This window comes from Schistocerca americana, chromosome 5 (assembly GCF_021461395.2).
Source record: "Schistocerca americana isolate TAMUIC-IGC-003095 chromosome 5, iqSchAmer2.1, whole genome shotgun sequence".
Taxonomy (NCBI): domain Eukaryota; kingdom Metazoa; phylum Arthropoda; class Insecta; order Orthoptera; family Acrididae; genus Schistocerca; species Schistocerca americana.
This window is the reverse complement of record NC_060123.1, coordinates 530,467,305-530,539,393: the sequence shown is the minus strand read 5'-3', so window position 1 is coordinate 530,539,393 and position 72,089 is coordinate 530,467,305. Positions and strand designations below refer to the sequence as shown.

The 72,089-nt window shown below is 36.6% G+C and overlaps 2 protein-coding genes across 2 annotated transcripts; one reads left to right on the top strand and one right to left on the bottom strand.

Moving 5' to 3' along the window:
• Positions 1-22,406: 22,406 nt before the first annotated feature.
• LOC124616018 lies at positions 22,407-23,401 on the bottom strand. Its single transcript, XM_047144233.1, has 2 exons — positions 22,767-23,401; positions 22,407-22,689 (listed from the first exon to the last, which is right to left on the bottom strand). Exons 1-2 carry the CDS (start codon positions 22,858-22,860, stop codon positions 22,454-22,456), a joined length of 330 nt encoding a protein of 109 aa, XP_047000189.1. The 5' UTR covers positions 22,861-23,401; the 3' UTR covers positions 22,407-22,453.
• Positions 23,402-30,692: 7,291 nt separating this feature from the next.
• LOC124616489 lies at positions 30,693-36,291 on the top strand. The gene is made up of 3 exons (XM_047144800.1): positions 30,693-31,000; positions 35,789-36,144; positions 36,251-36,291. Exons 1-3 carry the CDS (start codon positions 30,693-30,695, stop codon positions 36,289-36,291), a joined length of 705 nt encoding a protein of 234 aa, XP_047000756.1.
• Positions 36,292-72,089: the final 35,798 nt, after the last annotated feature.

Genomic DNA, 72,089 nt, shown 5'->3' with positions numbered 1-72,089 from the left:
TTCACAAATCCTTTATGGTAGGATGAAGGTGTTACCAGTGTATGAAACTGAACTGAAAAGGTGACTGAAAAGACATCTGAACTGCTGTTCAGTTTGCTAGGCTTGTCAGGATATAAATATATATTTTATACGCTCTAGTTTGTGTCTATTTTTCCAAACCCCTTGTAATATTTAGTGCCAAAGTCTTGGCCATAGCAGACAGTCCATAACAATCCATGCTAATTTAGTGAAATAATGGACAGGCAGCTTATGTGCCAGACTGCACACAAAAGAAAGAAAACTCATACAGAAATTAGTTGCAAAATGTGTATCACAAGCTGATGCGAAAAAGTATTTCAAGCCACGTATCTTAAAGCATTTGTTACTCCATTTCCATCATATGTGAAGGAGCCTCACAACCATTTTGTGGATGAATCTCTTACTTCATAGCCTTTTCAGGCACATGTAGTTACCCACATCACTGCTTCAGTTTGTCAATACTTAACTCAGATTCACAAATAAAATTGGAGTTCTATGCAAGAGTGTGGGTTTGTGTCCTAACTTATTTATTTTTTTTTATTTATTTGTTCATTTGTGTTCCATATATCCAGTATACAAGTGAACTGTGCAGATGTGGAATGAGTCATAATTATAAACAGACAATTCTAATCTGTCAGAAGGGGGCGAGACAACTGATAATGCTCTGTGGAAAGAAACATATATTCTGAAGAAAAAACTATGTCATCTCTGCTGCAATATTTGTCCTCAGTCTTTCATTTGAAAAATTACTTATATAGTTTGAGACAAAACTTAAAAACGAGATAGTAGTAAATCAGTATTGTTAATGCACAGCTGAATTGGCAGTTTTGGCGGTGTTTTACAAGGATTTGAACTATTATTATGATTTGAATTCTTGTTAAAAATTCTTATTGACTTCCTTAACAACTTTTCAGATACATTATGTATGATGTTGGGTAGTTAAACCTCCAGTCAAAAGCTTTGCTTAGATTGCGCAGTGTGAGTGCCTCAGACTCTCTCTCCTCGAATGCCTGCTTTACTTTTCTTAATAAGTCTAATGCTGCAATGGTACAGGACTTCCCCTTCTGGAAACCATGTTGTGCATCTTTGAAGAGATTGTTTTCTTCAAAGTAAGTTAGGATCTGATCTTTCATGATGGATTCAATCACTTGCGCTAGTGTAGGAATGATTGATATTGGCCTAAAACTTGGCACATTATGTGGATTTCATTTTTTGTAAACTGGTAATGTCCTTGCAAGTTTCATGAAATCTGGGAAAACTAAAACAGATAGGCAGTTGTTTATAGCTGTTGCTAATGGCTAATGGCTAATGGCTTCCAGTAATTTTGATTAGGACAGTACAGGACATCCTGTAGATATCTTGACTCTCCGAAGTTTTGTAAGATTTTACTATTTTCACTATGTCATTTGCATGTACTTTTTTCCATGTTTCAAATTATTGTGTGTTTTATTTGGTGAGTAAGTATCAGCATCTATAACTGAATCTGGGATTTCAGCAACAGTATTTCCTATAACTTTGATAAAGTAGTCATTGAAGTCATCAGGACTGCAGACATTACAAGTGGAAGTAGGCTTCTCCCTATGTTTATTTACTGGAGTACTGAATTCTTTGACTGCTCATTTTATACATGCAGTGCATTTTCTCACAACATAAAATGTATCTATAAGGACTGACAGTGTCACTTAATTTGCTGAAAATTACTGAATTTTCACAAGTGTCACACCTAATGAAAAGGCAAAACTTCTGTTTGCTTTTCATTTAATCATAAGATTGTCAGTGTTTTAGATATAAAAGCAGTTTTGCAAACTTCAAATTTGTTATTGATTCTGATCTGATGAACAATTTTATGTTCATATTATATTCTTGAACTATGATTCAAACAATTTATATGATGATTTGATGCCATCACATATGTTTAAAGGTTTGATTCCATGGAAAATATGTTTTATCTTTAAAAGCTCTGATGGAATCATCACATGGTCTTAAAATAAACACCTAAAAATCAAAGTATTCAACAAAACAACAAAAACAATCAATTTTTGATAATGTAATAGGATACATAAAAAATCTACTCACCAAGCAACAGCAGAATGAGCACATAAAAATAGGTTATGATTATGTAAGATTTCTGATCTGGAAGAAGGAGCCACTGGCTCCAAAAGCTTGCATAATTCTAACTTTCTTTTGGGTACATGTTCTGACACCACTTGCTGAGTAGATTTTTATCCTTCCAAAGTATTCAACCTGATGTATGTGATTTTGGAATGATAAACTGTTATTAAATAGTGGGTCCTACAATAAAAGTTTCTTTTAAATTATGATTTCATAATATGTCACTGTCATAGCTATTGGATGAAAAACAATTTTAGCCAAGTAAAATTTTCTGTACACACATTTGTTTTTAAGAATACATCATAATCATACAGATGTGTGTCAATATTTGTTCTGCATTTGAAGAGGAGAGATATTTTTATAGCATTTCTACCTGAGTGTTTTACAATGTAATGTTCACCACATATGTACTTAAAAACTGAATAAAACAACTAAAAGAGTAAGCTAACAATAGCAATCAGTAATTTTGGGATTGTTGCTAATTCAAAGTTAGAGTTAACTCGTTAATAAAAACAGAAAGTTTTCATATAAAAATGGCTTTCATTTACACTGCTTACCTGTTTATTTACCCTTTACACAATCAATTCTGTAAAAGAGAGAGCTTGCTGTTCATTCAGAACTAGAGAGTTAATAACATTTAGAAATACAGAAGTCCTTACTTTTTTTTTGTCAACTTACGTCATCACTTGCTCTCGAAACCTCAAATTTTGTCAGGGAAAAATGCAAAAACTTGGGGGAACTTGTGGAACCCTGAATGTATTCCATACTCTCTCTCATCTAAGGTTCCTGATGAGATATAAATTCTTAAAAGATAATAAATTTCTTTAATAAGAAACTTTGCAAATTATGTATTTGATCAGTTTAAGTTCTGCTTCTATTATGTAGTAATTTAAATGGTAATGTACAAATGTGTTTACTGTAACAATAGATTAAGTGCTATTCTGATTTAAATTGCTTCACAATCTATCAGTTTTGAATTACTGCAGCTTTTCAAACATGAATGTAAGCACAGCATTTGCAGAACCATTACTAACCATGAGAAAGTAAGTTGACTGTTGTGATATTAAGCAAATATAAGCATCATAGGTTATATACAGAAAATTTTCTTTACAGTTATGAGTGTTATTCATTAAAATAGGAAGCAAAAATAACAACTGAAGCTGTTTATACCTGGCAACCTGTGACTTGGTTCTCAACAACAGACAAGGTTAGTGGATTGATTGATACCTGGTATAAAGTGTTACACACTTCATGAGAAGTGAAGTAACACAATTAGTTAGGCATTGCATGTTTTATGCTCACTAAGGTAAGTTATTTTTCCTTTTACTAATATTTTGTCATTAATATTTCCATTATCAGTCTTTGGTGTGCTCCTGATTAAAATTGGTATATATGATGTCCATTTTCATTCCAATATCATTAACTAAAATTTTATTTTAATATCTTTTTACAGACATATTTTTAGTTTATGTGATTTCATCTCTCAAAAATACTATTTCTTTGTCATATTTTCTGATAATGCACATGCGAAGGCTCCATACGGTTCACGGTCTTAATTTGAATGCATTAGGAAAGGATGTACTTATGGAAAAAATTTTTACTCGTATTTCGCGGTGCAATGAAGCACGGAGGACAAGTAGATATCAGTCGCAAGTAACAAAGTATTCTTTTCACGCAGCGAACAATATAGCGATCAATCAGTGTCAAATCACGAGATGGTTTAAAACCAATAGGCCAGAAAGTAACATTCAAGCTAGGAAACACTCAAAGTACAAAATGGCTCAAGCCCAAAAGAAATGAAGCACAAATTTTGCAAGCTCCAAAAATACTGGAAGACAAACAAGCTGCTGTACATGTGTCTTCCAGAACAAGGAAAGTTCCAGAGAGGAACAGTGATTTTTTATGGCCAGGGAAATCACTTCAGCACCATCCAGATCCAGTGCCATCAAGAATGTAACTATGGATATAAGTACACAATATCAAAGTGACAAAGAAATGTGCAAGCCAAGTGAGCAAGCTGATGGGCTGCTACAGAAGAATCCAGACCTACCCTTTTGTGAGGATGGCTCATTTTTAAATATTAGGTCTTTACAAAATAAAATTGATGATCTTAGTAGTAACTATATAATGCATTGTAATATAAATGGTTTAAGTGCTGAATACTCATGTGACAGAAGCTCTAAGTTACATGAGATACAAGTTTTTTTATCTGAATTTCTAAATGTTAAAGTAATTTGTTTAAATGAACACTGGCTTAGTAGTGATACCATAAAAATCTTAAATAAAATTGAAAACTTCAAGGTAGCTACCAGTTTTTGTAGGATAAATAAGTCACAAGGAGGTTCTTGCATACTCATTCATTCTCATTTAGATTACCATCTAAGATGTGACTTCAATTGTTTTAATGGAGAGTGTATTTTTGAGGATTGCTGTGTTGAGTTAAAGGGCTTAAATGTTGTTATAATATCAATTTATAGATTCCTAGGGAAGGTGACAACTGAGCATTTCCTACATAAATTTCAGAGTTTGTTAGAATACCTCAGTAAAGAAAAGAGGAAAAAAATTGTGGTTGCTGATGATTTCAACATCAATGTGTTGAATGAAACATGTGAGGTATCAAAATTTACAGACTTAATAAAAAAATATGGCTTCAAATTAAATTTTTCTGAAACTACAAGAGAAAATGCTCAGTCAGCTACATGTATTGACAATATTTTAACGAATTACGTATTTGAAGATGGATATAAATTTTATCTAGATCTAGGAATCTCTGATCATTCAGCATTATTCATTGAGCTACCCAGAGCAGGTAGAGAAGTCCCATATAAAAAAGCTTATCTAAGAAGGCTCTTCAACCAAGAAACTTTGACTCTATTCCATGATAAGCTCAAGGAGACAGAATGGCACTTTGATAAAAATATTTGATGCACAGCCAATTTTGAAGCATTTCTTAGGGATTTTCTAAGTGTTTTCAATGAAATGTTTCCACAAAAAACTTATTTTAATAAAATGACAAAATTAAAATGGATCACCAAAGGTATAAAAATCTCCAGTGCTAAGAAAAAGCAGCTACATAAGGAACTAAAACATAATAAAAAATTGAATTTATTGAATATGTTCAACGATACAAAAGTACATTTAAGAAAGTTGTCAAAGCAGCAAAGCAAATGACAAATAATAAATTAATCTTAAAACATGAGAATAAATAAAAGGCAGTGAGGTCAGTTGTAAAATACGAATTAGGTATCAAAGCCTAAAGACATGGAATTAGTACAATTAAGCTTGAAGATGAGATCATTGTAAATCCAGCTCAAATTTCAGAATACTTTAATGAGTTCTTCATTAATGTAGGGAAACCAAAAGTTAATGTTGCAGATTATGAGAACAATGTATGTCCCTTTGCACTAAATCATAATTCTGAATGCTTCACAAAATTCAAAACAGTTTCAACAATAGATGTAGAAAAAATTATATTAAAACTAAAAAACAAAAATTCTGCAGGTTGGGATGGAATGCCAGCAAAAGTCCTTGAATTTGTGTGTAAAATAATAGGATACCCACTATCTAAAATAATAAACCAATCCTTTGAACAAGGAAGCTTCCCAGAGGTGCTGAAGTATGCAGAAGTAAAACCGTTGCTCAAAAAAGGGTCAAGGGAGGATATGGGGAATTATCATCCCATCTCCATTCTTCCAGTCCTATCAAACATCTTTGAAAATGCTACTGCTATGCAGATCCGAAATTTTATGGAGAAATATGATATTATTACAGAAAACCAATTTGGTTTCCTGTGTGGCAAAAGTACTACTGATGGAATTAACAAGTTTATCAACAAGATTAGCACATCATTAGACAACCATAATAAAGTTGCAGGAATATTTTGTGATCTCACAAAAGCCTTTGACTCTGTAAATCATGCACTGCTCATCTATAAGCTTGACAAGTATGGGATGAAGGGTAATGTTCTAAATTGGATTACTTCATACTTATCAAATAGGAAACAAAGAGTGATTGTCTCATGAAATGAAGCAAATTACTATTCAAAATGGAAAACCATTAGCCCAAGGTGTCCCTCAAGGCTCGATTCTAGGACCTATTTTGTTTTTGTTCTATGTTAATGATTTTCCGGACAATAAAATGCTCCATCGATTTTATTTGCAGATGACACATCTGTATTAATTGAAAACCAGGAGCCAGAAAACATCCCTCCCTACATAATAAACACAATGAACAAACTAGAAACATGGTTCCAACTGTATGGATTAAGATTGAACATCCCCAAAACCCACATGGTCCAGTTCAGAACAAAACAGTCAAAGCCCCAAGAAATTAAAATAACTCATAAAAATCAGGATATAGAAGAAGTGGATTCTGTGAAGTTTTTAGGGTTAAGCCTAGATAAAAATTTAAATTGGAATAAACATGTTGACTACCTGTTAACCAAATTATGTAACTTTGCATTTACTATGCAAATATTAGCTGGTGCAACAGACATTAAATCAAGGAAAATTTCATACCACAGCTACTTTCAATCAGTTGTAAGGTATGGTATTATTTTTTGGGGAAATTCAAGCAATATATTGCGCATACTAAAGTTACAGAAAAGAATAATAAGGAACATGGCTACTGCCCATCCAAGGACATCATGTCGCCCACTATTTGAAAAACAACAGTTATTAACATCTATGATATTATCATCTTTCTACATAGCAATTTAGAGTTATTCGAGAAAAACTGTTTCAATCACGTGTATAATACGTTAAACAAAGACAATTTTATGCTTAACACTCATCGCTTAAACCTATATGCTCAGCCTCCTCAGTATATGACAATGAAAATTAATAACAAGCTAAAAGGAAAGAATGTTCTGAGTATGAACCTAGAGACACTGAAAACAAAGCTCTATGATATACTTGTCAAACGCTGCTACTACACTGTTGAGGAGTTCATGAAGGATGAACTGAACATTTGAGCAGGATAAATTTACATATAGTCTTGCGTGTAAATGTAGCTGTCCTTCACAAAAGAGAGGAAAGAAAAATAAAAGTTTATATTAATGTCAAAATTCTTTGTACCAATTAGGCCTAAGTTGTGTTATCCATTTTTTTTGACGTGTCTCCTGTACACTAATCATATGATTAGAAATTGTATGTTATGTGACGAATAAAAACACTATTCACTATTCTCCTACATCACCCATTATTTCATCTTGTTGGACCTTTATGCAATTCCTTTACTTCTTGTTCAGAAGGTAGTCAGTGTTCATCACAGTGAAGGAGAAAAAACTACCCCACAATGGAAAGTGGATGACTTATGGGAAGCTAACCCTGAAATATGTATGTATAAATCTACATCTAATCTCTGGAATCCATTTAAAAGTGTATGGTACTTCAGAAACTATTGTCATTTCACCGCATTCTTTATCCCCCTAATGTTGAGTGGAAAGAGTGACCTCTGGTAAGCTTCCATATAAGCTCATATTTCTCTCATTTTCACAACATGGTCATTTCTCTAGTTGTGCATGGAAGGAAAGAATGTGATGCCTCAGTCATCTAGGTATGTCTGCTCCTAGAAGTTTAAGAGTTAAAATCTCCATAACATCTCTGATGGCTACCATTGGAATATGATGAGTATTGCTGCTCTTCTTGGGGCCTCCTCTATTTTGTCTAACTGACAAGTTTCTCAGACTGTTAAGCAACAGAACATTCAGTCAAATGAATGTTTCACGAAATACTTATTTCTTGAATAAATTGTGTTTAATTTTTATTCTGCTAATGAACATCAGTCATACAATCTGATTTCTTAAGACTTTTTTCAGTGATAGTTTCACTTTAGATTGCCCTGGATGAATACGTCTTAATACTTCTTGGTCCTCACATTCCTGAGCGACAAAATGCCAATAGTACAATGTAACAGTAAGGGATACTTAGGCCTGTTTGATGTTGGTCCATGAGCCATGGATCTTGCCACTGGTGGGGAGGCTTGCGTGCCTCAGCGATACAGATGACTGTTCCATAGGTGCAACCACAATGGAGGGGTATCTGTTGAGAGGCCAGACAAACGTGTGGTTCCTGAAGAGGGGCAACAGCCTTTTCAGTAGTTGCAGGAGTAACAGTCTGGATGATTGATTGATCTGGCTTTGTAACACTAATCAAAACGGCCTTGCTGTGCTAGTACTGCGAATGGCTGAAAGCAATGGGAAACTACAGCCGTAATTATTCCTGAGGGCATGCAGCTTTACTGTATGGTGAAACAATGATGGTGTCCTCTTGGGTAAAATATTCTGGAGGTAAAATAGTCCCCCATTCGGATCTCTGGGCGGGGAATACTCAAGAGAACGTCGATATCAGGAAAAAGAAAACTGGCGTTCTATGGATCAGAGCGCGGAATGTCAGATCCCTTAATCGGACAGGTAGGTTAGAAAATTTAAAAAGGGAAATGGATAAGTTAAAATTAGATATAGTGGGAATTAGTGAAGTTTGGTGGCAGGAAAAACAAGACTTTTGGTCAGGTGAATACAGGCTTATAAATACAAAATCAAATAGGGGTAATGCAGCAGTAGGTTTAATATGAATAAAAAATAGGAGTGCAGGTAAACTACTACAAACAGCATAGTGAATGCATCATTTTGGTAGACACGAAGCCCATGCCTACTGCAGTAGTACAAGTTTATATGCCAACTAGCTCTGAAGATGATGAAGAAATTGATGAAATGTATGAAGAGATAAAAGAAATTACTCAGTTAGTGAAGGAAGACGAAAATTTAATAGTCATGGGTGACTCGAATTCGAGAATAGGAAAAGGGAGAGAAGGAAACATAGTAGGTGAATATGTGCTGGGGGTAAGAAATGAAAGATGAATCTGTCTTGTAGAATTTTGCACAGAGCATAACTTAATCATAGCTAACACTTGGTTCAAGAATCATAAAAGAAGGTTGTACACATAGAGGAATCCTGGATATGCTAGAAGGTATCAGATAAATTATATAATGGTAAGACAGAGATTTAGGAACCAGGTTTTAAATTGTAAGACATTTCCAGGGGCAGATGTGGACTCTGACCACAATCTATTGGTTATGAACTGTAGATTAAAACTGAAGAAACTGCAAAAAGTTGGGAATTTAAGGAGATGGGACCTGGATAAACTGACTAAACCAGATGTTGTACAGAAATTCAGGGAGAGTATAAGGGAACAATTGACAGGAATGGGGGAAAGAAATACAGTAGAAGAAGAAAGGGTAGCTCTGAGGGATGAAGTAGTGAAGACAGCAGAGGATCAAGTAGGTAAAACGACAAGGGCTAGTAGAATCCTTGGGTAACAGAAGAAATATTGAATTTAATTGATGAAAGGAGAAAATAAAAAAATGCAGTAAATGAAGCAGGCAAAAAGGAATACAAGTGTCTAAAAATTAAATCGACAGGAAGTGCAAAATGGCGACGCAGGGATGGCTAGAGGACAAATGGAAGGATGTAGAGGCTTATTTCACTAGGGGTAACATAGATACTGCCTACATGAAAATTAAAGAGACCTTTGGAGAAAAGAGAACCACTTGCATGAATATCAAGAGCTCAAATGGAAAACCAGTTCTAAGCAAAGAAGGGATAGCAGAAAGGAGGAAGGAGTATATAGAGGGTCTATACAAGTGTGATTTACTTCAGGACAATATTATGGAAATGGAAGAGGATGTAGATGAAGATGAAATGGGAGATACGATACTGCGTGAAGAGTTTGACAGAGCACTGAATGACCTGAGTCGAAACGAGGCCCCGGGAGTAGACAACATTCCATTAGAACTGCTGACAGCCTTGGTAGAGCCAGCCCTGACAGAACTCTGCCATCTGGTAAGCAAGATGTATGAGACAGGCAAAATACCCCAGACTTCAAGAAGAATATAATAATTCCAATCCCAAAGAGAGCAGGTGCTGACAGATGTGAAAATTACCGAAATATCAGTTTAATAAATCACAGCTGCAAAATACTAACACGAATACTTTACAGACAAATGGAAAAACTGGTAGAAGCTGACCATGGGGAAGATCAGTTTGGATTCCATAGAAACGTTGGAACACATGAGGCATTACTTACCTTATGACTTATTTTAGAAGAAAGATTAAGAAAAGGCAAACCTATGTTTCTATCATTTGTAGACTTAGAGAAAGCTTTTGACAATGTTGAATGGAATATTCTCTTTCAAATACTAAAGGTGGCAGGGGTAAAATACAGGGAGCGAAAGGCTATTTATAATTTGTACAGAAACCAGATGGCAGTTATATGAGTTGAGGGGCATGAAAGGGAAGCAGTGTCAGGAAGGGAGTGAGACAGGGTTGCAGCCTATCCCCGATGTTATTCAATCTGTATATTGAGCAATCAATAAAGGAAGCACAAGAAATATATGGAGTAGGTATTAAATCCATGGAGAAGAAATTAAAACATTGAGGTTCGCTGATGACATTGTAATTTTGTCAGAGACAGCAAAGGACTTGCAAGAGCATTTGAACGGAATGGACAGTGCCTTGAAAGGAGGATATAGGATGAACATCAACAAAAGCAAAACAAGGATAATGGAATGTAGTCGAATTAAGTCGGGTGATGCTGACGGAATTAGATTAGGAAATGATACACTTAAAGTAGTAAAGGAGTTTAGCTATTTGGGGAGAAAAGTAACTGATGATGGTCGAAGTAGAGAGGATATAAAATGTAGACTGGCAATGGCAAGGAAAGTGTTTTTCAAGAAGGGAAATTTGTTAATATCAAGTATAGATTCAAGTGTCAGGAAGTCGTTTCTGAAAGTATTTGTATGGAGTGTAACCATGTATGGAAGTGAAACATGGATGGTAAATAGTTTGGACAAGAAGAGAATAAAAGCTTTCAAAAGGTGGTGCTACAGAAGAATGCTGAAGATTAGGTGGGTAGATCACATAACTAATGAGGAGGTATAGAATAAAATTGTGAAGAAGAGGAGTTTGTGGCACAACTTGACAAGAAGCAGGGACTGGTTGGTAGGGTATGTTCTGAGGCATCAAGGGATCAAAAATTTAGCATTGGAGGGCAGTGTGGAGGGTAAAAGTCGTAGAGGGAGACCAAGAGATGAATACACTAAGATGATTCAGAAGGATGTAGGATGCAGTAAATACTGGGTGATGAAGAAGCTTGCACAGCATAAAGTAGCATGGAGAGCTGCATCCAACCAGTCTGAGGACTGAAGCCCACAACAACAAACAACATAAAGAATGGATGCATGAAGGATGAAAAGTGGAACAAATGGGTACCTTCACATTACAGGAGGTGAAAGATAAGCTGTTGTTTCTAATTTTTCTCTTATATGACAAGAAGCAGATGCCATTACAGATATGAATTCAGCAAGTGAGTGAACAAGATCAACTGACATCATCATTGCCACTGTTTGAGCATTAACCAATCAGCATGGAGCCCTAGGAGTAAATCAACCAGTCTGGGGTGGAAAAACGAACAAGCTGTTGTGGTTTTATGAACTGTTGCAGCAAACATTCAGCCAACATAGGTAAGGCATCCTGGAGAATAATCAACAAACATCGTAAAGCCACCAGAAAGGGACAGTATGAGCCTGTTAGCATTAGACATGATGGCCATCTAGTGAAACATACAAATGAAGTATGTAATTTATTCAATAAGCATCTTATCTCTCCATTTGACCAACCAGCCCCTATTATAGATCTACCGGCTGGCACACCAAATGATGTCACAGGTGGTATAGAGCTCGAATATATGAAGGTGAATTAACAGGAATTATTTAACACAATACAAAAGCTAAAGAACAAGCATCTCGATGGGATGGTATCTCAAATGTGTTAAGGAAACGTGCCAATGAAATAACTAAACCCCTTACCCATCTTATCAACTGTAGTATTAATGGAAACATATACCAAAATGCCTTAAAAATAAGTGTAATTCAGCCAATCCATAAGAAGGGAAGTAATGAAGAAGTTTCAAATTATAGATCAATATCATTAATCTCTGCCTTCATTGAAACATTTGAAATAGTTATTCTATCAGAACTCACCACATTTTTCTCAAGACACAAAATACTTGCCGAATCACATCAGGGATTTAGGAAAGACCTAAGCACAGCCACTGCTGTTACCAGTTTCTTCCATGAAGTGTATAGCAATATGGAATGGGGTATACACACTGCTGGAATATTCCCTGACTTGAGCAAAGCTTTTGACTCAGTAAACAATAAGCTTCCCTTAAAAAAATTGTGGGCGTACAATATCAGTGATGCATCAATTAAACTTATTTCCTCCTATCTGGTGAATTGGGAACAACAGCGTATCAAACTTGAACATCAAACTGATAATAAGATCTTAACCTTTAAATCTAATAGTGAAACAGTGACATAGGGAGTCCCTCAAGGCTCAATTCTTGGACCTTTCCTCTTTTTAGCACATATCAATGATGATGTACACTCCATTAACTTGCACATTGTAAATTATACTGATGACATGTAAGTTTTATTTCATGGTGAAGATTGTGAGGAACTGAAATCTTCAGCAAGTAATGGGATACCAGAACTAAGTTCAAATTTTCATGCACAAGTATTAAAGGTAAATGTAAATAAATCCAAGATGCTAGTATTTACAACTGGCAGCTCACACCACTCATGCATAAATGAGATATGTGGCATAGTAGCAGAGGAAGTGAGCAAGTGTAAATTTCTAGGGGTCCATCTGGACTAAACTCTTGGTGGATTAGCCACATTAATGCTGTATGTAAAAAAGTCAGCCATGGGCTATATCTTCTTAGCCAACTGTCACAAATGGTGCCCACCCAGATGCTTAAAACTGTGTATTATGGGACAGTCTATCCCCATCTTACCTACTGTATTTGTATCTTTATAAATTAATTACTTTTTGGCTCACAGAAAACTAAAGTAACCAAATTTAGTGATATACGTGACCACAACACCAGGTCCAAAGAGAATTACTACTGACAAAGAATAACATTAAAAATGATGGACTAGAGCCCATATACTAATGGACTGATATGGTATAATAATCTGCCAGAGTCCATGAAAATCAGCAATGAAAAGCAATTCAAATCAAAACTAAAAGAATTCTTAATTGAAAAGTGTCTCTATTCACTCAATGAATTTTAAATGGTTAAGGTGAAGAGCTGTAAAATGATGTATAATAAAATAATTGGTTGTATTAATATGTGTAAGAAATCCGCCAAAGCCAGTCCCAAGCCCGGTTGAAAATGGAGGAGGGGGAGGAGCAACACCCCGTTAAAAAACCTTGGTTCACCTGGCCCGGGTGATTGTACCTCGTGAGGGTCCCTTGCCAGGGAAACGGTGAAGACCTCAATGGCAGTGAAGGTGGCAATGAAGATCATCAGAACGGCGGAACTGGCGGAAGAGGCAGGCTTTTGTATAAAAGAACCAGACTGTAGCATCTGTTCCCACAGTGGGCAGCAGCAAAAGGCGTCTGTCCCACATGTTAGTGGTGGCCTCACTTACAATTCTAAGCTAAATGCTTGAATTTTTATCATCAAAAGGTTCAGCTACCTTTCCCCAAACCAAACTTTAACCTAAGACATGATGGTAAATTTCAAAATGAAAACTACTCCAGGAAGTAACCAATCTTCCATCGCTATTCATGGCGGTACAACTAGGCCTTTGGATTCTGGAGAGCCTAGAACATCATGTAAGGAAGAGTCGGAGCTTCCTAGTACTTCTTCAAAGATAAGACCCAAGAAAAAAACATCTACTGGGGACTCTGAATATCAACACACTTATGAAAGTTGGAAAACTAAAACACCTAATGGACACTCTCAATCAACGCAACATACTTATATTAGCTCTTCAAGAAACAAGGTATTTGGATGAAAATGCATTTGAATCAGGTGGATACAGGATGTACAAAGGAAAACCAGCCATTAAAAATTCCAGTAATATGACTATATTGGGGACAGCATTTATGGTCAAACAGCAACTTACGGAATCAATAACTAATTTTAGCTCCCCATCAGAGCGAATTTCATTTGTGAGATTCAAGTCAGACAATAAACGCTACACTATTATAAATGCACATGCACCTATTAACCAACATAACAGAACAAATGTTGACAAAGTGGAAGATTTTTGGGAAATGCTTGAACACGAAACATCCATATTACCAAAAGAACATATAAAAATTTTAGTGGGAGACTTTAATGCACAAGTTGGCAAAGAAATAAAATTTAAATCAGTAGTTGGAGATTATCCAGCACATGCAAGAACCAACAGAAATGGGGAAAGACTCATAGATTTTTGTAGACAGTTTAATCTAAAATTAATGTCGACATGTTTCAGGAAACTTGCAAGAAAGAAAAAAACGTGGGTATCACCTAATCCAAATCAAGGTGAATATCAGTTGGACCATGTGGTAATAATGACTCACAACTACAAGGAAATCTTGGATGTCAGAGTGAGGAAGGGCCTAAACATAGACTCGGATAATTATCTGACAGAAATAAAGACCATGTGAGTGTATGCTTTCCCGGCGTATACAGCTGGCGAAGAGTTCTTGGGCTTCCAGCCGGGTGGCGGTGTCTTCAAACAGCGACGTTTCGAGTATGTCACTCGTCGAAACGTCGCTGTTTGAAGACACCGCCACCCGGCTGGAAGCCCGAGAACTCTTCGCCAATAAAGACCATGTTCCAACCAAACAAACCTAAACCAAAACCAAGAAGATTTCCAAGAGTAAACACTAAATTTCTCCTGCAAAAGCAGGACAAATTCTGTCATATACTAAACACAAGAAAAATGGATGATTGGGAAGGAATTAAAGAAACAATGATAGAGTCAGTTAAAGAAATGGGACAGCCACGAAGAATACCAAAACACAGATGTTGGAACGAGCTGTTTGATGAAGCAATTGACAATCGACTAAAGGCATGGAAAAAATGGAACAGTAATAAGAAACATGAATACTAGGAAGAGTTTAAAGAAGAAAGGAAAAAGACAGCAAAAATCATCAGATCAGTGAAAAGAAAATATGACAAAGACAGATTAGAAGAAATGGATTCTGATTTCAAAAGGAACAACACTAGAGACTTCTATAAGACTTTCAGAGAAGTTTTAACAGGATTCCAGTCACCAAGTTTACATTTTGAAGATAAAAATTGAAAAATGGTTTTAAGCAATAAAGAGAACTGCCAAATCTTAGCTGAATACTTTGAAAATCTATTAAATTGTGAGGAGCCTAATGACAGGTTACAATTTCAAAAACCACAACATGAAAATCCACCATCGGAACCACCTACAGTAGAAGAAATAGAAAAGATTATCAAAGTATTGAAGAATAACAAAGCACCAGGTGAGGACGGGATAGTGGCAGAAATGTGGAAACTAGGGGGCATATCCGCATGTCAGAAAATTCACAAAGTAATTAAAGACATTTGGACAAAAGGAATCATATTCAGTGACTGGAAACAAGCATTGATCCACCCTCTCCATAAAAAGGAGATAAAACAGACACCAACAACTACAGGGGCATATCCTTGTTACCAGTGACATACAAAATACTTTCTAAAGCACTTTCAAATAGAATAGAGGAACAAGCAGGACCTAATATAGGATATTATCAAGCAGGACTTAGAAAAGGTAGATCATGTGCAGAACAGATTCTTAATTTAAAAACAATTTTGAGAGTGAGAGCTATACAAAATAAAAATACAGTAGTTACTTTCATAGACTTCAAGAAGGCCTAGGACTCAGTTGACAGACAAACACTATTCCAGATACTTTATGAATCAGGGATAGATGAAAACACCAGAAGACTTGTTGAACAAATGCTCACAGATACAACATCAAGAATTAAGTTTCAAGGTGAAATTTCGGAACCATTCAAAATCAAAACAGGAGTTCGCCAAGGTGACAGACTGTCCCCAATTCTCTTTAACTTAGTTTTAGATAAAGTAGTAAAAACATGGGAAAACACATTAAATAACAGAGGCACAAAGGGTATAAGCATGGGCCAAGGAGAGAACAAATTTGAAGTAAAACGTTTAGCCTTTGCGGATGATATGGCATTGATAACTGAAAACCGAACAGATGCAACAGTTATGTTTGATACGTTACATGAGATTGCTGAAAAGACTGGGCTAAAAATATCCTACAAAAAAACCGAGTATATAGAACACAAACATAATACAGAAAAGTTTATGAAAATAAAGTATGGAAAAATTAAAAGAGTTGATAGATTCAAATACCTGGGGGAGTGGATCCAAGCCAATGGACTGGATAACACAACAAATAAAGAAAGAATAAAAAAGTTGGAATTTGCATATAAATTAACACAAAACTACTACAATAAGAAATCAATATCCATACAAGCAAAGATTAAACATTATAATTCAGTTATTAGGACACAAGCAACATATGGATCAGAGTGCCTAACATTGAATAAGAAAGGCGAATTAAGAGAACTAGAAAAAAGAGAGAGAAAAATATTAAGAAAAATTCTAGGTCCTGAGAAAAACAAGGAAAATAGGTGGATTAAAAGGAGAAATGAAGACCTATACAAAAATACAGAAAAGATCACAGATACAATGAGGAAGAGACGGTTAAAATTTTATGGACATTTAAAAAGAATGGAAGAAACACAGATTACAAAGAAAATTTTTAATTACTTTAGTAAGCTGAAAAACACTGTAGGATGGATAGAAGCAGTAAAGAAAGACGCCAACAAAATAGGTGTTACAGAAGAAATAATACGCGACAGGAATAACTTTAGGCTACTTATAGATAACGCAAACTATGAAGAAGATGTGCCAAAACCTCGACCCAAGAAAGTGTGGACAGATGAGCAGAGACGAGCAGTTGGCAAGAAAATGAAGAAGTACTGGGAAAAATGGAAGAAAAAGAAACACCATAAGTCTTAAGTTGTATGCGGTCCATAGCTGGCCAAATTCATAATTAAAAAAAAAATATGTGTAAGATGTAATGTATTTTGACAAGCATCAATTTACTGTTTAATTACTACCTGTAAGGCTAAGACCTAAATGTATTTTATATTTGTAATTCTAGTTGATGTTTGCAAAAGCCATCATATTGATGACTCCATGCAAAAAAATCTAAATAAATAAACATAATAGAGGGAAACATTCCACGTGGGAAAAATATATCTAAAAACAAAGATGATGTGACTTACCAAACGAAAGCACTGGCAGGTCGATAGACACACAAACAAACACAAACATACACACAAAATTCAAGCTTTCGCAACAAACTGTTGCCTCATCAGGAAAGAGGGAAGGAGAGGGAAAGACGAAAGGCTGTGGGTTTTAAGGTAGAGGGTAAGGAGTCATTCCAATCCCGGGAGCGGAAAGACTTACCTTAGGGGGAAAAAAGGATGGGTATATATATACCCGTCCTTTTTTCCCCCTAAGGTAAGTCTTTCCGCTCCCGCAATTGGAATGACTCCTTACCCTCTCCTCTAAACCCACATCCTTTCGTCTTTCCCTCTCCTTCCCTCTTTCCTGATGAGGCAACAGTTTGTTGCGAAAGCTTGAATTTTGTGTATGTTTGTGTTTGTTTGTGTGTCTATCGACCTGCCAGCACTTTCATTTGGTAAGTCACATCATCTTTGTTTTTAGATATATTTGACCACAGTGGTTTAGACTTCCAGCTTTGTGGTAATAAAGAGAGGTACTATAGAGGAAAGACTGTGGGAATCAGGTTAATTCTGCTACAAAGTGTCCTACAGAATTATGTATTTCATATACACCAAGCATTTCCAGTATCCATTTGGAAATATCATTCAATTTTTTCAAGTTATTATGAAGCTAATGACTTTTCCTAAATGTTATAAAATCCTGCTTGATTAAGTGCCCTGTGATTTAAACACTCTGGATAGATCTTTTGGTAGGTTGTATAGTACAGAAATTTTGTATGGCTGTGTAGTTCTGGAACAATCTAAAGTACTTACTCCAATTTAAATGAAGTCTTTATGAGTTCTTTTTTTTTTTTTTTCAGAGTAATGTCATACTTTTCATTGGTCTTCACTTGGGGAAAGATCCCTGAATGTTAACCTTCAGTTGGTAACATCGATCTCTTAGGCAGATGTAAAAGCTGTCAATGTATTGTTGACACATGACTCATGCACAAACATCAGTCACATTTTCTCACAGGTGGATATTAGTGTAGAGGTAAGATTTTTACTCCATCTGAGAGACGGATATTGCTCTAAGTGAGTAACCTTTTTTGTGTTATACTCCTTACTTTTCTAATATCTCATTACTTCTAAATGGCTGCTAGTGGAGTGATACCATTTGTGTAGCGAAGAAGCAAAAGAATGGTTCAGATGGCTTTAGAGCAGTTTGAAGAAAGTGATGATGATTATCATTCAGATGATGCATGTGATCCTGATGAAGATCATGTATCAAATTCAGACCATGACAGTTATTCTGAAATAGATGTGAATGAACAAGGTGATGTTGATTCTCTTCAGAACAGGAAAAATGATGACACCGAAACTGACACAATTTATCATGGCAAGATGAACTGTTTCAGTTGGAGTTCCAGAGTGCCCAACTGTGGTATTACCAAACAAAAATGTAATAAAAATTAAATTGTCATTGTGATTAGGCCCTGCCAGACAGTTAGGTAATGATTCAGACCCAGAAGAAATATGGTGTTTATATTTTAACACTGAGATATTGAACAAGATAGTAGTACACACCAACTCAAAACTACAAGTGATAAGGAATAAATTAGAAAATCCTTTGTCTTCCAGTTATAAAGGTACAGACAAAACTGAAATTGAGACAATGATTGGTTTGAGGTTCTATGTTGCATTTTATAGTCTGGATGTGAAAATTTGGCATCACTTTTTGCAAATGACTGTGCAACAAGCTAGAAAAGAGAAAAAGCCGTCATTATTGTCCCTATACATTGAACAGTATGACAGAATACAAGTGTGGGAAATGTGATAAACCAAATTGCTTACAGTGCTCTGTGAAAATATGTAAAATGTGTATAGAAAGTTTGTAATTTTTTTCCATTTCTTTGCATGTGTATCAGGATATTTGAGAAAATGCATGTCAAGTTTAGGAGCTACTTCATTTGAAACACTAATATTAAATTTTGTGAATTTTGCAAAGGAATGATATACTTTATAAACTATTTAATGTAAAACCTAATACTTAATTTTATAATTTTTTCATATTGTATTGCAAAACGTGATTGAAAGACAATAAAATATTACTATTAATTTTTCATGATACTTTTAAATTGTTATTTATTTTTGATATTCACTACAGTGGAAAGTCTGTGGAAAATTTGGTCATCTTAGTCTCCCAGTAAACACCAATTTTTTACATGTTACCGACTAAGGGTTAATAAATTATTAAGCCATAGCAGAAACTCTATGACTGATTTAATTTTTTGCATGGACCACATTTTTCTTGGGGTGAAGGCAACCAGTACTAAGTTGAGTGCAGATGTCCTGTCTGCCACTTGCTCCATCAAATGAAATCTGTGTCCCTTACCAGCAATAGGAGAGTCACAGTGTTACAATGACATCATTGCAGTAGTCTGAGATGTGCTTCAGAATCTGTGTTACATCTGAACTGAGAAGAATTGTCATCACATTAGAGGAGGGAATTAGGATGAATTTACTCTCTCAGTTTTGAACTGCAAATCTTATAAACTATTTCTTGTGTAACATAAAAATATATTGAAAATTCATTTCAATGCAGCTGTTAAGCAAGATTTGTTGCCATAAATATCAACTGCAGCCTAGTTATGAAGAAGTATGAGAGGCATCCAATAAATAGTGCAACACTTTTTTCACAGTTAGTTTCAATTGAAATGTGGCATTTGCTGTGGGACATCATGGAATACTCACACTTCAGCCCCCATAGCTTCATGAAGTTCTGGCAGATGGTGGTGCTACAAAAAACATTCAGAATGCCACCAATAATGAAGGTGAACTACAAGCAGAGAGTTGTCATGAGTTTCTTCTGGTAGGAAACCAGAGCACCACAGCACAGAATGTGTATGGAGACCTGGCAGTGAGCAAAAGCATCGTGAGTCAACAGGCATGTCATCTGTCATCACTGCAATGAGGTTGCACTGACCTGTCAGATCTCCCTTGTGCTGGATGGCTGTGATTCTTGCAGTGTTGATATGTGTGAACATTCTCATTCAAAGTGATCAATGGATCACAATCAAATACCTCACTGTTCAACTGGTCATCTCTATTGATAGTGCAGACACACACATTGACAAGTTGGGGTGTGCCTGCTGGATTCCTCACTGCCTAACAGAAGACTACAAAGAGAGTAACAAAGGACCATCTGTGTAAAATTGCTTGTTATGAGGCTGATCATTGATTTCTACACAGAGTAGTATGTGGATGATGGGAAGATCATTGATGCAGCAAGACACTGGCTCTGACTTTGACAAGTAGAGTAGTACCAAGCAGGCATACAGGACCTCCAAGTAAGGTGGGGTAATGCTGTCACATTGAATGGAGATTACATAGAAAAATAGGGTTTTGTAGCCAAAAGATTGTGGAATAACAAGATGTATTGGAATCCTGAATAAAACTAACCTGCTTTCAGAAAAATATATGTTGCATTACTGACTGAACACCCTTCATAGGATAGTCTCACCTTGCTTTCTTACAGGGTGATGCTAATGTGAGTTTCATTTCTCCTGGTGACAACGTCTTCCTGAGTAGTCTCCACCCTAAGATTCAACTGGTGAACTATTTTGCCTCTTGAATATTTAATCCAAAAGGATGCCATCATCAATAAACCTTGTAGTAGACCTATATGCCCTCAGGAAAAATAAGGCTGTAATTTCCTTTTGTTATGAGTCATCTGTCATCTGCCACAGCAAGTCCATTTTGACTAATGTTATAGGACCAGATTCATCAATCATCAAGATTTTTTAACCCCCAACTATTGAATAACCTGCTGCCCCACTTTAGGATTTACAGTTTAGTTTGGCCTTTCCATAAACACTCATCTACAGTATTTGTACCTAAGGCACACTGATCTGCATTGTTCAGGCATACAAGCCACTTTACCTTGGCAAAATCCCTCATTCATGGGTAGAGTTTGGATTGTCCAAAAAATCAATATACTTTACCACACAACAAAGACCTGCTATTAACTTCCATCAAAAATCTGTCTTGACATACATCCTCTAGGACAAAGTAAATGCAGACAGTATCTAGTTTAATTACAATGTCAGCACATGTAAATCAGGAAACTGAGAATATCTGCACATTTAAAAGAAATCTAAACACTGATATAATGGACTTCTTTTTCTACAAATTATTGGGCTATCCAGATTCAGTATGCATTTCCAGGTCTATGACAAACAGTTAAAGACCCTGTACTCAACTTCCAATCTTTTAGAATGTTGACATGTTTTATGCTTGGATACCTATCAGTACAGTCATGCAAATTTGTATTTAATAAGGAACAGAACGTATGCAACAGTTCCGTAGTGTGACTGACCAGGCAACTGGTTCCCCCCCCCCCCCCCCCCCCCCCAAATGTAAAATGTAGGGTGTATCCTGACATTTTACTATGTTAATTTTCTGCCTTTTTAAACACAAATAGTATATGGCAGATAGTATATAGCAGTTTACTGATGTATTGTTATTAACCTAGAATTCTGAATTTATTTATTATTGTATAACCTTACTTGTCACTTATATCTGAGGGTTCTCCTACCTGGTAGGATCTATGTAACAGAAGTAACAATAAATGCATGCTTCAAACACTAATTTCATCTACAGCTCAAAGAAATTTACCTGGAATTAACAGCCCAGAGCAATGACAAATTTTATATCCAAAGTTTAAAAAATTTAATACTTTGTGCTTAAAAGATGTGTCTGAAACTGATCCAGGATTTGGGTTATGAGCACATGTTATAATATATGTATCAAAAAGCTGCTTGACAACTGAAACAAATAAAAGAAATTTTTATTTCAGACCCTTCAGTACAAGAGATACATTAAATAAACAAGTTACACCTGTAATTTCTAAGCCAGTACTTCTATTAGGAGCTGTTTGTAATGTAAGGATAAGCAATTGTAAATACCTCTCGACAGTTCTCGTTCATCTATATGCATAATATATTTCACCATCTTACGAGAGAAAGCTTCTCCAATGACAGATGCACACTTCAGGAATAATCTTTCTGAGTTATTCAGTGCATCTATTGTAGTCATTGTTATTGCTGCAAACAGCAATGAAAGAACAGTAGGAGCCATTAGCAATATTTTATTTTGCATAGGAAACATACACCAGCGAATTATATTGTTCAGGAAAAATCTTAGTTATGTCATTGTTTATCATTTAAATGGACTTCATTCAGTAATATTACTAAATTAAATTTTGTGAGGTATTCCAAAACAGTTTGATATTCTAGTGAAACTGAACTACAGTTGAGGCAAAGAGATTCTCTGGCATGAATGTTGGACCAAATTCTTCCCATACTTGGTGTGAATGATGTTTCATCATAAAGATGTGACAGTGTAATAATAAAATTGGTTGATAATTCCATCACACACCCTGAGGCTGAAAACCAGGAAAAATATTAAAACATATACAAAAATTTAAGTTGAATTAACTAAAAAATAAGACAATATACTCACCACCTGCAATTATTAATCCAGTACCTGGATTACGAAAATAGAGATAGCACTTGACACTTTGCAAAATGTTTGGCTTTGTGGAACTCCAAAACATAGTGATAGTGGATCATAGAAGACACAGTTAAGGAGTACATGACACACTTGTGTTATAGAAACTTAATACATACAAAGACAAATGACCTAACACATTCAAGCCACAGAGCAAACTGCACTGCTACAGACAATCATCAGAGATAAGATGATGAGTCATTTTCTCATTTCTCTGGCCATCATCGGTGAAATGTGCATGCTGTTGCACTCATACAGGAGGGAACAGATGTTGTGAAGACAGCTTCTTTTGTGTAACAAGTAGCCCACTAAACATCAGTGTAATTATGGTATGCTGTTGGAACACTTTGTTCAGTGCAGTAACATTGGTCACCAAATGGTGCAAATGTTGCAATATGACATCTTTGAGAGTGTTATTGCATTTGGTAGGTGGTCACCTTGGGTAGCACCTATGATTCAGCAAACACAGGGTGGGCTGTGCAACATAGTGTCTAATGGTTTCGGTGACAAGATAAGCAATGCAAAACTGACTTCACACTTCTCTTACTACAGTTGACTTACTTGAAACATTTAGCTGATCCTCTTCTCTGGATATGCAGCTGCATCAATCCCCATAACTTCTATCCTGAAGAAATAATGCTCATTAGAGTAACCAAAAATTTACTACCTCTCTCACTTGAAATAACTCTGTACTCTCATACTTTCAGTTCAGCTCAGGTGTATTTTTCTTTCGATAACTTTCATATAAGCATACAAACTCTTGCAAGTCAACTACACTTATACCCATTAGATACAATTAAATATAATCACAATTGCCTGGTTTTAACAACCAAATAATTTATAGACACCCCATACGTCTTGCTTCATTCAGAGCTAAGACATGAAGTCAGTTAAAAGTCTGTAGTCAAATGTTTGTTTTTCTTTTTTTTTCAACAATCACATTCACTAACATGGCAAAGAATAGCATTTAATTACTCTGTGTCCTCACACACAGCGTCTTTGGCTCTTGTGGCAAACACTTGTCAGCGTTGTTCGACTCCCCTGCTTATCATCTTCTCATTACAAACTTCCAACCTGCACACAGAAATCAGAGGCACAGTAGATACTTTTCCAGTCTCTTACTTACTTTTAAAATATTGAGTGTTCCAGACAGTGAAAGGCTGAGTGTCTCTAGAATTTTCACTGAAATTCTCAAGTCACTATATATCCCTCCCCTTAGCTTGAACACATGATATTTTATACATATTCATTATGTACTTTAATATCTCACACAATGCTAATTTACGTTTTAATCAGAATACATTATATATCTTTCGGTACTCTTGTACTTAATATCTAGCTCTTCTTTTTTTGTTTTGATAATAACTACCTGACCATAATGTTGGAGTTAGTACTTTTATATCTAGGAATCGTGCTGACAACACTCTCGATTTCCAATCACAAACTCCAGGTGTCACAGACACTTAATTATTTCTTTCTTCATTCTAATTCTCTGTACTAGTTTCATTACCTACATTAGCTTGTAGTCTTGAGGAACTCTGGGCAAATGATGAAGTTGTTCTTTCCAACACTCATAAACATAAAACATAATAATGCTAGTGGAACATAGAATTCAAATTTACCAGAATAATTCCTACAAAGTGTGTGACTTCTGCCATGGTACTGTCCTGTTCCTTTTATGAACAGTATCTGTACCTTACATACAGGTTGACCCTATGAGTGCACTTCCTCCTTCTGTTTCAGTAGGTACACACCTCTTAATTCCTATTTTCCTATGGTACATGTCAACCCCCTTCTTCGTGCCCCTGTCTGCACCATATAGGTCAGCCTTTCTCAGGTCTGCCTATCTGCCCTCTATATCCAATAAACGTTTGGTGCACCCCCCATTTATCCTTCCTGAGTAGGACTCATGGTTCATTTCCCAAGTACACATTTTTATATACACTATAATTAAATATCCTCTGGAAAATAAAATCTATTTCACACTTAACACTCACTTCCTAATACTTCACTTAATCCCCTAGAGTACTCCTCTACTCTTCCACTTCTAAGCTTCCAGTAGATGACACATTTATATACACTATCCAATACAGCATACATTTACGTGTGCTATCTTGTCCCACTATCCTACAGTTCATCACTACAAATGTTTGACTGACATTCCTGAGTAATTATCACAATTATTTCCTCCCTGGCATATGGTCATTAGTTCCTCCTTGGCTTATGCTCTTCTTAATTACTCACATTTCACTCTTATGTATCCCTCATGTAGAATGATCATAGTTTTTTATATCCTTAGGTACATATAGAATCATCATTGTTCTTATACATATATTTTCCTGTATCTATGATAGTTTCTTTCACATACCTAGGCAATGTAGAGCCTTCATAGTGAATGACAATGTGTGCATATTAGCCTAGAGTGTCCCTATATAACCATGTGTGTGATATTGAATCACCACAGTAAATGACAATGTGTGCAACCTTTCTTGATGTACACATTCCTTTCCCCTACAATCCTTGACTGTTCTCCCCTTTTCATGTGTAAGATTATTGTTTGTGTAGTCATATTTTTTGTGTGTATGCGTAAGTGTGTTTGTGTAGCCAGATTCTTTCGCCTACTTTTATAAAATAAGTTGAAGGTTATTGGAAACCACGGAAATTGAGAAGAACTTCTGTGTAATAGAAGTATATGAATATGCAAAGAGGGAAAGATAGACAGGTATTCAAATGAGAAGTAAAGAAGGAAAAAGTAGAAATGGTTGCTAAGACTGAAGAAGAGAAAGAAGGTAGCCCCAAAGACAGGAAACCCTTCCCGTCCCTCTTCCCCAGGATCCCTACCCTGCCGGTACTTGAGTGAGAAGCTGAAGGAGGCATGGTGTTAATCGTCTCCTGCAGAACAGACATTCTCACCATCAACCTTGAGATCCCTGAAGAAAAATCTTAGCACCACCTGTGGAATGGCAAATGGTGAAGAATCAGTCACACTTGTTTGCGAGGGTCTTTTGGAAGATGTGGTATGTGTTCTGTGTTGGCCATGTTTATACTTTCACTACCCACCCCTCCAAAAACTAATATAAACCCTCACCTGTACATCATATCTCATAAAAAAAAAAAAAAAAAATAAATAAATAAATAAATAAATAAATAAAAATTTGCATAGACCAACTGGATAAGAGATTACTTTCAAAGAATAGCTTAGTCAAAAATAGGACCTAACTATGCATAGATGGTGGTAGAGACTGGCTGGCTAGGCAAAAATAAGACCTAATTATGCATGGATGGCAGGAGAGACTTGTTGGCTAGGCAAAAATAAGACCTAACTATATGTGGATGATGGGAGAGACTGGCTGGCCAGGCAAAAATAAGACCTAACTATAAGTGGAGAGTGTTGGCTGCTGTCAACATTACAATCAATACCACCGCTGACTAGAGTGGAGCATGATGGCAACTTAAATACTTATCGGGCACAATCCTCTAACAACCGAGGACGACTTCTCCTAATGGTGGATGATAGGATATGTAAGAAGTAGAGTGATAGCGTAAGGAGTAGGGGGATAGTGTAAGAAATTGGGGGAATTCAGTGCAGGAAAGTTTTTATTGCAGAAGAAACACTGAAAACAATTAGGGATCACTCCGCCCATTAACACAGTACATTAACATCCCTGAGAGATACACAACTTTATATCCTTAACATTGTATTTTCGTTTTTCTGATACTGTTATAGGATTTACTAAAAATAAGGCTTTGGGATGTATTACCCCTTGTACTCAGTAAAGTCCTTCATACTTTTTGGAAAAATTTATATGACTCCTTCTTCAGGCTAGAGCTTTGAGGATGCTGTTTTATGAGAACTAGGTCATCGAACTTGTACTGAGGTTCAGTAGCCTTCTCATTATGTCTACTCACTCATTGTTGTGCCTTGTCAATTGGATTCTTTGAGATTATTTCCTGTTTAAGTTGGTAGTCATCAGTAGGTTGTTCAGGCCAAATAAGACATTTAATTAGAGGTTTCCCTATAAAAGTTTGCCTATTACTTCTAAAGGTGTTAATCCAGTTGATAAATGTGGTAGTTCATTTAAAATAAGTTCAAATTCTTTGAACTTTGTTGCTCATAATGTACGTTTTTCATGGCAGAAGGTGAAACATAATTTCCCAATCTCTTTCATTACTCATTCACATGGATTTGACGATGGGTTATAGGTGGATACTAATATTTGATGAATATCCTCCCATGCTAGAAATTCTTTAAATTTCGTTACTCACAAATTGTGGCCCATTATCAGAGAGAAATTGTTTTGGTTTGCCTACCTCGAGAAAGTATTGTTACAGACGGTGTATCATGGTTGGTGTATTAGCTTTCTTAATAGGATAAAACATAACACACTTCGACCAACACTCTATGAGGACAAAAATTTACAACACTCCTCCCTTTCCTTTAGATACATAGTCCAAAAAAATCTGCTGCTGTAAGCTCCTGTAATGTCTTAGGAATGATTGGAAACATTTTGTATTTAATATGAGTGTTACTCTTTTTCACCTTCTGACAGATTTCACAAGTCATAATTAAGGATGCTACCTTATGGCCTAGCTTCTTAAAATAATAGAACTATTTCATATCAGCTATATATTTCCTTATCCCAAAATGTCCATACACAGTGTGAACATACGACACCGGCACACAATCTCATCCTCCATTAACTTCGGGATGCATAAACACCAACATTGCAATGTTATAATGTCTCTGCTTGATTAGGAGGTAAAGACTTTCTAATACACATAGTAAATATTTCTGTAAAGTAATGATCATGATGGATGTTTTAAGTTCTTCTTTGAGCCATTTCTTGTACCCTGTCATGTGGATATCCTACTCTCAAAAAACTAATCGCAAAAATTATGCTGGGCCCTTCCATATGTTTTAACTATTTTGTGCCTATAGGTAACCTAGACAAAGCACCAGGTACAATATTTTCAGAACCTTTTATATACTGTATTTTAATGTCTTATTCCTGTAGGACTGAAGAAACTGCAAAAAGGTGTCAATTTAACGAATGGGACCTGCATAAACTGAAAAAACCAGAGGTTGTACAGAGTTTCAAGGGAACCATAAGCAAACAATTGGCAGGAATGGGGGAAAGAAATACAGTAGAAGAAGAATGGGTAGCTTTGAGGGATGAAGTAGTGAAGGCAGCAGAGGATAAAGTAGGTAAAAAGATGAGGGCTGCTAGAAATCCTTGGGTAACAGAAGAAATATTGAACTTAATTGATGAAAGGAGAAAATATAAAAATGCAGTAAATGAAGCAGGCAAAAGAGAATACAAATGTCTCAAAAATGAGATTGACAGGAAGTGCAAAATGGCTAAGCAGGCATGGTTAGAGGACAAATGTAAGGATGTAGAGGCTTATCTCACTTGTATGAATATCAAGAGCTCAGATGGAAACCCAATTCTAAGCAAAGAAGGGAAAGCAGAAAGGTGGGAGGAGTATATAGAGGGTCTATACAAGGGCGATTTACTTGAGGGCAATGTTATAGAAATGGAAGAGGATATAGATGAAGATGAAATGGGAGATGTGATACTGCGCGAAGAGTTTGATAGCGCACGGAATGACCTAAGTTGAAACAAGGCCCCAGGAGTAGACAACATTCCATTAGAACTCCTGACAGCCTTGGGAGAGCCAGTCCTGACAAAACTCTACCATCTGGTGAGAAAATGTATGAGACGGGCAAAATTCCCTCAGACTTCAAGAAGAATATAATGATACCAATCCCAAAGAAAGCAGGCATTAACAGATGTGAAAATTACCGAACTATCACTTTAATAAGTCACAGCTGCAAAATACTAACGAGAATTCTTTACAGACAAATGGAAAAACTGATAGAAGCTGACCTCAGGGAAGATCAGTTTGCATTCCATAGAAATATGGGAACACGCGAGGCAATACTGACTCTACGACTAATTTTACAAGCTAGATTATGAAAAGGCAAACCTACATTTCCAGCATTTGTAGACTTAGAGAAAGCTTTTGACAATGTTGACTGGAATACTCTCTTTCAAATTCTAAAGGTGGCAGGGATAAAATACAGAGAGTGAAAGGCTGTTTACAATTCGTACAGAAACCAGATGGCAGTTATAAGGGTCAAGGGACATGAAAGGGAAGCTGTGGTTGGGAACGGAGTGAGACAGGGTTGTAGCCTCTCCCCAATGTTGTTCAATCTGCATATTGAGCAAGCAGTAAAGGAAACAAAAGAAAAATTTGGAGTAGGTATTAAAATACATGGAGAAAAAATAAAAACTTTAAGGTTCGCCGATGACATTGTAATTCTGTCGGAGACAGCAAAGGACTTGGAAGAGCAGTTGAACGGAATGGACAGTGTCTTGAAAGGAGGATATAAGATGAACATCAACAAAAGCAAAACGAGGATAATGGAATGTAGTCAAATTAAATCGGGTGATGCTGAGGGAATTAGATTAGGAAATGAGACACTTAATGTAGTAAAGGAGTTTTGCTATTTGGGGAGCAAAATAACTGATGATGGTCAAAGTAGAGAGTATATAAAATGTAGACTGGCAATGCCAAGGAAAGCATTTCTGAAGAAGAGAAATTTGTTAGCATCGAGTATAGATTTAAGTGACAGGAAGTCATTTCTGAAAGTATTTGTATGGAGTGTGGCCTTGTATGGAAGTGAAACATGGATGATAAATAGTTTGGACAAGAAGAGAATAGAAGCTTTTGAAATGTGGTGCTACAGAAGAATGCTGAAGATTAGATGGGTAGATCACATAACTAATGAGGAGGTATTGAACAGAATTGGGGAGAAAAGGAGTTTGTGGCACAACTTGACAAGAAGAAGGGACCGGTTGGTAGGACATGTTCTGAGGCATAAAGGGATCACAAATTTAGTATTGGAGGGCAGCATGGAGGGTAAAAATCATAGAGGGAGACCAAGAGATGAATACACTAAGCAGATTCAGAAGGATGTAGGCTGCAGTAGGTACTGGGAGATGAAGAAGCTTGCACAGGATAGAGTAGCATGGAGAGCTGCAACAAACCAGTCTCAAGACTAAAGATGACAACAGCAACAACAAAAACAACAACAACATTCCTGTAGGAACAATGTCCACCACATTAATCTACTATGTAATAACCAACTATTCATTAAAAAGGATAGAGTTTGTTGATCTGTATATATGTGTATTTCTGACACCCATATTAGTATTTGGAATTTTTGGATACACCATACTATTGCTAATAGTTCCTTTTCTGTGGCTGTATAGTTTAATTCATGTTTGTTGAGACTCCAGCTAGCAAAAGCTACAGATCTGTGATTTGTACTTTCCAGACCCCACTCTCCTTGGAAAAGGTCTACTGCTATACCATAGTTGGATGCATGTGTTGAAATTTTGAATGGCTCACCCATAACCGGATGTTGTGATATGGGTGATTCAACCAGTGCTCTTTTTACATTTTCAAATGCATCACTGGACTCCTTAATAAATGTAAAAGTCTTGGGTCATTCAGCTCTTGCAAAGATGGCATCCAGGGGGAAAGTTCATAAAGTACAGTCGTGAAAAATTGTGAACAGGAAATTGAGAAAAGCAAGTGTGTGCAAAGTGTAAAGATGAAATTACGAAACTGAAAGAGCATATTTCTGGTTTGCAACTCGTTATTAGTGAATTAAAAATGGGTATCTCAAAAAGAAAAAAGTGAGTTGCAATCGAATCAAAACTCAGCAGATCTTCTGCAATGTAGTTCTAACAATGCAGAAAAATGGACAAAAGTGTCATTTAAAAACTGCATGAATAAGGTAAAAATCATAGAAGACACTGTAGTATATGGAAATTTAGTGAATGACAATCATTATCATTAATTTCTAATATGTGCTGTGACAAAACTGTGAACAAAGTGAAACCACATGACAGGATCGAAGACAGAAGAAACAAGATGAGAGAAGGAAGTATTTTGCCACAGAAAAACAACCTACATAACGTGAATGTGAACAATATTTATTTACAAACCAGTAGTAATTCTTGTGTGTTATCATCATCTCACACTGACAAAAAAGAAGACATAGAAAATGTGAATCAAAACACAGCAGGTACTTGTGATTATAGACCAAATAACACTGATCTTCCATCAACAAATAGGCCCTCAAGTGAATCTGACATTTACACTGATAGCGAGGGGTGAGGAATAGCATCTGAACTGCAAAGTATATGCAGACATAAGGTCAACAGCGTAGTGTAAACAGGTGCAAATTTCAAGGCAGCAGCTGCAATCAATCACGAAAAAATCTCAGGTCTGAACACTAGCGAATTTTCTGTCTTTCTTGCGGGGACAATTGACGTAGCTAAAAACGAACCAAAAGAATTTGTGCTCTCACCTAAATGGAGGTTGCACACTTAAATCTATACTTGATGTTAACAAATTTCTCTTCTTCAGAAATACTTTCCTTGCCATTGCCAGACTACATTTTATATACTCTCTACTTTGACCATCATCAGTTATTTTGCTCTCCAAATAGCAAAACTCATTTACTATATTTAAGTGTCTTATTTCCTAGTCTGATTCCCTCAGCATCATGTGATTTAATTCGACTACATTCCATTATCATTGTTTTGCTTTTGTTGATGTTCATCTTATATCCTCCTTTCAAGACTCTGTCCATTCAGTTCAGCCGCTCTTCCAGGTCCTTTGCTGTCTCTGACAGAATTACAATGTCATCTGCGAGCCTCAAAGTTTTTATTTCTTCTCCATGGATTTTAATTCCTACTCTGAATTTTTCTTTTGTTTCCTTTACTGCTTGTTCAATATACAGATTGAATAACATCGGGGATAGGCTACAACCCTGTCTCACTCCCTTCCCAACCACTGCTTCCCTTTCATGCCCCTCGACTCTTATAACTGCTATCTGGTTTCTGTACAAATTGTAAGTAGCCTTTTGCTCCCTGTATTTTACCACCGCCTCCTTCAGAATTTGAAAGAGTGTATTTCAGTCAACATTGTCAAAACCTTTCCCTTAGTTTAAAAATTCTAGAAACATAGGTTTGCTTTTCTTAATGTATGTTCTAAGATATGTCATAGGGTCAGTATTGCCTCACATGTTTCAGTATTGCTACAGTATGCAAACTGATCTTCCCTGAGGTCAGCTTTTACCAGTTTTTCCATTCGTCTGTAAAGAATTTGTGTTAGTATTTTCCAGCCATGACTTATTAAACTGATAGTTCGGTAATTTTCACATCTGTCAACACCTGCTTTCTTTAGGATTGGAATTATTATATTCTTTTTGAAGTCTGTGGGCATTTCACCTGTCTCTCTCATAATGTGCATGAAAAACAGAAAAAATTGGGTTGCTGAAATTTATATCAAGCATGGCCAACAATTTTCAAAATTAGATATAATCCCATATTGTTCAGAAGTAAATGCTGAGTTTAGCTGTATAAGACTGACTGAAGAAAACATAATAATTGTGGGCCTGTATAGGTCTACAAATGGAGATATAAATGTTTTCTTTGAACAATTTAGACCAGCAGTTATGAAACTTTTTAAGTTTAAAACTAAAATTACTATTTGTGGGAATTTTAATTCTGAAATGGGAAATTCAAGGCAACAAGACACCAGAACATTTTTAATATAGTAAGATGTCCAAACTTGCACTAAGTAACTAACTAAACTAACACTTGGTTTAAGAATCATGATAGAAGGTTGTATACATGGAAGAACCCTGGAGATACTAAAAGGTATCAGATAGATTATATAATGGTAAGACAGAGATTTAGGAACCAGGTTTTAAATTGTAAGACATTTCCAGGGGCACATGTGGACTCTGACCACAATCTATTGGTTATGACCTGTAGATTAAAAGTGAAGAAACTGCAAAAAGGATGGAATTCAAGGAGATGGGACCTGGATAAACTGAAAGAACCAGAGGTTGTACAGAGTTTCAGGGAGAGCATAAGGGAACAATTGACAGGAACGGGGGAAAGAAATACAATAGAAGAAGAATGGGTAGCTTTGAGGGATGAAATAGTGAAGGCAGCAGAGGATCAAGTAGGTAAAAAGATGAGGGCTAGTAGAAATCCTTGGGTAACACAAGAAATATTGAATTTAATTGATGAAAGGAGAAAATATAAAAATGCAGTAAATGAAGCAGGCAAAAAGGAATACAAGTGTCCAAAAATTAAATCGACAGGAAGTGCAAAATGGCGACGCAGGGATGGCTAGAGGGCAAATGTAAGGATGTAGAGGCTTATCTCACTAGGGGTAAGATAGATACTGCCTACAGGAAAATTAAAGAGACCTTTGGAGATAAGAGAACCACTTGTATGAACATCAAGAGTTCAGATGGAAAACCAGTTCTAAGCAAAGAAGGGAAAGCAGAAAGGTGGAAGGAGTATATAGAGTGTCTATACAAGGGCGATGTACTTGAGGACAAAATTATGGAAATGAAATAGGATGTAGATGAAGATGAAACGGGAGATACAATACTGCGTGAAGAGTTTGAAAAGAGCACTGAAAGACCTGAGTCGAAACAAGGCCCCGGGAGTAGACAACATTCCATTAGAACTACTGACAGCCTTGGGAGAACCAGTCCTGACAAAACTCTACCATCTGGTGAGCAAGATGTATGAAACAGGCAAAATACCCTCAGACTTCAAGAAGAATATAATAATACCAATTCCAAAGAAAGCAGGTGTTGACAGATGTGAAAATTACCGAACAATCAGTTTAATAAGCCACAGCTGCAAAATACTAACACGAATTCTTTACAGACGAATGGAAAAACTAGTAGAAGCTGACCTCGGGGTAGATCAGTTTGGATTCCATAGAAATACTGGAACACGTGAGGCAATACTGACCTTACGACTTATCTTAGAAGAAAGATTAAGGAAAGGCAAACCTACATTTCTAGCATTTGTAGACTTAGAGAAAGCTTTTGACAATGTTGATTGGAATACTCTCTTTCAAATTTTAAAGGTGGCAGGGGTAAAATACAGGGAGTGAAAGGCTATTTACAATTTGCACAGAAACCGGATGGCAGTTATAAGAGTCAAGGGACATGAAAGGGAAGCAGTGGTTGGGAAGGGAGTGAGACAGGGTTGTAGCCTCTTCCCGGTGTTATTCAATCTGTATATTGAGCAAGCAGTAAAGGAAACAAAAGAAAAATTTGGAGTAGGTATTAAAATCCATGGAGAAGAAATAAAAACTTTGAGGTTCGCCGATGACATTGTAATTCTGTCAGACACAGCAAAGGACTTGGAAGAGCAGTTGAATGGAATGGACAGTGTCTTGAAGGGAGGATATAAGATGAACATCAACAAAAGCAAAACGAGGATAATGGAATGCAGTCGAATTAAGTCGGGTGATGTTGAGGGTATTAGATTAGGAAATGAGACACTTAAAATAGTAAAGGAGTTTTGCTATTTGGGGAGCAAAATAACTGATGATGGTTGAAGTAGAGAGGATATAAAATGTAGACTGGCAATGGCAAGGAAATCGTTTCTGAAGAAGAGAAATTTGTTAACTTCGAGTATAGATTTAAGTGTCAGGAAGTCATTTCTGAAAGTATTTGTATGGAGTGTAGCCATGTATGGAAGTGAAACATGGACGGTAAATAGTTTGGACAAGAAGAGAATAGAAGCTTTCGAAATGTGGTGCTACAGAAGAATGCTGAAGATTATATGGGTAGATCACATAACTAATGAGGAAGTACTGAATAGGATTGGGGAGAAGAGAAACTTGTGGCACAACTTGACCAGTAGAAGGGATCGGTTGGTAGGACATGTTCTGAGGCATCAAGGGATCACCAATTTAGTATTGGAGGGCAGTGTGGAGGGTAAAAATCGTAGGGGGAGACCAAGAGATGAATACACTAAGCAGATTCAGAAGGATGTAGGTTGCAGTAGGTACTGGGAGATGAAGAAGCTTGCACAGGATAGAGTAGCATGGATAGCTGCATCAAACCAGTCTCAGGACTGAAGACCACAACAACAACAACAACAAACTTGCACTGCCTGAACAGTGTCCTACTCATAATGATGCATGCCTAGACAATATTATTGTTAATTTGCATAGAGAGGAATATGTGGTTCAGATTATGATCCATTGCATTTAATGCTTTATCATAATAAACCATCTTATTCCAATGAATTTAATGTGGTATGGGTAAGAGGTTAGTGAGAGGTGCACATTATGTCATTTATTAACAAGTTGAAGGACACAAACTGGGACTGTGTTTATGAGTGTCATCCAAGAAAAACAATAGTTGAAAATGATTTTGAAGCTTTCTTTACAAGGTATAGAGACATATGGTACTCCTGTACCCCATTAATAAAAGTTAGGTCCTCAGCTAAATGTATAAATACAAAAATAAACTGGTTTACAAAATAACCATCAGAAATTAGGAAAATATGGTCATAATGTATTGAACATAAACAAGGGCAATCAAGGGCCTGAATAGAGGGATATGGTCTACAATGCTTACCTTAGAAATAAAAAGTATTGCAAAGCTAAGCTCAGAGAAGCCAAAAAAGCAACTTGGCAAAGGTCCCGAGTTCGAGTCTCGGTCGGGCACACAGTTTTAATCTGCCAGGAAGTTTCATATCAGCGCACACTCCGCTGCAGAGTGAAAATCTCATTCTGGGAACTTGTGAAAGGTATATAGAAGGTGCTCCAAGTAAGTGTAAGGCAGCATGGGAAGTTATTAAACAAGATAATGCTTCCAGCCAAGTATGGCAAACTCTGCTTCATCCAGGAGAACTGAATGGCTACTTTCTTACATTAGGTAGAGAACTCGGAAACAAAATTAAGGCCACAGATACCTCTGCAGGGAATCTGCATGGTCCCCAGCTGTCTGAAGAACCTTTGTTTCACTGGAACAATATCACGCGCAATCAAGTTTGCAAAACTGTTGCTAAATTATCAAATTCCAAATGTATGGACTGTTGTTGGATGTCCAATTATGCTGTTAAAAGAACAGTCCACCTCATAAGTAAGCCAATAAGCTTTATTTTTAAGAGATGTTTAGGGAACGGAGTTTTTCCAGATTTTCTAAAAATCTCAAAAATTATCCCTGTATTCAAAATGGGTGATGAACAACTCCCCCAGAACTACCGAGCAGTATCTATTGTGCCAATATTTTCAAAAATATTTGAATCATTCACATACTTTCAGTTAAGCAATTATTTTGTAAAGCATGATCTGCTTTGCAACAATCAATATAGATTTAGACCGGGTAAAAATATCCCTGTAGCTGTTCTGGGAATTGTTGATCACACTTTAACAGCTTTTGAAAATAATAAGATGGTGTCACTTGTATTATGTGATCTACGTAAAGCTTTTGATTGCATTCCTTTGAACATATTATTAACAAAACTGAATTATTATGGTGTACAAAAATCTACATTAGCAATAATTTCTTCCAATTTGACCAACAGAAGACAGTTTGTCTCACTTAGAAATAAGCATTCCCCCTTAGTAGAAATTGGTACAGGTGTGCCACAGGGCTCATTCCTTGGCCCCTTCTTTTTCATTGTGGCTATCAATGACCTGCCCCATTCTGTATCACAGTCTGTAATCTGCTATGCATCTGTATCTGATGCAGCTCTGCTGCTTCACACCATGACATCCCAGGCCTAGATAAGATTACGCAAGAAACTCTTGACTCTGCATTAAATTGGTTTCCAGCCAATAAACTTGTGTGTAATCCAGACAAAACCCAAAAGGTTATGTTAGGATTATCTAAGAATATAGAAAATAAAAATGTCAAGCTCTTAGGAATACATATTGATGCCAAACTAACTTGGGAAGAGCATACAAGCCAAATCTGCAAAAAAATCTCAAGGGTTACCTACCTCATGTGGAAACTAAGAGATTTGGTCAATAATAATTATCTCTGTATAGCATATTTTGGATTCTTTCTATCACATATATCATATGGCCTACTCAAATGGGTACTTTCTCCTTGCATCAGTAACATCATAAAAAAAAAAAAAAAAGACAGGGACACAATCCACGAACACAATACTAGAAATAAGGCAAACATTGACATTCCAAGGCACAGGCTAGCAATAAAACGAAACTCCCACATAGTAAATACCCTCAAAATTTTTAACAAACTTCCTCTTGCCGCTCGATTCTTGCCTTTTAAAAAGTTCAAAATAAAATTATATGACTGGTTAACACAAAACCCATGTTATCATATAAAAGAGGTCTATGATATTGATAATTAGTAAGTTAGATTATAGCTGCATGTAAGATATTTAATTTTTACATGTAACGTGATCAATATTTGTATCTTTCTATCACTGTAAAGGCTGATTTTACTGTATGTGGTCAACGGCAATAAAGAATCTGTATCTGAATCTTGACTTCATATATATTGTCTATAGTACCTGGCCATACCAATAAATCCCTTCAGTTGCCTTATGTTTTTTACGGGGTGGACACTCCTTAATGGCCTTTATATGTTCCAGATCTGGTCTAATTCCTTGCACTCCTACGATATGCCCTAAAAACTTAAGCTCTCGCCTTGAAAAGTGTTATTTAGACAGTTTTACTGTAATACCTTTTTTTAAACTGTTTCTAGTTTTAATCAAGGTCAGGCAATGCCCTTCCCAGGTAGATGAGATTACTAGTATATCATCTACATATATTATTAAATCCTTTAACAATTCCCTTCCTAATGCCTCGTCCAGTGCACGTATAAACACAGATACTGAGATATTTAATTCGAATGGTAACACATTAAAATGATACAATTTCTCATCAAATAGAAATGCTGTATATTTCTCTGATTCAGGATGTAACTGAATTTGCCAATATCCGGCAGTTTGGTTCATTGCGCTAAAATACTTTGCTTTCTCAAATTCACTGTAAGACACAATTCATCGATGTTAATGGGTCTGTCTCATTCCATCTCTATATGTTTATTCAATTCAAAGTACGTGCATCTAGTACTAACTGCACACCTCCTGTAGCCTTTTTTACTACTATCAAGGGGCTATTCATGACACTAGAGCTACGTTCTATTGTGTTATTGTCAATTATTTTGTCAATTTCTCCCTTAACTGCTTCTTTTAAACTTACTGGTATTGGATAAGGCTTACAGAAAAATGGAGTACTATCTTTGATTTTAAATTTACGTACACAGCCACTAATACTACCCGGTTGATCAGAAAATACCATTTCATATTCCAATAGAATTTTAGATAAATCTAATTTTTGGTCATCGGTTAATATTGGAGATTTGTTTACTTTGTTTTGTATATCAGTGCAGTGTGATATGTGACTTATGTTATCAATTATTAGTGACAATCTTGCTGCAGCAGTTAATCTCAGACATTGACTCTCAGTTGTTTGTTTACCAATATAGTTCCCATCACAAACTTTACACAATATTTGTAGTCACCTTTTCCAAAATAAAGAAAATTCTCCTCAAAGTTCAATATGACATTAAATTCTGATAGCCAGTCTAGTCCAAATAGCACATCACTATTGACATTTTCTACTACTAATAGTGTCATGAAATGCGATGTTTCCAATTTTGCAGTTCACCTGGGTCTTGTGTTTTACAACTTTGCTCTTTGTTCCAGTAATACTGACTATAATACTCCCATTATTGGTAATATCTGTAAGTGATATTTCGTTTGAAATGTGTTAAAGAAAGTACTAGAAATAAGTGTCATTTCACTCCTGATATCTATAAATATGTTAACTTCAAAATCCTCCACTTTTCCTAATATTATTGGTTGTGGATTGATGGTAGTTAAGCTCGGTTCTTCCAGTAACAACCATTCTTTGGTTAGTATTTTATGCATGAAATTAACATGCCTATTATAAAACAGGCCTCATAATATATTTCTGCACACTGTGCCCCAGCCCTTGATCCAGATTGCACTGAGTTTTCCTCATTATTGGTGATCACTGGTCGTTTACCAAATCGGGGTATTACGCTACCATTTTGTACTCTATTACTACTTGGTATAAATTCTTGCAAAGTAACTGGATGTAAATTTGAAGGTGGATGATTCTTCTGATAATCTCCATTACCCTAATTCCAGTTCCACTGATGTACTCAAGCTAAGTTAGCCTCATGTCTCTTAAATTTGCTATTACTGTTATTACTACCTCTTCTGAAATTCTGATTTTCATTTTGATGTATGTTCTCATTGTGGTCTTTGTTCAAGGCATCAAGTGCATCTACAAAGGATAATAATTCTTCTACACTTTTCCACCCACTACATAATATATCCTTCCTTGCATAAATGGATAAACGTCTTATTAAAATTTGCGCCAACCCTTCTTCCTCCATGGGCTTATCTAAGTACTTTGCTCTCATTAAATGCCAGTTGAAATACTATCACATCATATGCCATGAACTGTTGTAACACTTTTGGTCCCACAAGTCAGATATTAGTTTTCTCTGGGTGCTTGCTGACCAATACTTCTCCTTAAACTTTTTCTGGAAGTCTGCCCAAGACGAAAAATTCTCTATGTTCGCCATGCCCCACTCTGAAGCTTCTGCTAAAAGGTACCCCACTGCAAATTCAATATTTTTTTAAGCTTCCCAAGTCTTGGGAAAGGCTTGATTCAACCTTTTCAAAAAATGGGTAGGATGTACTTCCCCATCTGGCTTAAACTTAGGGAACTGTCTAGATAACCCTGAATTTGCTCCCCATTGTAAATCTGCCATTACTTCTCTAGTCAACACTACATTGGGAGACGTCACTCTATTATCTACTCTGTCCTGCATAAGTTTGAATTCTTTCCACAATTCATCTACATTTCTCTTGGTATTACTAAGTTCAGAAGACAAAACTGGAGACACTAGTCAACACTACATTGAGAGATGTCACTCTATTATCTACTTTGTCCTGCATAAGTTTGAATTCTTTCCACAATTCATCTACATTTCTCTTGGTATTACTAAGTTTGGAAGACAAAACTGAAGACACGTTGTCGGAGGATACTCTCGCGGCAACTTTTCTGTCTATCATCTCTTCTACTTGTTCCCCCAGACTGCTTATATTTATTGAGTATGATGTTGCTAGTTTCTCTTTAAATTTCCTTTCCACATTGTCAACTCGAGTGTTAATGCCTGCAATTTGTGATTGGACATAGCAATTAGCTTGTACTGTTTCTCAACACTTTCCTTTAAAGTGTGTAGTCTCTGCTTTAGTACATCAAATGTAACATTACATGTACTTTGAAATGATCCTAATTTTTCACTAAATTCAGATTCTACATTACTACATTTATCTTCAATATCAGATTCTAATTTTTTAGCTAAGTCCTGAAATTGGTTGTTCTGCATCTGAGTAAAGTCAGTGAACAGTTGGTTTACATGAAAAGTCAGGGAATTACTTAATTCGTTCCTTAAATCTAACTGCAAACTCTCCATTTTATCATTTAAGGCTTGAACATAGCATTTAAAACCTCACCCTGTGCTTCTAGTTTTTCACTTAAAGTTGCAATTTGAGCATGTTTAGCTGCACTTTGGTCATCTAATCTAGCATTTAGTTGACCATTCACTGAGTGTAATTTAAGACTTAGTGCTTTAATTAAATTTGCTACCTCAGTCCAGTCTGGCATTTCTTTTGTTACTGTCATGGCCATGGCTAGTTCTGACATTTCCCCAGTTTTTTGAGTATTATCCACATTTTTCGTATGTTTAGATTGTGTTATCATTTTAAAAAATTCCCCTCTGAATGTAATAACTGTACTAACAGACTATTATTGAACAGTATCCTTAACTTCACACTCAATTAATTGTCTTTTGCTCACCCGGCATAGAGTTTTAGGCTACCTCTGTGAGCAGGTGTGGAATCAGTACCAGTGAACAGCACGGACACTGGCAGCGTCGAGGGATGGTTTCAGTGTTGGTGTCAGCGAACAGATTTGTAGTCAACACTGGTGAGAAGCAGCTGGCATCATTGGTGTCAGTTGCTGGTTACGGGGTCCATGCCCCCACAATGTGTGCGAGGTTTGCTTACTCCCCACACTGGATCTTCGTCGTCGAATAGTTTTTATCATAACTCTTCTTAGTGTAAACTCTTGAGATTTTCTTTGTGTCTTTTCTTGTATGGTATTTATTAATTTTCACCCCTTGTTACTGTTTATGCATAATTGAACACTGCGAAACAATTTCCCTGCCTTGTTACTATTGGTTGATATAGCAACTCACAATATCTTTTTATCTTGATTTCGTTTGAAAATTCCTCTTTCTTCAAGTTTTGATCACATCGGTCACCACGTTCTAATGGTTTCAGTGACAAGAGAAGCGGTGCAAAACCGGAGAGTGAACTTCGCACTTCTCTTACTACAGTTGACTTACTTGAAATGCTTAATCAGTCATCTTCTTTGGATATGCAGCTGCATCAATCTCCATAATTTCTTCTCTGAAGAAATAATGCTGGTTAGAGGAACCAAAGAATTACTATCTCTCTCATTTGAAATAACTTGGTACTCTCATACTTTCAGTTCATCTCAGGTGTATTTTTGTTTCAGCAAGTTTCATATAATCATACAAACTCTTGCGAGTCAACTACAGTAATACCCATTAGTTACAATTAAATATAATCAAAATTGCCTGGTTTTAACAACCAAATAATTTATAGATGTCCAATACATCTTGCTTCATTCAGAGCTAAGACATGAAGTAAGTTAAAAGTCTGAAGTCAAATGTATGTCATTATTTTTTTTTTCAAGAATCACATTCACTAACAGAGCAAAGAATAACATTTAATTACTCTGTGTCCTCTCACACAGGGTCTGTGGCTCTTGTGGCAAACACTTGTCAGCCTTGTTTGCATAGCATGCCTGTGTGAGATTCCCAGTTAAGTTTTTGGTCAATATGGAACCCTAGTAGTTTTATAGATTTGTTTTCATGTTTGGGGGCATTCAAATTAAAGACAATATCCTCTGACTTATTATTATTTATATGTAATGAGTTTTCCTGAAACCAGCTAGTGCATCTGTCCACTGCTATTGTTACATTATTCTGTAATTCATCCAAGTTGTTTCCCTGAGTAATCAGCATTGTATTGTATGCATAGAGTGCTCTGTCACAAGGTAATGAAGAAGGCAAATCATTTATGTAGACTACAAAAAGGAAAGGTTGAAGTATGGAGCTCTGTGGTACTTCTTTGATAACTGGGCAAGAAACTGGATCTTTTTTCATTTATAGCCACTGTTTGTTTTCTATTGCATAAGTAAGATTGTAATAGTTGGAGAGCACTCTCCCCTATTCCATAATACTGTAGTTTTCTTATAATAATATTGTGGAATACAGCATCGAATACTTTCTTAAGGTCCAATAGTCTCATACTAATTATGGATTTATTCTCAAAGGAGTTGTATACTTTAGTGACAGTGCTCTCTGCTGCCTTCACAGTTGAGAGACTGGTTCTGAATCCATACTGTGTGGAACGTAGCAGTTTATTCAATTCAAAATACTGGTTCATTAGCTGGTGGGTACAGTACTCTATTATTTTTGAAATTATGGGAACTAGCAAGAGGGGTCGGTAATTGTCAGGTAAATCTTTGTCACCTTTTTAATACATAGGTATGATAACAGAAATTTTTAAACAATCTGGGTAAACATCTTCATTTAATCTCTTATTTATTACCCTTGTTAAGGGGATTATTATTTCTTCTCTTACATTTTTTATACCATGATTAGGTAAATCATAGTAGTCTTCAGTTCTGAAGTTACTGAGTTTGGCTATTGATTCACTTACCTGTCTAGGAGTTACTAATGCCCATTCAAATTTATCACTCAGCTTTCTGTATATTGTAGGTAGCAGTGCTTCTGCCTTTCTCACATCCTCCTCTATATTAATGTCAGAGACAGGATTAGCAAAATGTGCATTTAATGTATGTGGAGGAATCTGTGTACTGTTTTCTTTCTTTTGGTAGTTTATTTCTCTTTTAATGACTTTCCATGCTCCTTTGCATATATTTGTGGATTTGAGGATGAATATGTCATTTTGCATTTTGCTGTCTTGATTACAGACCTACAATGTTTTCTAGCTAGTTTGTACATATTTTTATCTGCTTCACTATGGTGAGACCTGTCATGTTACATGAACATAACTGTTATGAAATTGTTTAATTGTGGTGAGTATCATCCTTTAGCTTTTTTGGTGGGCATTATTCTTGTGGGTTCCTTGGTACTGTTTAGGGTAGGTTCCTTCAAATATTTTTAATACTACATCTGGGAATTTAATGGTTGGGTCATTAGCTCTCATAGCTTATGTGATTACTTCATCCCAGTCTACTTGTTTTAACCAGGATTTTAAATAGAAGAGCTTTATTCCATTTACTCTTCTTATTGCTCTACCTGGCTTATCTAAATAGCTTCCTATTTTATTATGTAGTGGGAGTTTAAGGCAAGGCCCATCATGTTCTGAAATGCCTAATTTAATTATATTGCTCTGACTTTCATTTATTTGAAAATCACTGATTATGTTGTCAAGACATGCATTCTGCACCATGGGTGTATAGTTCATGCAGCAAAAGTTAAGTGCTCTTAATGTGTTAAGGAGATAGTTTACAGTTTCGCTTTTAATTATAATATCTATATTTATATCATCAAATATCAAAACTCTGCACTTTTTCTTCTTTAGGAGGAATACTATGAGTTTTTCAAGACTCTGTATAAACAAGTCCTAATTTTGATTAGGGTTGCAATACGCAGTTACAACTAATACACCGATACTTGAAACAATACAGCTGCTGCTTCAAAATATGTTTCAGTGCAGAAACTACTTATATCTATAGCTTCATATATTAATTTCAGTCTCTTACAAATATATATGGCTACACCATCACGCTTCATGTTAGTTCTACACTACCCTGTAGCAAGTTTATAACCATTATGTTTGTTGCAGCTGTTGCCACTGATGTAGGTACTACAGTTGTTGCTGTTGGCGTTTCTGTTTGATCTGCTGGTTGAACTTCCATGTAACTAGTTGAATAGTGGCTGGCACTGTAATCTATTTCTGTATGAGATAGCCACTGTTCATTTACCAAATGCACGGTACAATTAAGTTTTTCCAGCCAAATTGCAGTTCCAAGAGCTTATTTTTCATTGACTGGATATTAATATGCAAAAAGAGTAGACAAACATCATTGGCAGCTGTCACTGACTGTCTGTGACTTTGACATGTCTTCCTCATTTCTGATGCATCACTTACCTTAGGCAACTTCTTCTGTTTGTTTTTCTTCTGGTTTTCCTGCCTATTCTGCTTCCAACTAAAAAATCACTCAGATGAGTGGGAGGCACTGTTTTCCATTTGGTTGGCAAAGTGGTCACATTTTCTTTTCCTTATTTCATCTTATTGTAGACACTGTCGTTGATGTTGATTCTGTTTATGCACATCCTAATATTGCTGTTGCTGGAGCTACTGCTGATGCTGTTGTTGCAGCTGTTGTCACTGATGTAGGTACTAAAGTTGTTGCTGTTGGCGTTTCTGTTTGATTTGCTGGTTGAACTTCCATGTAACTAGTTGAATAGTGGCTGGCACTGTAATGAAACTTTGTATCTGAACTTAAGTCTCTTGGAGACTGTTGTATGTGATGTTGTCGAACACCAGACATGTTGATTATATATTCCATGTTCAAATGAGTCATTTCTTGTGTGCTGATGGAAGGGAGAACACCATACATGCACTGGGCGGTAAATACACTAGACATTTCTGTCAATGTTTCAGGTTCAAACACAGTTTGATACACTGCACATGAATGTTCTATGTCATAGTGTAGCATGTAAGATGAGGATGCAGGAAAATTACTGTCCGCTTGCATAAAATACATAGGAGCAGAGAGCTACAATGGCTGAACTGAGGTTGCATCATATCCAGCTTGGTAGTAAAGTTAGAAAATGTGATGTGACTTAGTCAGGAGGCACCAATGTGGAACTCTGGTATGTAGTGACAGTGAATGATAGACGACAAAGTGGTATGGAGCAGACAATACAGTTTATTTTATAGAAATTCAATACACATAAGGATATATGACCCAACACACTCAAGCCACAGAGTGAGCTGTGTTCGTACTGTCAAACATAAAAGATAAGATCACAAGTTGTTTTCTCTAGCCAGTGATGCCAAAATTCCCACAGGCTGTTACTGATGCTTCTATTTCAGCTTTTATTCGCTGTATATCCTACACTTTCTGCCTGATGAGTTGTGTGTAACCTATCTTCCTCAATGGCTAGTATAAATATCAGACTATTAAGTGTATGAACACTCATGCAAAGTACGAGGGTCATTCAATAACATTTTCTTCACAGAACATGTTTATTGTTAAAAGTCAGATTTTTGTGACAGTATACATCAACATGTCTTGTCCATGTCCTATTAGTCTATGTTGTTTCCATCATGTTCTATAGTCATACGCCAACATTGTGGAAGAGCCTCTATTCCTTGCTGATAAAAGCTATTGTCCTGTAGCCATAGCCATGTTTTCAATGCATGAACGATGCTCTCATCATCTTCAAAGTGTGTTTCTGAGACCTGTCCATCAGTCTCAAAATGCTCAAACAATTCAGATGAAACAGCCTTTCTTCGTATTTTGTGGTCCACTGTGAGCATTTGTGGAACCCATTGTGATCACCTCTTTGAACACCCAAGAGTCTCAACCATTGCAGACACACTTCTAATACTGATCAACAACTGTGGGGCCAATAGTTGAGTTGTGATGCACTGGTCATCATGAATAATGGCATCTGCACACTTCAATATGTCTGGAGCAGTGCCTGTGACAGGACATACAGAATGTGTCTACAAATGTGTGTGAATTCCTAAGGGACCAAACTGCTGAGGTCATCTGTCCCTAGACTTACACACTACTTAAACTAACTTAGGCTAAGGACAACACACACACCCATGCCCAAGGGAGGACTCAAACCTCCAGTGAGAGGAGCCATGCATTTCATGACATGGTGCCTCTAACAGCGAGGCCACTCTATGCAGCAGACATCCCGAGCATGGATGATCACGGAGTCATTTCCCGAGGCTGTAACTTTCTTTACCCATCATGCAACTGTACTCCTATCAACTGCAGCATTGCCATACACTGCACACAAATGTTTATGGGCATTCACCACATTTTCTTTTTCTATACACAAGAATTCAATAACGGCATGCTGGTTGTAGCATGAGTGATATGTAGATGCCATTTTGATGCTGTACTATGGCTCTGCCATCTGCTAGAATGGTCCGAAACTTCACCAGTGCACAAAAACAAACATCAAACGTGAAGCACCAACAGGTACATTTATCTATATACACTAATGGCTTTTTAAAAAATATGTGGGCCATTACTTCTTGAATGACCTCGTATTTTTATGTTAGTGGCATAATCATTAACATTTTTGTAATGATCATCTGATCACCTGATCTACAAATGATATACAAGGTTGTCAGTCCTAGCAATATGTCCATAATCATCTTAACTGATTCTTCCATTACTTCTCAGTAGAACAACAAAACAATAAACAAAAAGTAAAATACTGTGAAGAATATTCCCAATATTATGCATTTCAATTATTTTTATGTTCCATAATGTCATCCAGTGGTTTCTTCAGCAAACTGTACCACTACATCCATAACAAGTTAATACTACCTCCAGATTTTTTTAGCACTTTGACATCAACTTGTCTCCACCCCCTTTGCAGTGTATTTAAGTTCATAATATAGAACATAACTTTTTCCTCAGTTGATGCCGAGCTGATTATTTTGATGTTATTTCACATTTTCTCGATCAACTAGTTGTACATGTTATAACGAATCTGTCTGACAATGACCTCTGTTCAATAGTAAATTGTGATCTGTATTCTCAAAAATGAAATGTATGAGTCCATTCATTTTTCAGATATATTGTTTTGAAAATTGCATTTTTGATATTCATAGAGTTCATTTGGGATCAATATACTGTGTGGAAAAATTTCTGCAAAACCACTTTTATCATTGACTTTCAAGAACACTGATTATCCTATAAAATTTCAGTTGTTTCTTTCACTAGTAATTGCAGATATTTCATCATTTCACATTATTTCATCACAAAATTCAATTCCAAAATTATGTTCAAAAACATAAAAAAATGTTTTATAAAATTTGTGTATTCCTTGAATACTTTTTTTGTTGGTAAATGTTAGGTCAGGCTTGCAGTGAAAACATATTGCTGGTACTCAGCTTCAACAAGTTGTAATTTCTTTGTTTAATGTTTTGGGTGGAAGTCTTTTTGCAGTTATGGAGAGATAACAATCCTGTTAAGTCCAGTCTTGGACCAGCTTTCATGTAAGATGAAGTGGTGTGTTAATTGTTGGACTTATGATTGTTAATGTTAAGTGTAAAACGAATCTCAACTTTTTGTTGTTCTATAATCAAGAAATATAAAACAAACTCATTTATTATGAAATCAATGTCTATTTAAAAGTGACACTTTTGAGCAAGTTTTCAAAAGTTTAAAACATAAAATTAATTGTCATATATATTGTAAGACCAAGACTTGACAATAAACTACAATATTCTTTTCAAGCAAATTAGCATCTTCACTGAAGCTCTGAAACCTCAGCATTCTAAAGAATCATACCCCCACCCCCCTTGCCCTTTTTTTTTTTTAATGGTGAACTGAGCCCAATTCTGGATTCTTTGAAGAATAAAGATGGGTATTGAAATTGTTTATAGCTAATTCTATTACAATTATTGCAACTGATATTCTTCAGCAACATTTCATATCATATACTGTTATAAATTTTCATGCTAAATAGTTCTGACAAAAAATGTGAGAAAATAGATTGCATTCTTTTAATATTTTCTTGGTGACTGGACTCCGTTGATGTGACTATTAGATTTTGGATCCTGTGCCAGGATCCTTAATTGTTGAAAAGATATCTGTTTTGCTTTGTATTTCAGATAATGAAGAATAATTTATTCTGAAATATAATGTTAAAAAAAAAAAGAGATTTTCCAGCAAAAAGATTTTAAAATGTTGAACCCAAATGTCAACATTGTGAATTAGGATTGTTTTAAGAATAATCAAAACCACAAATGAAAATTATTTTTGGATAGAGTGGTTTATGATTAAGTTAACAAAAATGACCATAAATGAAGATTCAACTAATCAAGCAGGAGGAGGAGAAGGTGATGTATTCAGATGTGGGTCAGCATTCAGAACAACTGCAAGTTGATAAAAAGCCTGATTTGATATGATGAGTTTTAGGACAAATGGGGAATTTAAGTTCTCAAATCGGAGAGATGCCATTGAAGTTGGAATCTAGAGTTAGAAGAGAAATAAAATTCAACAGTGCCTTTTTAAAATTGGAAATACAAGGTACTTTAGAATTAACAGGAAAATCTAATAGTGACTTTTTGAAACTGAAACTCAGAAATAAAATAAGTAACCAATTAAAAAGTTGTAAAGATGACATGAATGAACAAATTAACAATGAAATCTCAGATTTAAAAGGTAATGTAGAAGCCAGGTTAAAGGGTGGGAATTTGATAACAGATGTGGTAGAGAATAGACTCATAGTTTTAGAAAAGAATTTTGTTGAAGACATTTCTAAGCAAAGAAAGGAGATAGAAGTGATAAAATCTATACAAATATTAGTAGAGGAAAAAGTTAATAATTTAGGTAGTGAAACAGATGGAAAAAGTAACTAAACTAAATTAAAAAATAAATGACATGCAACAAACAGTTACACAGTCTGCAAGTGTTAGACAGAAAAGTAAATAAAAATCAGGAAAATTTTGTATCTAAAAACTTAAGTGTTAATGTCGGTGCCATGATCCAATTTACCAGTGAAAAGATTTCCTTGTGACAACCTGAAACTTCTTGGCAGATTAAAACTATGTGCCAGATCGAGACTCGAACTCGAGACCTTTGCCTTTCATGGGCAAGTGCTCTACCAACTGGCTCCCCTAGCACGACTCATAACCCACCCTCACAGCTTCAATTCCGCCAGTATCTCATCTCCTACTTTCCAAACTTCATAGAAGCTCTTCTGCGAACCTTGTAGAACTAGCACCCCTGGAAGAAAGGATATAGCAGAGACATGGCTAAGCCACAGCCTGGAAGATATTTCCAGAACGAGATTTTCACTCTGCAGTGGAGTGTGTGAGGATATGAAATTTCATGGCAGATTAAAACTGTGTGCCGCACCGAGACTCGAACATGGGACCTTTGCCTTTCACGGACAAGTGCTCTACCAACTGAGCTACTGAAGCACGACTAGCTTGAAACGGAGAAACCAGATGGCGCTACGGTTGGCCCACTAGATGGCGCTGCCATAGGTCAAACAGATATCAGCTGTGTTTTTTTAGATAAGAACCCAAATTTTTTATTACATATTCATGTAGTATGTAAAGAAATATGAATGTTTTAGTTGGACCACTTTTTTCACTTTGTGATAGACGGTGCTGTAATAGTCACAAACGTATAAGTACGTGGTATCACGTATCATTCTGCCAGTGAGGACGGTATTTGCTTTGTGATACATTACCTGTGTTAAAAAGGACCATTTACCAATTGTGGAAAAGGCTGATATTGTGTTGATGTATGACTTCATGTTGATGTACGACTATTGTGATCAAAATGCCCAACGGGCTTGTACTATGTATGCTGCTCGGTATCATGGACGACATCATCCAAGTGTCCAGACCATTCGCCAGATAGTTACGTTATTTATGTAAACAAGAAGTGTTCAGCCACATGTGAAATGTCAACCGTGACTTGCAACAAATGATGACGCCCAAGTAGGTGTTTTGGCTGCTGTTGCGGCTAATCTGCACATCAGTAGCAGACAAATTGCACGAGAATCAGCAGTCTCAAAAACGTTGGTGCTGAGAATGGTACATCAACATTGGTTGCACCCGTACCATATTTCTATGCACCAGGAATTGCATGGTGATGACTTTGAATGTCGTGTACAGTTTTGCCACTGGGCACAAGAGAAATTATGGGATGATGACAGATTTTTGTTGCATGTGTTCTATTTAGCAACAAAGCGTCATTCACCAACAGTGGTAATGTAAACCGGCAAAATATACACTATTGGCCAACAGAAAATCCACAATGGCTGCAACAAGTGGAACATCAGCAACCTTGGAGGTTCAATGTATGGTGCGGCATTATGGGAGGAAGGATTATTGGCCCCCATTTTATCGACGGCAATCTAAATGGTGCAATGTATACTGATTTCCTACGTAATGTTCTACCGATGTTACTACAAGATGTTTCACTGCATGACAGAATGGGGATGTACTTCCAACATAATGGATGTCCAGCACATATTTCGTGTGCGGTTGAAGCGGTATTGAATAATATACTTCATGACAGGTGGACTGGTCGTCGAAGCACCATGCCATGGCCTGCAGATTCAACGGATCTGACGTCTCTGGATTTCTTTCTGTGGGGAAAGTTGAAGGATATTTGCTATTGTGATCCACCAACAACACCTGACAACATGTGTAAGCACATTGTCAATGCATATGCCAACATTACAGAAGGTGAACTACTTGCTGTTGAGAGGAATGTCGTTACACATATTGCCAAATACATTGAGGTTGATGGACATCATTTTGAGCATTTATTTCATTAATGTGATATTTACAGGTAATCACGGTGTGCCGACCAGGGTGGCTGAGTAGTTCTAGGTGCTACAGTCTGGAACCGCGTGACCTCTGCGGTCACAGGTTCGAATCCTGCCTCTGGCATGGATGTGTGTGATGTCCTTAGGTTAGCTAGGTTTAAGTAGTTCTAAGTTCTAGGGGACTGATGACCTCAGAAGTTAAGTCCCATAGCGGTCAGTGCCATTTTATTTGAATCACACTGCAACAGCATGTGTTCTCAGAAATGATAAGTTCACAAAGGTACATGTATCACATTGGAACAACTGAAAGAAAATGTTCAGACATACCTCCGTTCTGTATTTTAATTTAAAAAACCTATCTGTTACCAACTGTTCATCTAAAATTGTGAGCCATATGTTAGTGACTATTACAGAGCCATCTATCACAAAGCGAGAAAAGTTGACCAACTAAAACATTCATATTTCTTTACATACTACACAAATATGTAATAAAAAATGAGGGTTCCTATTTTAAAAAATGCAGTTGATATCCGTTTGACCTATGGGAGTGCCATCTAGTGGGCCAACCATAGCGCCATCTGATTTCCCCCTTCAAGCTAGACAAGTTGGTTCTTTGTAGTTTTTTCATTTGTTACTTATTTCATGAGATATTTGGCCCGGTTAAGATCAATGGACCACCCTGTATATCTTGGAAATTTTTGACATGAAGATCAGGATGGTAGGGCTAGAGAACTAGGTTGGGAAAGAAAAGTTGACAACAAAAATGTAAGATGGGATGAGGAGAAATATAATCCAGTCAAAACAGTGACAGGACAATAGGAGAAACTATCCGGAAAACAATGGATCGCCTCTCTGAGTGTCTACAGTTTTGAGATGAATAGATCAGATTACAACAGGACCTGTGACTTCTGCTGGAATTCAAATATGCAGAATAATTTAAATTTTGACAAAAATCTTTCAAAGGTTAATTTATTACCATATTTTATGCAAAAATTGTTTGTGCCACGTAAAAGGTATTTTATAATTCAGATATCTGCTAATATGTAGATGTAAAGATTTTTGTAATTCATAAATATTTTACACATTAAGTTACACAGAGAAACTCTTCTTTTTCTCCAGTGACATGCTGGACTTCTAAACTAATATGGTGATAAAACTATTTGCTGAATTTATACATGAGATTACTGAAAGGCTGTAACTAAGGGAAAAGACCAAACGAAGACAATCTGATCTGTTGTATGTGCGTCATATGCAAAAATAGGAACTAAGACAAGGAAATAGACAGAACAAACACTGAATAGATGTGAACTGAAATGGATGAGTACAAAAGAACAACTTTTGTTATAAATATTTGTGAGTCATTTTAAATATAGATTGTTATTTGCACAATTACGGACAATGAATGAAAAGAAGTGCAAAAGAAAGAACTTTTATCAAAAGGTATTTTGTAATTACTTACCTCATTTGTAGTTTTGTTTGTAAATATAAGTGTGCACCAAATTGCATGGGAACTTATATAAACATGAAACATTTGCACATGTATGGTAAGTGTTTGTAAATATTCTAGTTTTTTAGCTAAAGAGAGCCATAATTAGGTTTTACATATTTACTTTCTATTAAATCACAGAGCAGATCTGCATGCCTCAGAAACTTCACTTTGATATTTGCCTCATTACACTACTTTCTGTTGTATGAAACATTTACACAAAACACTTAATTGTCTATCCTTAACAGCTTGTATTCGTTATACAAAAGCCTAGTTCTATTATAATCACAATGTGATTCAAGAAGTTTTGAATATAAATCAAAAGAACTTCCCCAAACTCTAGAACTAAACTCTCAGGTGGGCACACCATTTTTCGTAACTCTAGCAGGCATGTGGCATACTTTGTACACATGTGAAGATAGCTGTCATTATGGTACCAAGGAAAATATGTATGAGCAGAATCACAGTTTAATTTTAGATGGTTTAAACAATAATTAAATAAACTTATATTATATGATAAAAATAAATATTTAATTAAGTAATAACGAAATAAAATTTCATTACATCACTCTGTTGCAATGCACAAGTGTTAATCCACACTAATGACCCATTCAGAGCATTAAACAGTGCAGTTACATCATATCCCTGCCAACAACTTACTTGATTACTAATTGTCTTGTAGATAAATGCCTCAGTGTGGGATTGTGCTGCTAGCTTGGAATCTGGGTCATCTTTTTGCATGGATCGTAATTTTTTTCTCACGTAGCTTGGTATTTATTTAATACTGCTGCTGCTTACTTGGATGTATGACAACACAGCTTATCGCTGTGTTAGCTGAAGGAATAGATATTGTTTTTGTAACACACATAAATTGTAATTGCAATATTGTCAAGTCCCCTGTACATTAAATGTTGTAATTTCTTTTTGTATGTAACGGGACATTAAAAATTCTGATTCTGATTTGCAGTTGTTAAACAGCAGTGAAAAGGTACAACAAACTGTTATTTGTGATTGGCTCATTTCATACAAAGGGTGACTACTCAAGGGTTTTAAAAAAGAAAAAAAAAGTATGTGTGATAACTCATGCCATTATAAACACTCATGTTCCATATGAACACAAAGTTTCATTCATCATAAATGCATAGTGTTGTGTGCAGGAAGGAGAGGGATGCAGGGGGTGGAATACTATAAGGAATCTGTACCACAGGGACTTCTCTTCAGCAGTAAATTGGGATACAAATAGTAATTAACCAAATTTATGATTCCATTTATTTTTCAACCAGGTTTTTTCAAAAACTGCAAATATTATGTTGATAAGGGAGACTTTTGAGATTGATATATTGTGTCAGAAAATGTAACTGAAATTTCATTCTTTTTCATATTTTCTGTAATATACTGTAAATCCACTTTTATTAATGAGTTTTAAGAACATTGATTATTCTGTAAAATTCCAACTATTTCTTTCATCAGTAATTGCATATATTTCAGCATTTTGCAGTATTTGTTAATGAAAATTCCATTCAAAAATTATGTTAAAAATATTTGATTATTTTATTTCTATAAACTGTGTTCACATTGTTTTATTCCTATATGTTAACTCAGGCTAGCAGTGAAATCATATCACAGTCATCAGCAAAAAGCTGTAAAGTCTTTGTTTAGTTTTTTTGTGGAAAAAGCCTTTGTGCAGTTATGGAGAGATAACAGACATGCTGGATCAAGTCTTGGTCTTGCTTTTATGTAAGATAGAGTGAGTTTTACTTGCTTAACTGATCACTGTATAATGTTACAGCCTTCCCCAAAACTAATATCAAATATCTGATACCACCTTCTTTTTATATGCATCTGGATAGTTATTGGACAATTCTGTGCTTCCTAAGTCCTTGATGTATGTCTTTATATATAAATCAATCTATCCTATTTGATAAAAAAACTTGATATTCATCGTGAAGGCATATGGAATATTCTAGAAGATCGTGTGTTGTCATAATTATCGGTGGATTGTTGTCATTGATAAAATTATGTACATATACTAAATTAAGTAACTAAACAAGAATTGAAGTAACAAGTCCTGAGCAATAAATTACTAGAGACTGCAGAGATGTTAGCAAGAAAAATCAATGCTTCTAATTAACAAAATGGTAATCTAAAGATCCAGTAATAGAAAACATCTCTATCTTGAGAACAGATTAAAAGTTATTACCAAGCAATGTATTTTCATTTGTTATTTATCTTTAAGTCTTCCTCTGCAGTTAATAGGCCTTGTAATTACATTTCTAATTAACTCTCCAATTGTTTACATCTCACAGTGATCCAATTTCAGAATTTGAGGCCTTATTTGTAACATTCTCATATGCAGTCAGATAAAGCACAAGATTTGTAATGTTACTGAATGGTATGAACCAAATCCAAACTGTAATTAATTATGTAACTAAAATGATATGAGACACATTATTGTAATTAAAGTTCAGAATGATGTTCTTATGGAAAACTAAAGATATTACTAGAAAAGATTGTTATTCAAATATTGTATTTTATACCTTGTTCAGCTCCAACATCAGTTTCTATATGTTTTGTAAATTTTAGTTGTAACATTGAAATTGTACAAATCCAATAATTGATTATTTTGGAAACTATTGTTAAAATTCTATATAAAGAAATGCAGCAATGGTGTTACAAGCTAGTTTTTGAACTTACTTTTGGAAGTCAAAGAGATCAGTGAAGTCTGTCCATGTTTTGTTTACATGATGAGTGTGAAGTTTGGATGTCAATGTGAATAAATTTTGCTAAGCATGAAAATTTTGCATTCATTCATCAATGGACCAGGCAGAAAAAACTTAAGCTAAGTAACATTCAACATGTATCGTTACAACTGTGAACACTGAGTGTAACATGAATGTCAACTTTTTGTAACTTTACAACTATGAAAAGAGTGGAAAATTGTTTTGAAGCAGGAGCAGTAGAGTTGCATGAAATACAGGGGAGAATTGTAGTCAAAGTGATTTACAAGCCACGTATTGGGGATACAGACATTTTCATTTCTCAATTAGAAACACTGCTTAATACTCTATTTACTGAAAGAGCCACTGTAATTGTTTGTGGCAACTTCAGTATAAATCCTATGAATGAAAGGAGGCAAAAAGAGCAGTTCTTAAATCTGCATGAGGTGTCAACCTATTCCCACACATACACAAACCCACAAGGATAAATATAATAGAGTCTTATAGATAATATATTTTAAAATAGATAATCTACAAAAGTAGAAGTAAGAAACACTGACTTGGCATTATCAGAACACAATGTTCTTGTCCTCAAAATTCCTTCAATGCCACTGCAAGGAAAAAAGCATACTTCATGTACAAAAGAAATTTTTCAACAGAAAACTATGTAAATAATACAAGAGTCCTTGGCAGCTATACTGTCTTTAACAGATAAAAATTGTCCATAAAACTCATTTGCTACAGTTTTCATGGGATATTTTGAAATGTGCATCCCAAAAAACTGTCAAGATCCAGGTCACATCTCAATGTGACGCAAATTTCTTGGGTCATACTCGCATCAAGACTCCTTGTGGAAGCATAAAGAGACTTAGCTCTAAAATGAAAACATCCACAGACCTACAGTTCACAGAATATGTTAGGAATTACAATAAGATATGTCAAAAAGTAATTGCCAAGGCAACATTAACAAGTAATGATAGCTTAATAAGACAATCTGAAAACAAATCAGAACCTATATACTATATGACTCTATATGTGGCTGAAACAGGAAAGAGATCGAAGTCCTGGACATAATTCTCAAAATCAATATAAATAAAAAAGGATTTCCAAATTGTATAAACAGTTATTTCATAAATGCAACAACTTCATTATATTCTAAATTTACAAACCAAGAAAAACCAGAAATTTCAAAAGGTGCCTGTAGGATGAGGGTAGAGCCAACAAATGAATATGAAGTGTTAAAATGATAAAAACCTTGAAACCTAAAACGTCAGCAGGAGTAGATGAGGTGCGTCTCTATCATACCAATGACAGCTCTGCAGATAGCAAGACCCTCGGCACATGTAGCCAACTTACCAGTTAGTGAAGAAGTGTCTCAGGAAAGACCAAAGTTCTCAAAAGTGAAACAATGATTAAAAACAGTGACAAGTATAAGATAGAAAACTATTGGCCAATTTTTCCAGAATTTTGAAAAATATAAGAAAAACTGATGAATCACAGAATTAATAAATATCTAAACGACAATAAATTCTAAATGGTTAACTGCATGGCTTTCAGACAGGTAAAAATAAAGAAACAACAGTAATGTGCAACACTGAACAAATAATAAAAAATCTAGGAAAAGAGAATAGCAATGATGCGGTAAATTTAGATCTCTCCAAAGCATTAGTTACTGTCAAGAAAAATGGAATGCAATAGGTATACAAGTGGCAGAGAAAAAAATGGATGAGTCATACCTACAAAGCAGAACACAGATTGTAGGACTGATATCAAATTGTTCCAAACACAAAATAAAGTTAGTATCAGATGTAAAAATGTGGAACTAGGAATACCACAAGGCAGTATTCTAGGTCTCATACTGTCTCTTGTCTAAATAAATGACAACCAGACATCAGATGGTGCAGCAAATGCTGTGCTATTCAAATGAGATAATAAGTACACCAAAACAGCTGCTTCAAAGAAATGCTGATAAAGTTCCAAAGAATGTTCACTCTTTGTTCAATGCAAACAGGTTGACACTAAATGCAAATAAGACAAATTGTATGCAGATTTGGAAAATAATCCAAAAAATTATCTCCATCTGGTGTTGAGTAATAAAGCTAGAGACAGTGCAACATCTGCAAAATTGATGGGGGTTCATATTGATGAAAACTTAAATTTTAGTTACGATGTAATGAAACTTTCACAGAAACTTAATTTAGCCTGTTTTTGCCTTAGAATTAGTACAAATCTTTGTACCTCAGTTGGTGCCAGGATGGCATATTTCAGCTGTTTTCAGGCTCTTGAAACATACGGAATAATATTTTGGGGTTCCAGCACTTATTGCTACCTACAACAATTTTTTTTGGAGTAAAAGAGAGCTATCTGAATAATAATACACAATCATCCACAGGCTCATTGCAAAAATACTAAAAAATACTAACAATATTGTAATTATACATATACAAACATGTTGTATATGTCAGGGTGCACTTTCAGATTTTCAAACAAATGCTGACATCCATAACTATGATACAAAAATAGCACAGTACTCTATACTCAGTGAACAAAAAGAATGAACACTTAAAGGTAAGTGAACTACACTGGTACATAACTTCACAACAGAGTGCTAGTCAACATCAGAAAGTTAGAAAATAAAAACAGATTTAAAGCGGAATTTAAAAATTTCAACTCAAATAATGTTTCTACATGGTAAATGACTATGTAGGCCAATAAACATTTTTGAGAATGTTTATATTAAGGCAAAACTGAAAATACTGTATACCACCCCTAAATCATTTATTATATTTGCATGTATAATGGGCAGCTATTGTGTAATGTAAAATCCCTACCTAATTATTGCAGTATATATAAGGACTTGCTGTCCCTAAGGACTTACTGCCTATAGATGACAAGAGTATAGCTCTATGAGAAACAGACTATGCAATTATAAAACCACAAGCATACATGTATATAAAGTTGTTTTACTAAATAAACTTTATTTTTTTCTTTAACAGATTGCACAATCTACAAAAAATGTATATTGTGGAAAATTCAATTTACAAAAGAGGAGCTTCAACACAGTACATATTAAATCACTGAGTTGCTATTCACCGCAAAGAGGAAGCATTTACTGGCAGATGGGCAAAATAAAAAAGGGCACTAGAAATTATTAAGCTTTCAGATGAAGTTATTCCTCAGAAGTAGAACTTTCACATATTTCCACAAAAAACTCTCTCACACAAGGCTACTGTCTGCAGATACTAAGACCAGACTGTGATTACATCTTATGAGAATAGCAAACAGCAGTGACTTCTAAGGAAGGACTTAGTCTGCGAGCTTAAATATTTCTAGTATCCTTTTTCTTTGTGTGCATGTTTGTGGTTCAATGCCTCTTTTATATCATGAGTAACAACCTATCCACTCAATATTATTGTTTTCCATCATGTACTTTCCACTGTCTGAGACAGCTGAAATACCATTACAATACAAGCAATGGCCCAAGGATTGAAACCTAATAAATTCCTAAGAGCACAGTTTTATGAGAAACAAATGACTCATTGACATCTCTTTCTTAGGAAATTGTTGAATCACAGGACATGCTGCTTGAAAATCTAACTGCTTCATTTACAAAATTAACATACCAAATTCAACCATAATGCCATTAATGTGTTTTGTAAATCTCATCCTGGATGTTACATGTAGTAATGTTGTTAATGATCTGTTCATCAAGCACCAGTGTGTACTCTAAGGCTTTAGATAATGCAAGTAATATGCTGATCAGACATAAGTCTGATGATGATTCTGTGTTGTCATTTTTGGCCATTTGTGGCATTAGGTTTCTTTGAATATTAATATCAATCAGGCCTGTTCCTCCTACATCATTATCAACTATCTTATAAGTAATTATAATTTCATCCTTCTGAAATCTGCTCATAGCAAATTTTTTAACTTATGCCTGTTACAGAAGTTACACTTTGAGCTTATGATAACTAGTAACTTATCACAGCTTGTCATTAAGAATTAACAAATATGATTTGTTTGGAAAAAGGAACTGTAACAAGTTTTCTTTTTATTTTAACTTCATTTGTGTTATAAACAGTCTTCAAATAAAAACATAAAAATAAGAAAAAAACACTTTTCGAATGGAACTCACCATCTGCTGTGACTTCAATATGGTTTTCATCAAATATATAACCTGGCGTTAACACACACACAGAAATAAGTTTTATGTATTTTTCCTTGACAGGTGTAGTTTTCTCTTTAATAATGAGTGCATATTTTGGCTGAAATTAATAAACAAAGATCAGTATATCCTTTAAATTACATTTGTAACAATTAATTATGCATTTTATTTTAAATATGGAAACCTGCTTTAGTTTTTTAATTGATTAATAGCTTCTTTTGTTAGAAAATTATATGATTTAAGGTAAACATACATCCAAAATGATTACAGGCATATTAATCACCAAAAGTATGTAACATATAATTAAAGTTGAGGAAAGTAAAGCCACGGATTTTAGCCAGTTGTGGTATCTCACACAGGCATTAGTCATTTGCCTGTGCAAGATGTTGAAGTCAAATCTTCTGTTTTATTGCAGGGACACAGTGGAGAAAGGGTAGGGCAGCTAGGTGCAAGGAGGAGGTTAGTCAGAGGGTAGGGGAGAGAGTGGGGGTAGCAGGAAAGGAGAGAAGTAAAAAGACTGGATGCATTAGTGGAATAGAGGGCTGTGTAGTGCTGGAATGGGAACAGGGAAGGGGATAGATGGGTAAGGACAAGGACTAATGAAGATTGAAGCCACAACAATTATGGGAACATGGCACATATTGCAGGGAGAATTCCCACCTACGCAATTCTGAAAATCTGGTGTTGGTGGGAAGGATACAGATGGCATTGGCTTTGAAGCAGACATTGAAATGAAGGATGTCATGTTGGGTGGTGTGCTCAGCAACATGGTGGTCAAGTTGTTTCATGTCTACAGTTTGTGCCTACCTGTGACTCAGTATCTCCCCTATATGTTGAATAGCAACTGTCCTTTTCATAATATTGTTACATTTCACCCTGGATTTTCCACTGTAAGTTTAAATTTAAGTTTAACAAAAGTATCCCATGTGACACATGAGGACTGTATTTCATGAGAACTAGAATGTAGTGTGACATGATTCCTCTACAAAGGCTTTATAGTAGTGTGTGTGTGATGTGACTATCTGACAGGAAGTCATTGTGCTGGTTAATTAATATTTTGTTGATTTGTATTGGGAATGATACCACTGCATGTATATTGGTAAGGGTTATTTAATAAATACAGTGGCCAGAACCAATAAGGGCCCTTGCTGTCATGTTGTTTGTATATTTGTGTGAGTGAGAAAGGGTGTTAGTACTATCTAGAATTCTATAAAACACACACACACACACACACACACACACACACACACACACACACACACACATAGTGAATATTGGGGAGGTAAGTGTAGTCTTGAACACAAACTGCTGCAAAAGTGTCCTTATATTTCAAGCCAATTGTGAATGCAAACTAAGGCCTCGAGTCACTAATTACTCTTCAGATTTGCCAGAAGAAAGACATAAAACAGTAAGGTGAGTAGGAATAACATGCTTACTTACACAGAATGGTATGACCAATGGCCTTTCTCAGTGTTGTACATAGTACATATGTATTTGTTAAAAGAAAAGAAAAAATTCCTTGACATTAATATTTATGTGCTGCTCCATGACTCTGCTGTCAATATCTTTATTCTTTGCTTGTATGTAACTTCTGTGTTTTCTTTCAGTAAATGTGTTTTTCTTCATATCCAGGGTGTAATTACAAAGCTAATGAAATGTTTTCTTGGCTTTAAATATTTTTCATCAGTATTTAAAGGAGGCCTAAGTAGTGCTATAAGATTTGAGTACTTATCTATAAAAATAAACTTTTTCAATAAATCAAACTTATGACTCATGACTATTCTCATCATTCAAAGACACTTTGAATGCATTATGAGCCCACCTTAAGTTTTAACATATTAGTAACATAAGGGCAACACATCATGATTTAAGATATTGAGAACTAAGCATGCTGAGTATCTGGTGTCTATAGAAGCTAATACAGTCCTTCATTGTAATATGAACAGAGGTCTATTTCCTTCATAGAAAACTGTATATATCTCCTTACTTGTAGCACTGCAATTAGGACTTAGCCTTTAAGTAGGAAGTAGAAGTGGATTCTTCTCCTCCAAGGCTATGAGATGGGGTTGCAAAATGGTCAAATCATGAGTTCTTCTAAAATGTTTGCTATTTGCACATAGTGTACAAACCAGAGTAAAGTTCATGATCCCCTTCTAGAAATAGACAATAATGAAACTTCCTGGTCCATTAAAAGTGTATGCCAGACTCAAACTTGGGACCTGAGTCCCGAGTTCAAGTCTTGGTCTGGCACATAGTTTTAATCTGCCAGGAAGTTTCATAACAGCGCACACACTGCTGTGAAGTGAAAATTTCATTCACAGACAATAATGTCTCTAAGTATTACTCAACTAATGGTTTAATTCACTTGTTGTATGTTGACATTGTATACATGGAAATAATGAGTACCTATTAAATGAATTTGAAGACCTAAGTAAAATGATGTCACCAATAAACATTTACCATGCAAAAACTAGTATGAGGACTAATGGTTAAAATGTTGTGCAATTAAAGTGTAATAGTAAATTGGTCATCGGAGATATCAATTCTACAAAAAATACCAAATGTGAATGTGGATATGAGTTTCACCAAAGTATTGAAGGACGCTGTAGTAGGCACCAGATGACTTTAAATGTTTGGTGCAACGGACAGACTAGCTTATGAAATGAGATAAACATTAAATGTAATCAATTTGTGATGAAAAAATGCAAGGTAACTCATAAACTTAATGATGAGGATGTGTAGTCTGTGGGGTACATCATACTAATGCAAATATCAATTGAGTGATGTATCATCATTGTGGGTAGTCACGAACAGTCAAAGGAGTGTAAAGAAGGTTGTATAGTGACTTACTTGACTAAATGTGAGCCATATATCTCATGTCTTGTGCATTTTCAACTTTCATTGCAAGACTGATGAGTCATTTTAATCTCACAGAAGAATTTCATAACACACAAAACAATTCAAAACCAGATGCATCACTGAGTATGAATCACTGTGCTTTTTTATGAAATGCATAGGTTTTACCAAAATAAGAAAATATGCAGTTGGTTTATAATTTGTTCAGAGAAATTACTTTTGAAATTCTACTTTATACTTGATTAGCTACACAAAGCTTTATAGAAGTCATTAACAGTCCATTCTGCCATACAGCTTGTGGCAATACACATAAGTAAAGTATACGTAAATGTGAGAAGACGGATATCGGTTTGTATACTACTATGTGGTGCTGAAATATCTAACCAGTTTGTCCCACTATGGCCTTTAAATGTTAACATGGCTCTCTCAGGAAGAATCATGTAGAAAAGCACTTTCAGATGTTTGAAATCAGAGTACATCTGTCTATCTTTGTCTTTTCTCCTAACTGACAGAGTAGCATGTTTGCTAGAAAACTAAATTTATTTTCTGAGGGAAAGCTATAGTTTTGAATTAATGTTTCATTTATTTATCAATGAATCTACTACAGCCCACAATAGAGGAAGTCACATACATGCTCTGGATTAAAAATATGACAAATAATACACCTTGGGCTGCTGCCAGTGTACTGTCAGTTATGGAGTAAAAACTTAAATCTCGTTCATAAATCACCTGCTCTGTAAATAAATGGTAGATATTTGTTACTTTAGTGAATAATGTTCATAACATTCCTTTCTTTCCTTTATGATACATGCCATAAGTGTAGCCTGAGCTGTTCATTGTATTGTTATTCATGAGTGGAACTGTAACAATACAGTCCACGTCTATGACAGAAATTCAAATTTTTCCAATGAAAAACTTTTTCTAAGACAATTTATTACTTTCTTTTTAAAATTGCACTGCACTTTCTATGAGTTTGAAAGATAAATGATTACAGTTTTCAGTTGTATGTAGAGTATTAAATTTTGTGAACATTGATACACACCTGGTAACGAAGTGTTTGTTCTTTCCATCCCATTTTATATGGTTCATTAGACATCTCCTTACTGGATATTCTGTCTCCAAAATGTGATATCATATTCTGTGGAGCCCAAATTAGTCCCATTTCAGCACATTCTTCCTCTGGAAGATTTCGAATTATCAAACCTCCCGATTGTAACAAACTTAATAAATAGCTCTCAATCCAACCTGGATTTCCATCACTCCACTTGTGTAATGCTCTGAAATGACAAAAGCATTAATGGTAAAATCAGTTTTTTTCTTTTGATTTGTATGTAACATAAAAGCATTTTGATAAAATTCAGTTATGTACATGTAGTCAGTGGTCATGAAGTATCACATAGACATATTGTAACAATGTAATTCAAGACCTACGTGATTCTAGCAGAAACTGAAATTAATACAGTCATAATCCTCAGAGGGGTATAATGTGTGCCAGTTGCAAATAAGATTGTTTTGTACCATTCCATTGTTGTTTTATAACTGTGAGCTCATACCAATACCTTCATTACTGCTTCAGCTAACACGGTAATAAGTTGTGTTGTTATACACTACCACTCATTAATTTCAATAAATCCAATAAATGACATCTAGTTCTCTGTAGATAAGGTCTTATACCATGGATATGATTGAGGAAGCAAAGGAATAGTACAACAGTTGTACTCATGTCATGACTTTTGTTTGTGGTCATCGAGATACAACAGTATCGAACAAACAATATTGTGTACATAAACATTACGTAACTACCTGATACGTTTGCTTACCTATTTGCTTACAGATGCTGCATTTGGTGCACCTATGTTGTTCCCTGTAGTGATGTGATGTCTGCATCAAACGACAAGGATTGCTATGATACATAACATCTAGTTCCTGCACGTTAGTTCCTTTGTGAAATTGAAGTGTGCACATTGCTAGTATGGCTCCACGAGTGCAGATGGCCATAGAAAAATGTGCTGCAATTGAGCACTTAGCCAAGCAAGTTTATCTATTCACCAAATTGTAAAACAGTGTAGTGTGTCTATAGGGAGAGAGCAATACACCCTTCACCACCAGAAGACAACAGGTAGCAATAAGGACATATCATGACCAGGATGAGCTCATAAAACAACTAAAAGAGATGATAAATACACTCCTGGAAATGGAAAAAAGAACACATTGACACCGGTGTGTCAGACCCACCATACTTGCTCTGGACACTGCGATAGGGCTGTACAAGCAATGATCACACGCACGGCACAGCGGACACACCAGGAACCGCGGTGTTGGCCGTCGAATGGCGCTAGCTGCGCAGCATTTGTGCACCGCCGCCGTCGGTGTCAGCCAGTTTGCCATGGCATACGGAGCTCCATCGCAGTCTTTAACACTGGTAGCATGCCGCGACAGCGTGGACGTGAACCATATGTGCAGTTGACGGACTTTGAGCGAGGGCGTATAGTGGGCATGCGGGAGGCCGGGTGGACGTACCGCCGAATTGCTCAACACGTGGGGCGTGAGGTCTCCACAGTACATCGATGTTGTCGCCAGTGGTCGGCAGAAGGTGCACGTGCCCGTCGACCTGGGACCGGACCGCAGCGACGCACGGATGCACGCCAAGACCGTAGGATCCTACGCAGTGCCGCAGGGGACCGCACCGCCACTTCCCAGCAAATTAGGGACACTGTTGCTCCTGGGGTATCGGCGAGGACCATTCGCAACCGTCTCCATGAAGCTGGGCTACGGTCCCGCACACCGTTAGGCCGTCTTCCGCTCACGCCCCAACATCGTGCAGCCCACCTCCAGTGGTGTCGCGACAGGCGTGAATGGAGGGACGAATGGAGACGTGTCGTCTTCAGCAATGAGAGTCGCTTCTGCCTTGGTGCCAATGATGGTCGTATGCGTGTTTGGCACCATGCAGGTGAGCGCCACAATCAGGACTGCATACGACCGAGGCACACAGGGCCAACACCCGGCATCATGGTGTGGGGAGCGATCTCCTACACTGGCCGTACACCACTGGTGATCATCGAGGGGACACTGAATAGTGCACGGTACATCCAAACCGTCATCGAACCCATCGTTCTACCATTCCTAGACCGGCAAGGGAACTTGCTGTTCCAACAGGACAATGCACGTCCGCATGTACCCCGTGCCACCCAACGTGCTCTAGAAGGTGTACGTCAACTACCCTGGCCAGCAAGATCTCCGGATCTGTCCCCCATTGAGCATGTTTGGGACTGGATGAAGCGTCGTCTCACGCGGTCTGCACGTCCAGCACGAACGCTGGTCCAACTGAGGCGTCAGGTGGAAATGGCATGGCAAGCCGTTCCACAGGACTACATCCAGCATCTCTACGATCGTTTCCATGGGAGAATAGCAGCCAGAATTGCTGTGAAAGGTGGATATACACTGTACTAGTGCCGACATTGTGCATGCTCTGTTGCCTGTGTCTATGTGCCTGTGGTTCTGTCAGTGTGATCATGTGATGTATCTGACCCCAGGAATGTGTCAATAAAGTTTCCCCTTCCTGGGACAATGAATTCACGGTGTTCTTATTTCAATTTCCAGGAGTGTATATCAGAATTACCAGTCAGAGAAATAGATTCAAAACAGCACCCCAAATTCATGCAGAATTTGTAGAAATGAACATGACAACTACAGGATTATTACAAATGATTGAAGCGATTTCACAGCTCTACAATAACTTTATTATTTGAGATATTTTCACAATGCTTTGCACACACATACAAAAACTCAAGAAGTTTTTTTAGGTATTCACAAATGTTCAATATGTACCCCTTTAGTGATTCGGCAGACATCAAGCCGATGATCAAGTTCCTCCCACACTCGGCGCAGCATGTCCCCATCAATGAGTTCGAAAGCATCGTTGATGCGAGCTCGCAGTTCTGGCATGTTTCTTGGTGGAGGAGGTTTAAACACTGAATCTTCCACATAACCCCACAGAAAGAAATTGCATAGTGTTAAGTTGGGAGAGCGTGGAGGCCATGACATGAATTGCTGATCATGATCTCCACCACGACCGATCCATCGGTTTTGCATTCTCCTGTTTAAGAAATGCCGAACATCATAATGGAAGTGCAGTGGAGCACCATCCTGTTGAAAGATGAAATCAGTGCTGTCGGTCTCCAGTTGTGGCGTGATCCAATTTTCCAGCATGTCCAGATACACATGTCCTGTAACGTTTTTTTCGCAGAATAAAAAGGGGCCGTAAACTTTAAACCGTGAGATTGCACAAAACTCGTTAACTTTTGGTGAATTGCAAATTTGCTGCACGAATGCGTGAGGATTCTCTACCGCCCAGATTCACACATTGTGTCTGTTCACTTCACCATTAAGAAAAAATGTTGCTTCATCACTGAAAACAAGTTTCGCACTGAACGCATCCTCTTCCATGAGCTGTTGCAACCGCGCCAAAAATTCAAAGCATTTGACATTGTCATTGGGTGTCAGGGCTTGTAGCAATTGTAAATGGTAAGGCTTCTGCTTTAGCCTTTTCCGTAAGATTTTCCAAACCGTTGGCTGCGGTATGTTTAGCTCCCTGCTTGCTTTATTCGTTGACTTCAACTTGCCCGCATGCGTTCAACCATTTCTTCACTCACTGCAGGCCGACCCGTTGATTTCCCCTTACAGAGGCATCCAGAAGCTTTAAACTGTGCATACCATCGCCAAATGGAGTTAGCAGTTGGTGGATCTTTGTTGAACTTTGTCCTGAAGTGTCGTTGCACTGTTATGACTGACTGATGTGAGTGCATTTCAAGCACGACATATGCTTTCTCGGCTCCTGTCACCATTTTGTCTCACTGCGCTCTTGAATGCTCTGGCGGCAGAAACCTGAAGTGCGGCTTCAGCCGAACAAAATTTTATGAGCTTTTCTACGTATCTGTAGTGTGTCGTAACCATATGTCAATGAATGAAGCTACAGTGAATTTATAAAATTGCTTCAATCATTTGTAATAGCCCTGTATATCAGTAGCTACAGTAAAAAGGAGACTGACTGAAGTCAGCTTGAAAGGATGTGTCACAGTAAGAAAACCCCTTCTACTGAGGCCCATAAATAAATGGAAGAGACTTGAATTATCTAGAAAACAAAGTAATTGGACATCAGAAGAATGGACAAATGTTTTATTCACCAATGAGTCAAAGTTCGAGATTTTTGGAAACAGAAGGAGAATATTTGTTTGCCGGTTTGTAGGAAAAGGGTAGCCCAGCAGTGTGTTCTACTTACAATTAAACACAGAGGAGGTTTTATTATGGTTTGGGGATGTTTTGTTGGAAATAGAGTTGGCAATAGTGTGAAAATAGAAGGATGTATGGATCAGAAGTAGTACCACCGCATAATTCAGTATCATGCAATAAGAAGTGCATTGCACTTTATAGGGACACGGTTCACCTTACAACAGGATAATGAGCCAAAACATTGAAACACTTCAAAGAGGTATGCCAACATGAAGTTCTTAAAATAGTCAAAGAAATGAAAAATTCATACAGTACAGATATTTTTAAAGTGTCAAGGCTATTACAAATGATTGAAAGAAATCATACATTACATTGCAGCACCATTAACATATTCTATAAACCTGTGTCTCATAGAAGGGTTTTTTCCTGATCCTCTCAAACTATCCAAGGTAACTCCAGTCTTTAAGAAGGGTGTCAAATCAGATCCTGCAAACTACAGACCAATTTCACTAATTCCAGTACTAGGAAAAGTCTTTGAAGGCATAATATATAAGCAGATGTATGAGTACCTAGAACTAAATGGTACGTTAAGTGCATCACAGTTTGGTTACAGAAAAGGAAGGTCAGCTATACATGCCATAGAGCTCTTAGTCAGAGACATTCTAGCAGCATTTGAGGACCATGCGCACGCACAGGTAACCTTATGTGATCTGAGCAAAGCTTTTGACTGTGTTGACCACTCACTTCTGCTCTCTAAACTTGAGTACTATGGAATATGTGATAAAAGTTTAAAACTCATCAAATCATACCTCAATAAAAGGAACCAGGTGGTGAGTTCAGGAAGTCATCTCTCAAACATACTCGAGGTTCAACATGGAGTGCCACAGGGATCTAAGTTGGGACCACTTCTTTTCCTTGTACACATAAATGACTTACCAGGACATATAGATGTAAAGACATATATGTATGCAGATGACACAACTTTTCTATCTGTAAACCATGTACTTGATAACCTTGTAAGTGATATGAAATTGGCAAAAGAAAATGCAACATCATGGTTTAATGCCAATGGTCTGCTATTAAATGAGGAAAAGACCCAGAATATATGGTTCAGTCTATCAAAGACTACAAAAATAGAAAAACAAAAGGCAAAGTTTTTAGGTATTGTACTTGACAACAGTCTAACATGGAACTCTCATGTTGATCACATGGTGGTTAGGTTGTCAAGAGTTATATATTTGTTGAAGAGACTGATGTGTTGTGTGACATTTGAGTACGTAAGGACAGCATACTTTGCCTTTTTTCAATCTGTTTTAAGGTATGGGTTAATACTCTGGGGAAACAGCAGAAAAATAAATGAAATTATGGTGATCCAGAAAAAAGCAATCAGAGTAATGGCTAAGGTAGACAATAGAACACATTGTAAACCATAGTTCACTAAATACAGAATTTTAACAGTAATTAATTTATATATTCTTGACAGTGTTAACTACATACTTGCTGAACTACCTAATTTAAGTGTAACAAATGAAAGACGTGGCTACTATACAAGAATGTGTACTTCTCTGCTGTTGCCACAAAATAGATTAGCTAAAACTAACAATAGTCATAAGTATATGGCAATTAAAATATATAACAAATTGTCTAAAAATGGGTCAATCAAGCCTGACAAATTATTTAAAGACAATGTTCATAACTTCTTGTTAACTAATCCATTCTATTCATTAGAAGAATTTTTAGAAATGTCCAATATCAACTTAAATCTGTAAAATTTTTTTTTTTTTGTAAAATTAATAGGTTAAGTGAACTGATGAAGTCTATTGCATGTAACAATGCTGAATGACTAATAAATAATCTGAATCTGAATCTGTATACTATACAAACTACATTGCATCAAAGGAAAAACAGAAAATATTGAATGATATGGTTTGGCTGTCTCAAAGCCCTGATTGTAATCTTATTGAAATGGTCTGAGATGAAGTGTACAAACATTATCATGGAAGTTAATATATCCAGCATGGAACATCTCTGTAATATTGTTAAGGAAGCATGGAATCATATAGATTCACAATACCTACAAAAACCAATTGACTGCATGCCTTGAGTTTGTGAGGCAGTCATTAAATCCAAAGGAGGATACTCTGATGAAAGTATAACATAATGATTGTGATTGTATTACATACATGGATGTTAATATTATTATATTTTGTGAGAAATAACATTTCATTTGCATCTTAAATCTGAAATACCAGGGTGTATTGAAGTTAATGAGTGGTATTGCATGTCCAAGCGAATAGAAGTAATATAAAATAAATAACCATCTAGGAGAGAAAAATTTTCAGTTGGTTCACGAAAGTTACATAGATTCTGAGCTAGCAGCACAGTCCCACACTGAGGCACATATCTATAAGGCAGTTAGTAATCAAATAAGTGGATGGCATGAAACTGATGTAGCTGTACTGTTTAATGCTGTGAGTGGGTCATTACTGTGGGGTAACACTTTTATTTTTATTTATTTTTTATTTTTTATTTTTTTATTCTTTGACAAAGTACATTGTATGGATCAAGATATATTTTCATTTCATGCACTGACAGGTACATAGTTTTACTGTCTACTGTTTAACAAAAATATAATTTATTACAAATTTATTCTAGGGCTATTTCATGTTAAATTAGATTTTGTACAATTTTTCTTTTGATACAATTATGGTGTTGCAATTGTTTTGAACTCTAATGCACATAAATTCATTAACACTGTAATAACAGTTTTCTATTAGAAAATTTTTGAGATATTTCTTGAAAATATTTTTATTGTTTATTTCTCTCAAGAATGAAGGGAGATTGTCAAGGGCTTTTGGTCCAGCATATGATGGCTTTTTTTTTTGTATTTTGTGGTGTTGTGTGTAAGCTCATGGAAGAGGTTCTGTTTTCTTGTGTCATGGTTGTGTTTTGGGTTGTTATCTCTAGCATCAGCAGAATATTTGAATTTTGGCCAACAGGTGAGTTTGTATAGGTATATACTGGGTAATGTTAGTATTTCGAGAGCTTTAAATGCTGTGTAGCGATGCTCCCGCGCACTAATTCAAGCTCGCCGTTGTGTGTGTGTTTGTGTGCTGTGCGCATGTGTCAGTGCAGTGCTGTGCAGTCGTAATTACTGTACATGACGTCAGTGTAGTTCCGCACTCAGCCTCTAGAGGCGCTGTGTTTTCTAGCTTTTATATACATTCTGTTTATTGTTATTATTTCATGATTTTTGAGTTAGTGTGTAGTTCCATGCCTCCTGACTTGTGTGGACAAGTACTGTTTTCTCTCCTAACTATGGAAGTTTCCGAGGATTAAGGATCCTCTGTATAGGCCGGAAGCTAATTTTATAGCTCTGATCTGTCCATGCATGCCGGGCGTCGTCAGATACGCGCTCGCAATAAAGTTATTGTTGCTCAACTGAAGGTCTTCATTCTTCTGAATCACGTTAAGCAAAGGTCGGACAGCCACCAGTTTAGCTGAACCCGACAAGTGGTGACCGCGACGTGATTCAAGCAGAGCCCGACGTGATTCAAGCAGAGACCGACGTGATTCAAGCAGAGACCGACGTGATTAAGAAGAAGCAGCCGTGAGCTACGTAAGTAATGAGCACATAATGACCGAACAGCAGGCCGTCTCCAGGATTGCAGTCTGTTTGCCGCCTTCCCGGCCCGAAAACCCGGTACTCTGGTTCGCGCAGGCAGAGGCAAGTTTTAGCTGCGCTGGAATAACGGTCGAAGCAACTAAATTTGCGCTGATTGTGAGCCAACTCGACCAACGTTATGCAGCCGAGTTGCAGGACATAATCACAGCACCGCCCGAGGCTGGAGCTTACGCCAGGCTAAAATCAGAGTTTATTCGACGGGTGGCCGCGTCACAAGAGGACCAGATACGTCAGGTTCTGACACAGGAAGAAATTGGCGACAGGAAGCCTTCTCTATACCTGCAACATCTATGCAGCAAAGTTGACACCGTTACTGTGCCAGACAGTCTGCTCAGAACGCTGTGGAGCAGTAGGTTGCCGCCGCAAATAAAAGCCATAATCGCCTCACAAACGGACATGCCGCTGGATGACGTGGCACAGCTAGCAGACCGGATTCAGGACATGATCACACCGGCTCTGGTCACCGCAGTCGTGGCGTTGGACAACAGTGCAAACAGTACCGCGTCTGTAGCACGAGCCGACCATGCTTCTCTCACTGCCAAAGTTGAGCTTTTGTGCGCCCAGGTCAGTGCGCTGCTGGCACATGATGACGACAATAATAGAAGAAGCCAATACAGACGGCGGCATTCCAGAAGCAGATCTTCCGGCGGTACTACCACTCCGCAAGGCGAGGTACCATTGTGCTGGTACCACTGACGATTGAGCGATCAGGCAAGGAAGTGCACATCGCCATGCTCGCACCCAAACGCCACCAGCGGTTGACAATAGGCGCAACCGACTGCCAGTTATCCTCCAAGCGCCTGTTCATTACTGATAGGAGTTCCGGCGTTAAGTTTTTAATAGACACTGGGTCGGACCTGAGTATCATACCACGAACAGCCATACATCGTTGCTGGCCGCCAACTGCCTTCCGTCTGACGGCTGCCAACAATTCTTCCATCGCAACATATGGCACACAGAGGATGGAGCTTAATCTCAGCCTACGTCGTGCGTACGAGTGGAATTTTACAGTGGCTGACATCACGGAGGCGATCGTCAGGGCTGATCTCCTCGCGCACTACCACCTGCTGCCGCACGTTGCGAACGCACGCTTGGTAGACAGCGTCACTGGCTTAGCAGTCACGGGATACCATCGCACCACCGCAACGCACAGTGCCAAGTTGGTCCATGCTACGGAGGTTGAGTACACTGAATTACTGCTTAACTATCCGAACTTGACCAGGCCGCCCAGCGCTCCCAGTTTCATACCACATGACACGGTGCATCACATTCAAATGACTGATGGTCCCCCAGTAGCATGCCGGCCTAGGCGTCTCGCTCCGGACCGATTGAAGATAGCGACGGCAGAATTTGACGCAATGATTCGCGAGGACATAATGCGGCCCTCTAAGAGCCTGTGGTCCTCCGCATTACATCTTGTTCCGAAGAAGGGTGGAGCTTGGCGCCCATGCGGTGACTACCGTGCGCTTAACGCGCAAACAGTGCTGGACAGATATCCCGTTCCGTTACTGAGGGATTATAATCATGCTTTACATGGTG

What these genes read in the sequence shown, in the direction of transcription:
- LOC124616018 (XM_047144233.1), bottom strand. Translation starts at nt 22,860, where the DNA reads ATGTTTTGGAGTTCCACAAAGCCAAACATTTTGCAAAGTGTCAAGTGC. An exon ending in TGGATTAATAATTGCAGGTG is followed by an intron (nt 22,690 to 22,766) that starts GTGAGTATATTG and finishes CCTGGTTTTCAG; the next exon opens with CCTCAGGGTGTGTGATGGAA.
- LOC124616489 (XM_047144800.1), top strand. Translation starts at nt 30,693, where the DNA reads ATGTGCTGTGACAAAACTGTGAACAAAGTGAAACCACATGACAGGATC. An exon ending in ATTTACACTGATAGCGAGGG is followed by an intron (nt 31,001 to 35,788) that starts GTGAGGAATAGC and finishes TGCTGTTAAAAG; the next exon opens with AACAGTCCACCTCATAAGTA. An exon ending in ACTTGTATTATGTGATCTAC is followed by an intron (nt 36,145 to 36,250) that starts GTAAAGCTTTTG and finishes TTTGACCAACAG; the next exon opens with AAGACAGTTTGTCTCACTTA.